This window comes from Marmota monax, unplaced genomic scaffold (genome assembly GCF_021218885.2).
Source record: "Marmota monax isolate L192 unplaced genomic scaffold, Marmota_monax_Labrador192_F-V1.1 WCK01_AAM20220418_F8-fsc00215, whole genome shotgun sequence".
NCBI classification, from domain to species: domain Eukaryota; kingdom Metazoa; phylum Chordata; class Mammalia; order Rodentia; family Sciuridae; genus Marmota; species Marmota monax.
The window spans coordinates 256,610-326,461 of record NW_026695214.1 but is presented as its reverse complement, the minus strand read 5'-3'; the positions used below and the strand labels follow the sequence as shown (position 1 = coordinate 326,461).

The window sequence follows — 69,852 nt, the reverse complement described above, 5'->3', positions numbered from 1 at the left end:
GAATGAGACTCAAAATCCCCTGGGACCTATGGAGGGTAAGTTAATGGGGGAAGGTTCCTGCAGCCCAGCAACATTTCTCAACATTTAAATCACAGCCATCATTTCAAAAGTTGGAAATACCTATATGGTACAGGGAAGAAAATAAAGAATGGATTTCTAGGTTGTTGCACCACATGGGAAGGGGGTTTGCTCTTATTTCTACAGATAGAACACCTTTCTGGGTACCTTCAAGACTTAGCAAATTGCAGAATGAGCGACCATTTGTCAGACAATTTCAGGAGCTGACAATTCAGAGAACTTCTACGATGGCAACGAGAACAGCAGACCCCCAACATGGGGACAGATGAAAAAGTTGACTCAAGAAGCTGAAAACACCCTCCAAAAGGCAAATCGGCCTTTAAATCCTGTTAATCTTTTTTTAGCTATGCTTGCAGTTATTAATTGCCAGGTAAGTTCAGTTGATGCTCATTCTTTTGCTTATTGGGCCTGTGTTCCTAACCCCCCTTTGGTGTGCAGTGTTTCCTGGGGAGAACCTGAGGTTCGTGTGTGTACTAATAATACTAATTTTCCCCGCTCCTGTATGTGGGGGAATTGAAGATATTCCATTCCATAAAAATCCGTATGATATTTCTAATATAACTGTAGCTGTTGAAGGAGTCCCATTGTGTATAGGGCTTGTTCTTTTTGTTTGCCTCTTATAGCACATAACGACTCTCATTCCTATAATACTCGGGGAGTTAATTATCGTAGTTATTCTACTGCTGTGTTTACTGTCATGGTATCTTCCCGAGGGTTTAATACCTCTAAAATGTATGTCAATCAGTCATCGATATCATCTGAAGAATGCTTTCTCGGAACTCATCTTCCTTTATGTTCAGCTAAATATTTTGAAGCCTTATTAACTCATTTAGAGTGGGGAAAATGTCATGATCATCACCCTAAAACAGTAGTCAAATATCAAAATATCGCAATAGTTGATTGGAGTCCTGATCATTCTGAATTTATACAAAGTTGGTCAAATCGTACTTTAAGATGGCATCGACATAATGGGACAATAAATGCTTGGGGTAATGAGACAATTACAATGCAACATTATGCTTTGGTCCCTCCAATGTTACAGCATATAAGATTTTCCAATATTCAAGGGGATATATGGAAATTATGGGCAGTATCTGGGAAACTCACTGTATGGACTGGAAACTTCACGTTAGACGTATCCCGTTCCTCTCCTTTTGAAGTACATCTACATAATAATCTGACTTGTTTTGCTTCTGAATGTGTTAAATTCCCTTATTCTCTTATGATTGGAAACTGGGATTGGAATGAAACTTGGGGAACAATATCATGTGTAGAGTGTTATCTTACTCAATGTGTAAATAGAACTAATTGGGAATTAATAGAAATTAATAATTATTCTTTAGTTATTGTTAAAGCTCGCACAGAATTGTGGGTGCCTGTTAATTTCACTCGTCCTGGGTCTGATTCTTTGTCTGTTACTCATTTGTACAATGCTGTTCAAGTTTTGTTACATCACTCTCTAATAGGAATAGTCAGCCTCAATCCTTGCAGTTGCTTCTGTAACTGCCACTGCTGCAGTAGCTGGCGTTGCTTTGCATCAAGGCATTCAAACTGCGGATTTCATGAGAACATGGCATCAAGATGCTCATTTATTATGGCAACAACAAAAGGACTTAGACCCTCAACTGGCTACAGATGTGATCAACTTGCAACATACTGTTTCCTGGCTTGGCGATCAAGTGACTGTCTTGGCTACCAGAAGTGTTCTGAAGTGTGACTGGAATTCTTCTCATATTTGTGTGACTCCTGTGCCATATAATACCAGTGATTCCTGGGAAACTGTTAAAAGATGGTTAAATGGACATCAAAATTTAACATTAGAAATTATGAATTTGGAAAAAAAACTATTATGGACACCTTTAGTAAGACGTTACCTGAATTGACAGGATCTGACATCTTACAAGAGTTGTCTTCAAGTATCGCTAATTCGAATCCTTTAATCATTTCTCTACCTTGTTGTCAGCTTCTTTAGGTAACACTGTAATAATTTTTGTTTTGTGTTTTGTTTTGTATTTAGTCGTCCAACGCTGGAAAAAGCGAAGGCAACCGAAACATGCAACCTCTCTAATCGCTTCTGCTTTGGCTCATTTACAAAAACAAAAGGAGGGAGATGTAGAGAATCAGATGTGACTGCGAGCGTGCTGGCAGACGAGATGCTTGCTGTCCTTGATGGAGCTTGCCTGCAAACGGCATGTTCTGCCGAGTGGGCTAGGAGGGCTCTGGGAGAGTTTTTATCTGTTCTTAACAAAGAGCAGAGCTCAGAATGCACCGGCCCAAGAGTCGATTGAGCCATGAGAAGCGGGTCACTTCTGATTAGTAAGTTACTTCTGTATACTGTGTTTAGCTAGCTTAGAGACCTGAGTCACTGCTGTTGGAAGGCTGCCTTCTCTGTTCACAATACTATGAAAGACTGCTGTATACAATAAAGGGGCTTCTGCTTCTGCTTCTTCCTCTTCTGCTGCTTGCTCTTCCTTGTTCATGCCGACCTGCGTGTGAGTTATCTGCAGCAAGTACCTTTCTTACTCAAGGCTAAGGGGGTGCTCAGCTCCTGTTCAAGGCGGCCGACTCCACCTCTTCCCAGGCCACACCTCAGCCTGGGTGTCTGTCCTCCTCTCCTGTGAGGTCAGGCAGCTTCTCGGTGGGTGTTGACTCATCTGTGACCCAGACTGCTCAGCCCCTGTCGCTCTTGCCTGTTGACTGACTTAGGGAAAGGATGAGGAAGGGATGCCCGCCTGTTTTCCAGCCGCAGCCGGCCTCCCACAGCAGATGATGAGATGACAGAAGCAAGGACAGGGCCATCACTAAGGCTCAGGATTCCAGAACTCCTAAGAATAAATTCTACTCTTCCAAGATAACAATTGTGTGGTCATACCTGGCAGGAGGTGCAGGTTGCTGACTCACTACACAGGCAGCTCCCTGTCCCTGGCTGTGTATGTCAGCACAGGGGTAGCAGCACTGGCTCCTGCTCCTGCCCAGCCCTCCTCCCTGTGTGGCTCCTCCTCCTAGCCTCCCCTCCTCCCTGTGTGGCTCCTCCTCCTGCCCTAACCCTCCTCCTTGTGTGGCTCCTCCTCCTGCCCTCCCTTCCTCCCTGTGTGGCTCCTCCTCCTGCCCTCCCCTCCTCCCTGTGTGGCTCCTCCTCCTACCCTCCCCTCCTCCTTGTGTGGCTCCTCCTCCTACCCTCCCCTCCTCCCTGTGTGGCTCCTCCTCTTACCCTCCCCTCCTCCCTGTGTGGCTCCTCCTCCTACCCTCCCCTCCTCCCTGTGTGGCTCCTCCTCCTGCCCTCCCCTCCTCCCTGTGTGGCTCCTCCTCCTGCCCTCCCCTCCTCCCTGTGTGGCTCCTCCTCCTGCCCTAACCCTCCTCCCTGTGTGGCTCCTCCTCCTACCCTAACCCTCCTCCCTGTGTGGCTCCTCCTCCTACCCTCCCCTCCTCCCTGTGTGGCTCCTCCTCCTACCCTAACCCTCCTCCCTGTGTGGCTCCTCCTCCTACCCTCCCCTCCTCCCTGTGTGGCTCCTCCTCCTACCCTCCCCTCCTCCCTGTGTGGCTCCTCCTCCTACCCTAACCCTCCTCCCTGTGTGGCTCCTCCTCCTACCCTCCCCTCCTCCCTGTGTGGCTCCTCCTCCTGCCCTCCCCTCCTCCCTGTGTGGCTCCTCCTCCTGCCCTCCCCTCCTCCCTGTGTGGCTCTAACCCCTATCCTACCTTCCCTTCAGTGTGGGTCTGGCTCACACTGAGCTTTCCTCCTTCTGCGGCCCAGCCTGGGAGGAGCTCACCTTCTCAGTGCTCTGTAGCAGACACTGTCCTCCACCAGCTTCCTGAATGGCTGCTACAGGCCACAGCTGGAGGCCTCATGCCCACCATAATTTTTTTCCTTCCTGCTCCTCATCCATGGAATCAGCAGTCCTACTTTTTATCCTCCCTGTGTTTCCTATGTGTTTTGCTTCCTTCCTCCTTCCTTAGGGTCTGCTACAAAGTTTCACCACCTGTGCTTTCTTTGTATCTTTAGTGTTGCTGGAGTGGAGCTGGTGCCCAGTGTGTGGACTTGACTTCATCTAAAGCTTCATTTTCATGGCCTCTAATTGGCTTGGGGAGATACTGAGGAGTCAGTCTGCTGCAAGGTGCTTGATGGAAAGGCACTCGTGGATACCTGGAGGTAGAGTGGAGGTGGGATGTCCAGGTGACTGACAGATGTCAGGTAGAGCTGTCTCAAGGTCGGAACCAGCTCTCTGGGGGTGATTTATCCGGAAGGGGAATTCTGTGGAGAATCTGGACTTAACCAGGGGTCAGTGGGAGCTGCCACTCCAAAGGGTAATGTGATACAGGCTACAGAGGTTCTGTGGCTTCCTGAAGGGGAAATGGGACAGTCAGATCTGCTGTGGTGTCCCCAGCAAGAACGGTGGCTGGGCCAGGACTCAAAGACCAAGTGTGTGGAGAGGCATATGAAGTTTGAAAGGTCAGTACCCCAGGTCTCTGTGGTTGACTGAGTGTGATGGCATGTGTGAAGGGGTCAGGAGGTCACCCTAAGCACTGCTGACATCCAGAGCTGATCACTCGCCCTGGCAGGGGCTGTCCTGTGCACTGTGATTCTCACCTCCCGCTGAGTTATTTTTAATTAACTTTTTAAATTTATATGTGACAGCGGAATGCATTACAATTCTTATTACGCATACAGAGCACAGTTTTTCATATCTCTGGTTATATGCAAAATATAGTCACACCAATTCTTGTCTTCACACCTGTACTTTGCATAATAATGATCATCACATTCCACCATCATTTCTAACCCCTGCCCCTCCCTTCCCCTCCCACCCCTCTGCCCTATCTAGAGTTCGTCTATTCCTCCCATGCTCCCCCTCCCTACCCCACTCTGAGTCACCCCTCTTATATCAGAGAGAACATTCACATTTGGTTTTCTGGGATTGGCTAACTTCACTTAGCATTATCTTCTCCAACTCCATCCATTTACCTGCAAATGCCATGATTTTATTCTCTTTTATTGCTGAGTAATATTCCATTGTGTATATATGCCACATTTTTTAATCCATTCATCCACTGAAGGGCATCTAGGTTAGCTCCACAGTTTAGCTATTGTGAATTGTGCTGCTATAAACATTGATGTGGCTGTGTCCCTGTAGTGTGCTGTTTTTAAGTCCTTTGGGTATAGTCCGAGGAGAGGGATAGCTGGGTCAAATGGTGGTTCCATTCCCAGTTTTCCAAGGAATCTCCTACTGATTTCCATGTTGGCTGCACCAATTTGCAGTCCCACCAGCATGTGTGAGTGTGCCTTTTCCCCACATCCTCACCAACACTCAGTGTTGTTTGTCTCCCTAATAGCTGACGTTCTGACTGGAGTGAGGTGAAATCTTAGAGTAGTTTTGATTCCCCCTGAGTTTTGACAAGCATAAATGTCTTCAAATATTCCCTAATATCTCCCAAGGGCAAAACAGCCCATTGAGGACCATGGCTGTGGAGATGGTCACTTTCTGGACATTGCTGGAGATACATTTCCCCATGGCCTGGCCTCTCATGGAGCCTGTCACTCACTGTGTGAGGTCCCCAACAACTCCCAGAAGTCGGCTTCACTGGACAGGCTCGGAGGTCAGCAAAGCTGCAGGGTGCTCAGTGCAGGAAACAGACTGAAATCAGCCATAGGGGCTGGTCTGGGGCTCATGACGGAGCACTTGCCTGGCACGCGTGAGGCACTGGGTTCGATTCTCAGCACCACATGTAAATAAATGAAATAAAGGTCCATTGGCAACTAAAAATATTTTTAAAATATCAGTCCAGAAGCAACCAGGCATGTGTTCTGATTGTCCTCTCTCAGGGGAGTTCTGTAGACAGTGCTTAATCTCCCAGCGTGTGACAGTAGACAAAGGTGTTGTCAGCCAGGGACATGCACCAAGCCACCTCTCCAGGACACCAGGGGATCAGACTGATACAGCATGATCCAGGCTCCCATGGCACTGTCAGCAGGTGAGGCCCAAGGCTTTAGGTAGACAGACCCTCTCAACAGGGCTCTGAGGCTAGGAGCAGGTCAAGGGCCAGACCTGGGATGGGCAGGGTCTGGACAGTCCAGGCCGCTGAGTGAACCCTTCACACACCCCCAGTGTGAGGTGCGTGGTGTGACAGTGGCCATGCCTGCATCACTGTGAGTGAATGGAGCTTTGGCCTTTGGGGCAGCGGTCATTTGTTCCTTTAAGTTGGACATTTTGCCATGGCTTCTGTTACACTTTGAACATTTTTTGTGGGTGAGGATGAACACCAGCCACACGCTGTGATCTGGTTGCGATTCTAGCTATTCTTCATTCACGGTCTGTGTGTTCATGGCTGCCTCCTCTGCTGGCCTGGTGCTGAGGTCAGATACAGTCCTTACGTTGGTAAGGCACCCTCTCCTGTTTGGGCTTGAATTTACTGTCTGATCCTCTTCTCTTTCTAGTTATCCTTGGAGGACTTGAGTGCTTGGTTTGCCTGAAAAATATGGATTTTCAGTTCAGGAGATGGGGCTCTTCCAGGAAGATGGTGCCTGGAGGGCAGGGTCCCCACAGATGAGCTGGGAAAAGGGGCCCTTGGCTTCAGGATGTGCTTGGGAGCAGCAGAGTCTCAGAGGGATTCCTGGGAAATGAAACAGTCATGGGCGAACGAGGTTCCAGCACTGGAAGTGGTCAGGCCGCGTGAGGCCCTGGCTGGCCTCAGGCATGTTGTCCTCCTGGCCATGGACTGAGCGGCTCCCTGACACCCTCTGGGAGCTCAGGACCTAAAGGGAAGGCCAGATGTGGAACACTGTGCAGCAGGTTGAGGCTGGTGGAAGAGGTGTCCTACTCTTGTGAAGAGTGAGGCGTGGAGAGAAGAGCACCTCCACGACATGTGGCTTGTTGCTTCGTATCCACAAAAGTGAGCTTGTGAGGGAATATGGGGGTGACACAGTGCCAGCATGCACTGGGGATGCAAACGGCAAGTCTGCCCCTAGGACTGACAAGTTCACACCTCCTGCTGACATGGCAGCTGTTTCCATTTCAAGGGCATTAAGGTCAGGGTCTTTGTGAGAGGACAGCACTGTGCAATGAGAGACAGGTCCAGTGGAGCAGGTGTTATCAGGCAAGGGGAGGTGCAGATGCAAGGGAATTTCAGGAGTAGGTCATCCTAGTGACTGAGGCTGGAGAGATGGTGTGCAGGTGGGCGTGTTTGTGCTTCAGAGTGCATAGAGATGGTGTGCAGGTGGGCTAGAGGGTGCTTCAGAGTGCATAGAGAGATGGTGTGCAGGTGGGCTAGAGGGTGCTTCAGAGTGCATAGAGAGGTGGTGTTCAGGTGGGCTAGAGGGTGCTTCAGAGTGCATAGAGAGGTGGTGTGCAGGTGGGCTAGAGGGTGCTTCAGAGTGCATAGAGATGGTGTGCAGGTGGGAGTGTGTGTGCTTCAGAGTGCATAGAGAGGTGGTGTGCAGGTGGGCTAGAGGGTGCTTCAGAGTGCATAGAGATGGTGTGCAGGTGGGCTAGAGGGTGCTTCAGAGTGCATAGAGATGGTGTGCAGGTGGGCTAGAGGGTGCTTCAGAGTGCATAGAAAGGTGGTGTTCAGGTGGGCTAGAGGGTGCTTCAGAGTGCATAGAGGTGGTGTGCAGGTGGGCTAGAGGGTGCTTCAGAGTGCATAGAGAGATGGTGTGCAGGTGGGCTAGCGGGTGCTTCAGAGTGCATAGAGAGATGGTGTTCAGGTGGGCTAGAGGGTGCTTCAGAGTGCATAGAGATGGTGTGCAGGTGGGCTAGAGGGTGCTTCAGAGTGCATAGAGAGGTGGTGTGCAGGTGGGCTAGAGGGTGATTCAGAGTGCATAGAGAGGTGGTGTGCAGGTGGGCTAGAGGGTGCTTCAGAGTGCATAGAGAGATGGTGTGCAGGTGGGAGTGTTTGTGCTTTAGAGGGCATAGAGAGGTGGTGTGCAGGTGGGCTAGAGGGTGCTTCAGAGTGCATAGAGATGGTGTGCAGGTGGGCTAGAGGGTGCTTCAGTGCATAGAGAGATGGTGTGCAGGTGGGCTAGAGGGTGCTTCAGTGCATAGAGAGGTGGTGTGCAGGTGGGCTAGAGGGTGCTTCAGAGTACATAGAGATGGTGTGCAGGTGGGCTAGAGGGTGCTTCAGAGTGCATAGAGAGATGGTGTGCAGGTGGGAGTGTTTGTGCTTTAGAGGGCATAGAGAGGTGGTGTGCAGGTGGGCTAGAGGGTGCTTCAGAGTGCATAGAGATGGTGTGCAGGTGGGCTAGAGGGTGCTTCAGTGCATAGAGAGATGGTGTGCAGGTGGGCTAGAGGGTGCTTCAGTGCATAGAGAGGTGGTGTGCAGGTGGGCTGGAGGGTGCTTCAGAGTGCATAGAGATGGGGTGCAGGTGGGCTAGAGGGTGCTTCAGAGTGCATAGAGAGATGGTGTGCAGGTGGGCTAGAGGGTGCTTCAGAGTGCATAGAGAGGTGGTGTGCAGGTGGGCTAGAGGGTGCTTCAGAGTGCATAGAGATGGTGTGCAGGTGGGCTAGAGGGTGCTTCAGTGCATAGAGAGATGGTGTGCAGCTGGGATAGAGGGTGCTTCAGAGTGCATAGAGATGGTGTGCAGGTGGGCTAGAGGGTGCTTCAGAGTGCATAGAGAGGTGGTGTGCAGGTGGGCTAGAGGGTGCTTCAGAGTGCATAGAGATGGTGTGCAGGTGGGCTAGAGGGTGCTTCAGAGTGCATAGAGATGGTGTGCAGGTGGGCTAGAGGGTGCTTCAGAGTGCATAGAGAGATGGTGTGCAGGTGGGAGTGTTTGTGCTTTAGAGAGCATAGAGAGGTGGTGTGCAGGTGGGCTAGAGGGTGCTTCAGAGTGCATAGAGATGGTGTGCAGGTGGGCTAGAGGGTGCTTCAGAGTGCATAGAGAGGTGGTGTGCAGGTGGGCTAGAGGGTGCTTCAGAGTGCATAGAGATGGTGTGCAGGTGGGCTAGAGGGTGCTTCAGAGTGCATAGAGAGATGGTGTGCAGGTGGGCTAGAGGGTGCTTCAGAGTACATAGAGAGGTGGTGTGCAGGTGGGCTAGAGGGTGCTTCAGAGTGCATAGAGAGATGGTGTGCAGGTGGGCGTGTTTGTGCTTCAGAGGGCATAGAGATGGTGTGCAGGTGGGCTAGAGGGTGCTTCAGAGTGCATAGAGAGATGGTGTGCAGGTGGGCTAGGGGGTGCTTCAGAGTGCATAGAGAGATGGTGTGCAGGTGGGCTAGAGGGTGCTTCAGTGCATAGAGAGATGGTGTGCAGGTGGGAGTGTTTGTGCTTTAGAGTGCATAGAGAGGTGGTGTGCAGGTGGGCTAGAGGGTGCTTCAGAGTGCATAGAGATGGTGTGCAGGTGGGCTAGAGGGTGCTTCAGTGCATAGAGAGATGGTGTGCAGCTGGGCTAGACGGTGCTTCAGAGTGCATAGAGATGGTGTGCAGGTGGGCTAGAGGGTGCTTCAGAGTGCATAGAGAGGTGGTGTGCAGGTGGGCTAGAGGGTGCTTCAGAGTGCATAGAGATGGTGTGCAGGTGGGCTAGAGGGTGCTTCAGAGTGCATAGAAAGGTGGTGTTCAGGTGGGCTAGAGGGCACTTCAGAGTGCATAGAGAGATGGTGTGCAGGTGGGCTAGCGGGTGCTTCAGAGTACATAGAGAGGTGGTGTTCAGGTGGGCTAGAGGGTGCTTCAGAGTGCATAGAGAGATGGTGTGCAGGTGGGCTAGAGGGTGCTTCAGAGTGCATAGAGAGGTGGTGTGCAGGTGGGCTAGAGGGTGCTTCAGAGTGCATAGAGATGGTGTGCAGGTGGGCTAGAGGGTGCTTCAGAGTGCATAGAGAGGTGGTGTGCAGGTGGGCTAGAGGGTGCTTCAGAGTGCATAGAGATGGTGTGCAGGTGGGCTAGAGGGTGCTTCAGAGTGCATAGAGAGATGGTGTGCAGGTGGGAGTGTTTGTGCTTTAGAGTGCATAGAGAGGTGGTGTGCAGGTGGGCTAGAGGGTGCTTCAGAGTGCATAGAGATGGTGTGCAGGTGGGCTAGCGGGTGCTTCAGAGTGCATAGAGAGGTGGTGTTCAGGTGGGCTAGAGGGTGCTTCAGAGTGCATAGAGATGGTGTGCAGGTGGGCTAGAGGGTGCTTCAGTGCATAGAGAGGTGGTGTGCAGGTGGGCTAGAGGGTGCTTCAGAGTGCATAGAGATGGTGTGCAGGTGGGCTAGAGGGTGCTTCAGAGTGCATAGAGAGGTGGTGTGCAGGTGGGCTAGAGGGTGCTTCAGAGTGCATAGAGATGGTGTGCAGGTGGGCTAGAGGGTGCTTCAGAGTGCATAGAGAGATGGTGTGCAGGTGGGAGTGTTTGTGCTTTAGAGGACATAGAGAGGTGGTGTGCAGGTGGGCTAGAGGGTGCTTCAGAGTGCATAGAGATGGTGTGCAGGTGGGCTAGAGGGTGTTTCAGAGTGCATAGAGAGATGGTGTGCAGGTGGGAGTGTTTGTGCTTTAGAGGACATAGAGAGGTGGTGTGCAGGTGGGCTAGAGGGTGCTTCAGAGTGCATAGAGATGGTGTGCAGGTGGGCTAGAGGGTGCTTCAGAGTGCATAGAGAGGTGGTGTTCAGGTGGGCTAGAGGGTGCTTCAGAGTGCATAGAGATGGTGTGCAGGTGGGCTAGAGGGTGCTTCAGAGTGCATAGAGAGATGGTGTGCAGCTGGGCTAGAGGGTGCTTCAGAGTACATAGAGAGATGGTGTGCAGGTGGGCTAGAGGGTGCTTCAGAGTACATAGAGAGGTGGTGTGCAGGTGGGCTAGAGGGTGCTTCAGAGTACATAGAGAGGTGGTGTGCAGGTGGGCTAGAGGGTGCTTCAGTGCATAGAGAGATGGTGTGCAGGTGGGAGTGTTTGTGCTTTAGAGTGCATAGAGAGGTGGTGTGCAGGTGGGCTAGAGGGTGCTTCAGAGTGCATAGAGATGGTGTGCAGGTGGGCTAGAGGGTGCTTCAGTGCATAGAGAGATGGTGTGCAGCTGGGCTAGAGGGTGCTTCAGAGTGCATAGAGATGGTGTGCAGGTGGGCTAGAGGGTGCTTCAGAGTGCATAGAGAGGTGGTGTGCAGGTGGGCTAGAGGGTGCTTCAGAGTGCATAGAGATGGTGTGCAGGTGGGCTAGAGGGTGCTTCAGAGTGCATAGAGAGATGGTGTGCAGGTGGGAGTGTTTTTGCTTTAGAGGGCATAGAGAGGTGGTGTGCAGGTGGGCTAGAGGGTGCTTCAGAGTGCATAGAGATGGTGTGCAGGTGGGCTAGGGGGTGCTTCAGAGTACATAGAGAGGTGGTGTTCAGGTGGGCTAGAGGGTGCTTCAGAGTGCATAGAGATGGTGTGCAGGTGGGCTAGAGGGTGCTTCAGTGCATAGAGAGGTGGTGTGCAGGTGGGCTAGAGGGTGCTTCAGAGTGCATAGAGATGGTGTGCAGGTGGGCTAGAGGGTGCTTCAGAGTGCATAGAGAGGTGGTGTGCAGGTGGGCTAGAGGGTGCTTCAGAGTGCATAGAGATGGTGTGCAGGTGGGCTAGAGGGTGCTTCAGAGTGCATAGAGAGGTGGTGTGCAGGTGGGCTAGAGGGTGCTTCAGAGTGCATAGAGATGGTGTGCAGGTGGGCTAGAGGGTGCTTCAGAGTGCATAGAGAGGTGGTGTGCAGGTGGGGTAGGGGGTGCTTCAGAGTACATAGAGAGGTGGTGTGCAGGTGGGCTAGAGGGTGCTTCAGAGTGCATAGAGATGGTGTGCAGGTGGGCTAGAGGGTGCTTCAGAGTGCATAGAAAGGTGGTGTTCAGGTGGGCTAGAGGGTGCTTCAGAGTACATAGAGAGATGGTGTGCAGGTGGGCTAGAGGGTGCTTCAGAGTACATAGAGAGGTGGTGTGCAGGTGGGCTAGAGGGTGCTTCAGAGTGCATAGAGAGATGGTGTGCAGGTGGGCGTGTTTGTGCTTCAGAGGGCATAGAGATGGTGTGCACGTGGGCTAGAGGGTGCTTCAGAGTGCATAGAGAGATGGTGTGCAGGTGGGCTAGAGGGTGCTTCAGAGTGCATAGAGAGATGGTGTGAAGGTGGGCTAGGGGGTGCTTCAGAGTGCATAGAGAGATGGTGTGCAGGTGGGCTAGGGGGTGCTTCAGAGTGCATAGAGAGGTGGTGTGCAGGTGGGCTAGGGGGTGCTTCAGAGTACATAGAGAGGTGGTGTGCAAGTGGGCTAGAGGGTGCTTCAGAGTGCATAGAGAGATGGTGTGCTGGTGGGCTACAGGGGGCATAAGAGTGCATAGAGAGATGGTATGCAGATAGGCTAGAGGGCGCTTCAGAGTGCATAGAAAGGTGGTGTGCAGGTGGGCTAGAGGGTGCTTCAGAGTGCATAGAGATGGTGTGCAGGTGGGCTAGAGGGTGCTTCAGAGTGCATAGAGAGATGGTGTGCAGGTGGGAGTGTTTTTGCTTTAGAGGGCATAGAGAGGTGGTGTGCAGGTGGGCTAGAGGGTGCTTCAGAGTGCATAGAGATGGTGTGCAGGTGGGCTAGAGGGTGCTTCAGTGCATAGAGAGATGGTGTGCAGGTGGGCTAGAGGGTGCTTCAGTGCATAGAGAGATGGTGTGCAGCTGGGCTAGAGGGTGCTTCAGAGTGCATAGAGATGGTGTGCAGGTGGGCTAGAGGGTGCTTCAGAGTGCATAGAGAGGTGGTGTGCAGGTGGGCTAGAGGGTGCTTCAGAGTGCATAGAGATGGTGTGCAGGTGGGCTAGAGGGTGCTTCAGAGTGCATAGAGAGATGGTGTGCAGGTGGGAGTGTTTGTGCTTTAGAGGGCATAGAGAGGTGGTGTGCAGGTGGGCTAGAGTGTGCTTCAGAGTGCATAGAGATGGTGTGCAGGTGGGCTAGAGGGTGCTTCGGAGTGCATAGAAAGGTGGTGTTCAGGTGGGCTAGAGGGCACTTCAGAGTGCATAGAGAGATGGTGTGCAGCTGGGCTAGAGGGTGCTTTAGAGTGCATAGAGAGGTGGTGTTCAGGTGGGCTAGAGGGTGCTTCAGAGTGCATAGAGAGATGGTGTGCAGGTGGGAGTGTTTGTGCTTTAGAGGGCATAGAGAGGTGGTGTGCAGGTGGGCTAGAGGGTGCTTCAGAGTGCATAGAGATGGTGTGCAGGTGGGCTAGAGGGTGCTTCAGAGTGCATAGAAAGGTGGTGTTCAGGTGGGCTAGAGGGTGCTTCAGAGTACATAGAGAGATGGTGTGCAGGTGGGCTAGAGGGTGCTTCAGAGGGCATAGAGATGGTGTGCAGGTGGGCTAGGGGGTGCTTCAGAGTGCATAGAGATGGTGTGCAGGTGGGCTAGAGGGTGCTTCAGACTGCATAGAGAGATGGTGTGCAGGTGGGAGTGTTTGTGCTTTAGAGGGCATAGAGAGGTGGTGTGCAGGTGGGCTAGAGTGTGCTTCAGAGGGCATAGAGATGGTGTGCAGGTGGGCTAGAGGGTGCTTCAGAGTGCATAGAAAGGTGGTGTTCAGGTGGGCTAGAGGGTGCTTCAGAGTACATAGAGAGATGGTGTGCAGGTGGGCTAGAGGGTGCTTCAGAGTACATAGAGAGGTGGTGTGCAGGTGGGCTAGAGGGTGCTTCAGAGTGCATAGAGAGATGGTGTGCAGGTGGGCGTGTTTGTGCTTCAGAGGGCATAGAGATGGTGTGCAGGTGGGCTAGAGGGTGCTTCAGAGTGCATAGAGAGATGGTGTGCTGGTGGGCTACAGGGGGCATAAGAGTGCATAGAGAGATGGTATGCAGATAGGCTAGAGGGCGCTTCAGAGTGCATAGAAAGGTGGTGTGCAGGTGGGCTAGAGGGTGCTTCAGAGTGCATAGAGATGGTGTGCAGGTGGGCTAGAGGGTGCTTCAGAGTGCATAGAGAGATGGTGTGCAGGTGGGAGTGTTTGTGCTTTAGAGGGCATAGAGAGGTGGTGTGCAGGTGGGCTTGAGGGTGCTTCAGAGTGCATAGAGATGGTGTGCAGGTGGGCTAGAGGGTGCTTCAGTGCATAGAGAGATGGTGTGCAGGTGGGCTAGAGGGTGCTTCAGTGCATAGAGAGATGGTGTGCAGGTGGGCTAGAGGGTGCTTCAGAGTGCATAGAGATGGTGTGCAGGTGGGCTAGAGGGTGCTTCAGAGTGCATAGAGAGGTGGTGTGCAGGTGGGCTAGAGGGTGCTTCAGAGTGCATAGAGATGGTGTGCAGGTGGGCTAGAGGGTGCTTCAGAGTGCATAGAGAGATGGTGTGCAGGTGGGAGTGTTTGTGCTTTAGAGGGCATAGAGAGGTGGTGTGCAGGTGGGCTAGAGGGTGCTTCAGAGTGCATAGAGATGGTGTGCAGGTGGGCTAGAGGGTGCTTCGGAGTGCATAGAAAGGTGGTGTTCAGGTGGGCTAGAGGGCACTTCAGAGTGCATAGAGAGATGGTGTGCAGCTGGGCTAGAGGGTGCTTCAGAGTACATAGAGAGGTGGTGTTCAGGTGGGCTAGAGGGTGCTTCAGAGTGCATAGAGAGATGGTGTGCAGGTGGGCTAGAGGGTGCTTCAGAGTCCATAGAGAGGTGGTGTGCAGGTGGGCTAGAGGGTGCTTCAGAGTGCATAGAGAGATGGTGTGCAGGTGGGCTAGAGGGTGCTTCAGAGTGCATAGAGAGGTGGTGTGCAGGTGGGCTGGAGGGTGCTTCAGAGTGCATAGAGAGATGGTGTGCAGGTGGGCTAGAGGGTGCTTCAGAGTGCATAGAGAAATGGTGTGCAGGTGGGCTAGGGGGTGCTTCAGAGTGCATAGAGAGATGGTGTGCAGGTGGGCTAGGGGGTGCTTCAGAGTACATAGAGAGGTGGTGTGCAGGTGGGCTATGGGGTGCTTCAGAGTACATAGAGAGGTGGTGTGCAGGTGGGCTAGAGGGTGCTTCAGAGTGCATAGAGATGGTGTGCAGGTGGGCTAGAGGGTGCTTCAGAGTGCATAGAGAGATGGTGTGCAGGTGGGAGTGTTTGTGCTTTAGAGGGCATAGAGAGGTGGTGTGCAGGTGGGCTAGAGGGTGCTTCAGAGTGCATAGAGATGGTGTGCAGGTGGGCTAGAGGGTGCTTCAGTGCATAGAGAGGTGGTGTGCAGGTGGGCTAGAGGGTGCTTCAGAGTGCATAGAGATGGTGTGCAGGTGGGCTAGAGGGTGCTTCAGAGTGCATAGAGAGGTGGTGTGCAGGTGGGCTAGAGGGTGCTTCAGAGTGCATAGAGATGGTGTGCAGGTGGGCTAGAGGGTGCTTCAGAGTGCATAGAGAGATGGTGTGCAGGTGGGAGTGTTTGTGCTTTAGAGGACATAGAGAGGTGGTGTGCAGGTGGGCTAGAGGGTGCTTCAGAGTGCATAGAGATGGTGTGCAGGTGGGCTAGAGGGTGCTTCAGAGTGCATAGAGAGGTGGTGTTCAGGTGGGCTAGAGGGTGCTTCAGAGTGCATAGAGATGGTGTGCAGGTGGGCTAGAGGGTGCTTCAGAGTGCATAGAAAGGTGGTGTTCAGGTGGGCTAGAGGGCACTTCAGAGTGCATAGAGAGATGGTGTGCAGCTGGGCTAGAGGGTGCTTCAGAGTACATAGAGAGATGGTGTGCAGGTGGGCTAGAGGGTGCTTCAGAGTACATAGAGAGGTGGTGTGCAGGTGGGCTAGAGGGTGCTTCAGAGTGCATAGAGAGATGGTGTGCAGGTGGGCGTGTTTGTGCTTCAGAGGGCATAGAGATGGTGTGCAGGTGGGCTAGAGGGTGCTTCAGAGTGCATAGAGAGATGGTGTGCAGGTGGGCTAGGGGGTGCTTCAGAGTGCATAGAGAGATGGTGTGCAGGTGGGCTAGGGGGTGCTTCAGAGTGCATAGAGAGATGGTGTGCAGGTGGGCTAGGGGGTGCTTCAGAGTGCATAGAGAGGTGGTGTGCAGGTGGGGTAGGGGGTGCTTCAGAGTACATAGAGAGGTGGTGTGCAGGTGGGCTAGAGGGTGCTTCAGAGTGCATAGAGAGATGGTGTGCTGGTGGGCTACAGGGGGCATAAGAGTGCATAGAGAGATGGTATGCAGATAGGCTAGAGGGCGCTTCAGAGTGCATAGAAAGGTGGTGTGCAGGTGGGCTAGAGGGTGCTTCAGAGTGCATAGAGATGGTGTGCAGGTGGGCTAGAGGGTGCTTCAGAGTGCATAGAGATGGTGTGCAGGTGGGTGTGTTTGTGCTTCAGGGTGAGTAGAGAGGCAGTTTGCAGGTGGATTTGGGTACACTTCTGTGAGTTGGAGTCATCTACAGAGAAGGTTTGGAGCACTCTGGCTCTGTGGCAGCCAAGGTGGGACACAGTGTGTGGAGCATGCCTGAAGGCGTATTGTTGAGGGTTGTAGGCCTGCTCCCTGGCCTGCATGCCTTGTCCTTGACCAGGAAGGTGTGCCCAGTACCAGCCCATTTCCACTGTGTATTTTAAAATCATGCAGGTATTTTGAACTGTCTCTACCTCTCCTTATTTAGGATCCTGACCTGATAGGAAAAATTGGCCCTACTTTTGCTTGGTTCTTGATGGTGGCCTTGTGTCTATAGGCTTCCAGTGAACTCCCATCCTGTGCCTGGGCATTCACCTCCAGCCTGGGACAGTCCAGGCCACTCCCCAGGTCTGCTGGGCCCTCAGGACCTTAGAAGGGCAGCCGTGGTCCAAGCACCCCGAACGGGTGCTTCTGAGCTGCACTGGCTGCCTTTCACCATCTGGGGCTGGGTGAGCAGGGTTGGCCCGTGTGCTGAGGTGGAGCTGAATCTGTGATTACTCTGACCCAGCCCTGCCCTCTGAGGATCTCTGCCCTCCTGAAGACAGCTTCTTCAGGTACGAGGAAGCTGTGGGAGCATGTTCCTTGGCAGTCCCACCTCAGGTGACTGGGGACCTTCACCCTCTGGGCTTCTGTTTCCTCAAGGGCCAAGAAGACCACTTGCTGTTGTGGGGAGACCGCTCAGAAAACACACCAGATACAAATTTGAAATAACCTGGAGGATTTTTATTTTGCCAATTCTGCTAATTATACCTGGCCAGGGGCTGAGTCTAACAGAGTCCAAGTGGCTCTCTGAAAGACCAGGAGCCCCCTCCAAGGGAAATTTGCTATTTAAGGAGGAAAGCCACATCCTGTGGAATTTTTCAGTTAGCAAGCAAGCAAGCTACAGAAGCTAAAAAATTCTGTTAGCAGAACAACTCAGTCAGCCGCATCTTGGGTCTGAGCAGGTGCTAGACAACCATTGAGCAGGTGGTCAGCGGGGGTGAGAATCTACTTCAAAGTCATCTAAGTCACCAAGACCACCATATCCTGGGTTGAGTACATTTTGTGGATACAAAGTACAGAAAACAATATATTTTTTGGAATTTAGCAGAAAATAGCTTTCATTTTGTTTTCTCAGAAATGGGTCCTGCAGCTGTCTCTTCATAGGAGCAAAAACAGAAAAACTAAGATGGATTCTAGAACAGCTGAGACAGAGTCCCTATGGCCACAGCTGCCTGCTCATAGAGCCATAGTGACTCCACTCCGTTGCTCCAGCAAGGAGGAGATGTTACAAGTGATCAGGTAGATCAGGTAGTCTTGCCACAGCACTTGCTTTACGTGACCAGTATTAGTAACTCATTACCTTATGCCTAATCTTACTTATCAAACCTTATTCCTATAGTCTATGACCTATACCTATAACTTATTGATTGCATTGATCAGTTCACACCCCAACATTGCCTCCCAGGATTGGCACATGAACACTTCATCATGCTGGTGCAGGCATCCTCGTGATACCTGTGGGCTCCCAGCAGATAAAGCACCTCTCTGTTAACTGCGAAGACCAACCAAGAGCTCCTCAGTCCCAGCCCAGCAGAAGCCCTCCCGCCTGGGTCAGGCCTCCTCCTCCTCATCACTCTTCTTTTTACCTCTCCTCCTCCCACTCTCCTCCTCAGCCCCTTCCCTCTTCCCCCTCCTCCTCCTTCTCTCTCCTCTGTGCTCCCTTACAGATGTCAAGTTCATTCTTGGTCCTATAAGTTAGCTCGGGTCACTGTAAGAAAATACCAAAGAGTGGGGGCTTAAATGACAGGAGTTTACTTTCCCACTGTCTGGAGGCTGGAAGTCCAAGCTCAAGATGTCAGCATGTTCAGCGTCTGGTCTGACTTCCTGCTGTGGTCTTACAACACGTTTGGGGTGGGGGAGACAACACACCCTGCTGTCGTCATCCTTTTTTTAGTTGTAGATGGACACAATATCTTTATTTATTTTTGTGTGGTGCTGAGGATCGAACCCAGTGCCTCACATGTGCTAGGCAAGTGCTGTACCACTGAGCTACAATTCCAGCCCCCTGGTGTCTTCTTAAAGTATACCAGCACTATCGAATTAAGGCCCCACATTACAACCTCATTTAAATGTATTACCTCCTGAAGTGCCCAGTCTCTACACATAGTTGCAGTGGGATCTAGGACTCAAACACAAACAAACACATTGGCAGGGGGCACAGTTGGGGTTACAGCACCAGCCTTCTGAATGCACACCACAGCCCAGGTTTGTCCCATGGGCTTCATTTGCCAGCCTCTGAGTGAGAGTCCTCTTGGCCTGGTATCAGACCTGGGATTCTGTAGAGAAGCTGAGGGTCAGAGTCCCTAGTGGGGTCCCATCATTCCTAGTCTAGGAATCAGGGTGAGATGCTTTGGAGAAAAGAGAAAATGCCCACAGTGTACATGGAGTTGTCTACTCTGTTTAGGCTGCTATAACAAGATACCTTAGACTTAGGTGGTGGCACAAAACTGTAATCCCAGCAACTCAGGAGGCTGAGGCAGGAGGATTCCACGTTTGATGCCAGCCTCAGCAATTTAGGCCTTAAGCAACTTAGTAAGACCATGTCTCAAAATATAAAAAAGGCTAAGAATGTGACTCAGTGGTTAAGTACCCCTGCGTTCAATCCCCAGTACCAAAATAATAAAAACAAAACAATTTAATAAAAAAGAAAATCCTTACATGGGGTAATATAAAAGCTACATAAATTTCTCTCTTACAGTTCCAGAGTCCCCCAGATTCAAAATCGAGGCCCCAGCAGATTGGATGTCTGGTGAGGGCCTACAGCTCACAGACGGTGCTGTGTTCTCACTTTGTGGGGGGGGGGGCCACAAGCTCTCTCAAGGCTTCTGATGCCACACATGAGGGTACAGGCCCTGCTCGCTGGCCAAGGCCCCACCCTCACACTGCCGTGTTGGTGCCGGCCTCCACTGTGTGACCTGGGGGACGCTGACGTTGAAAGCTAGTGTGTAGAGAATCTGATGTGACTGCGTTACTATTACTGTCCTTGATGGGGTCTGCCTGCAAAGGGGATATTCTGTCAAGGTATAGATAGGTAACAGCGGACATGCTTGAAAACGAGGTGTCTGCTGTCCTTGGGAGGACTTGCCTGCAAACGGGATGTTCTGCCAAGTGGGCTAGGAGGGCGCTGAGAAAAATTTCATTATCTGTTCTTAACAAGAGCAGAGCTCAGCATGCTCCAGGCCGAGAGTAGATTAGCCATGAGAAGCGGGTCACTTCTGATCAGAAAGTAAAACTTCTGTGTGCTATGTTTAATTAGCTGAAAGGCCTGATTCATTGCTGTTGGAAGGCTGCCTTCTTTGTTCACAATACTATAAAAAGATTGCTGTACACAATAAAGGACTTTTTTTCTGCTGCTGCTTTGCTTGATCTGCTTCTTCCTTCTTTCTCATCCTGACCTGCACGTGAATCACTGCAACACTAGTGTGGCCTGATGGGAGCACAGGAGTACAGGAGCAGTGGCACCTGTGGTTTCAGACACCGTGAGCCTTGACGGCATGGCTATGACCTTCACCCGGGAGGAGTGGGGGCAGCTGGACATGGCCCAGAGAATGGAGACCTGCCAGCATCCGGCCTTGCTGGGTCAGTAGGCTGTGCCCCTAGAAGGGGGTTTCTCTGGGATTCAAAGCCCTGGCTCTTCCAAAAGGTGTTTTGGGTGGACTAGAAGATTCCAGAAACAGGTCCCAGTGCTGCCACTCCTTCTGCCTGCAGGGCAGGTTTGTGGCTGACAGCTGGGCAGGGAGTCTCCTCTGGGGGCTGAGGGCTGGCTGTGGACTCTGCTCTTCACCTCCAGGCAGAGCGTCACATCCTGTCTTCCTGAGACCAGGGCTTCTGCTTCCCAAACCCGACGTGGTCTCTGGGCTGGAGCAAGGAGAGACCCCGTGGAGGCTGGAGCCAGTGCCTTGCTGAAGTGAGCGCAGTGCAGAGCCCAGCAGGTGGGAGCAGGCCCCACAGCTCTCCAGGCCCTGGGCCCTGAGGAGGGAACCTCCTGAGGCACTTCCCTGAGCATCCCAACACCTAGTGGGGGTCAGGCTGGCTGGGTTCCACCAGGTCACAGCCTGTCAGTGCCTGGCCCGTGGAGAATGTGCTCCCTGTTTCCAGTGTGTGGGTCTGCTCCCATTCCCGTGTCCACTGTGGCCATCGCCTCTGGGCTGCCCTGTCTTGTTTCCAGGTCCTAATGTCCTCTTCCCTGCCCCTCAGCCTGACCACACCCTGGGCTGGCAACGTCTCAGGCCTCCTCTTCAAGCTACAGGTTTCACTCTGCTCTGTCTTCTCGCCTCCTTCCCCTGTGTGCAAATGAACGCTGCCTCTGCCTCCCTCTTATGAAGATGCTTATGAGATAATCTCCCCTGTTGATAACCTTATTCCAAACAGGGTCACATCCTCAGAATCCAGGGATTAGGTCATAGATATCTTTTGCATCATTCAAGGGCTTTATACTCATCAACCAATGATTTCTACAGGCTTCCCTTTTACTTCTCATCTGCCTGCTAATTCTTATTCCCTTGCCCTCTCTTTTGGGGCAGTCCAACTGGAGCACCTCTTCATTACATTTGCTTTCTTGCTACTCTTTATTTTGCACTTTTCACTGACTTCATGTTTGCAGATCCATCCTGGCCATTCACAGCCGACATAAAGGTTAGAGTCCAAGGATAAGAAACGAACCCAAAGGCACTCCCCATGTGCAGAAGTCTCCTGCATCCCATCCTACCCCTCGAGGGCCTCTTCAGTCACTTAGGAATTTGGGTTTCTTTCAAGCTGGGAGACTGCCCTTGACAAGGAAGAGTTGACTTCTGCAGAGGATCATGCTGGGGAAACCATCCTGCTGCAGGGAAGCAGAACACTGCATCTGGGACAGGATTCCTGCCCAGGGTCCTTACAGCAAGTGCAGAGTCTGAGGGAATGGCTTGGGGTGCCAGGAGAGCCTCTGCATCAGGTGGCATCATCTTGGGGAGACTGTTCAAAGAAAGCACTGTGAGCACGGACCTGGGGAAAGGCACCACCTAACTTAAGCCTTCTACCTCTGACTTGCCTACAGAACGCTTTTCCATAGCTCCACTCACAGGTTAAGGAGTTGACCTAGAATTCCATTTTCACTGATGATCAGAAGGGTGGGCAGGATTGAAACCCTGTGAAAACCATCAGTGTTCTGGACCCTTCTATCCCAGTGTTGACTTGAGTAACCCTGCAGACATCAAAGCAGTTGAACCTTATGAGTGAGCTCTCAGTGGTGTTGGTGAAGGCTCCCTTCGTTCTCATGGCAGAAGGTTCTCAGGACCATAGGAACCTCATCCATGAGGGCGGGACTGTGGATGAGCATGTGCTGAGGGAGCCAATGTGAGTGTAGTGGATGTCGGGAAGCCTGTCCTGAGAGGCTGGTGCAGATGGGAAGCAGTGACCCTGGAGGGCCCCATCCCATGGTGAGGAAGGCTCTGCTTCCTTCCCCACAGCCTCCTCTTTTACCAGTTGTAACGTCATCCAGACTACAAGGATGTCGTACCCATGTGATCAGTTGGAAAGTCTTTCAGCTGTTTTTCCAAGCTTTTTGTACAGCAGAGAACACACACTGGAGAAAAGCCCTTTGAATGTGCTCAGAGTGGAAACTCCTTCAGCCAAACCATGACCTAGTTGTATGCCAGAGGACTCATACTGGAGAGAAGCCCTATGAATGCAGCCAGTGTGGGAAATCCATAACACAGAGTTCTAAACTTATCAGACATCAGCGAACTCACACTGGAGAAAAGCCATGCAAATGTCACGACAGTGGGAAATTCTTCAGGTGGAACTCCAAACTTATCATCCATCAGAGTTCATGAGTGTGCTCACTGTGGTAAGTCCTTCAGCCAGAGTTCTGATTTTGTTGCACATAAAAGGACACACACTGGGGAGAAGCCGTATGAATGCAGGTAATGTGAAAATCCTTTATTCATAGCACTCAACTAATTAAGCATCTCCGGATCCACAGAGATTTGTATGGAGAAGCCATACAAATGTACATACTGTGACAAAGTCTTCACAGGCAGCACTCACCTGGTGGAGCATCAGAGAACTCATACCGGAGAGAAACCTTTTGAATGCCTCACTGTGGGAAAGCCTTCAGAGGGAGCTCCAACCTCCTTTCCCATCAAAGAATACATTCTGGAAAGAAACCATACAAGTGTAATGACTGTGGGAAATCCGCCTAGCAGCAGTCTCAGCTAATTGTGCATCAGTGGACACACACTGGAGAAAAGCCATATGGATGCAGTCACTGTGGAAAAGCCTTCAGCCAGAAGTCTCCCCTCCTTGCACATTGGAGGACACACAAGGCCAAGGAGCCCTATCAGTGTGACATGTGTGTTAAAGCCTTCAGTCAGTGGTCATGCCTCACTGAGCTTCAGAGAATGCATACTGGGGAAAAGCCCTGTGAGTGTGCTGACTGTGGGAAGGCCTTTGGTGACCAGTTAACCCTGACCAAACATGAGAGGACACATACTGTGGAGAAGCCTTATGAGTGTGACCACTGTGGGAAGGCCTTCAGCCAGAGTGTCAGCTTATGAGGCATCAGAGGACTCATACTGGAGAGAAGCCCTATGAATGTATCTGCTGTGGGAGAGCCTTTCGTCATAACACCTCCTTGATCCAACATGAGAAAACTCGCAGGCAAGAAACCTTATGATTGGTAGAGATGCAGGAATTGCATGCTGGGCCCTCGATGAAAAGTCAGACGGCCAAGCTGTGGTCTCAGAGTAGGTCTGATGACCATATGCATCAAAATGCCTGGATTGTGTGCTGAAGCCATCACCACATTCACCAGGCCCCCGTCACCAGCAGTAGAGCCCAGAAGCTACAGTTTTTGTAAGCAGCTCAGGTGACTCATTTGCACACTGAATCGGATATACTGTTGCACTTAGGCAAGAAGCTGTGACTAGGGCCACCAGTGGAAAGCTTCCAACCAGAACTGATGGTGGGACGTTGGGTACTCCCCTGACTCAGATCCTGAGTGTGGATTGGAAGTCTTGCCCTTTTCACCCTACACAAAGCATGCTCTTACCCCAGACCACCTGTGGAGCTTCCCATCTGCTTTGCCGTGGCCTCTTCAAAATTGATGGCAGGCAAGGAGTGAGAGGCTGGAAGAGGACTCCATGTGGAAGAACCTGAGAAAGAACAGAGAAAGAGATATTCGGGGAGACCAAATATTTAAAATGCTTTTATTTCCTGGAGTGAGTCAAGAAAAGATTGCAAATAAAAGGCAAAGATGCTTAGAAGAAAAGACAATGAGAACAAGAACAGACTCTGACATGCAAAGTAAATCTTCAGGCCATGGAAGGGCCTGTCCAGGGCTGGTGAGATGCACCTGGTGTGAAAAGGAGAACACCTCAATTAAACTTCTAAAGGGAACATGATCTTGAAACCAAGAAAAGAATTTTAAGAGAAATCGAATGTTTCTTCTGCCAAATTTTTAAAAAGAAAATCAGATTTCAAAGTAAACAAATTATACAAGAAAGTACAAGTTTAACAAGATGATTGTAATGCAAATGGGGTGAGACTTTAGGAACGAGTGCTTCTATCACCATTAGGATGATTCTGAAAGAGGCAAAGTTTTCACAAGATTAGAGTGAAAGAGGATGAGATTCAGTGATCTGTGTTCAGCAGCCCTTTGGTGATAGGTACTTGGATACATAGGATATAAACAGTAGGCTTTTTTAATTTTTAAGAAGAAACCCAGAGAGTGGTTTGAGGACTTTGTAATTGCAATGGTAGCATGGAGCACACCCCTGTTAGGCCTGTCACCTGTGGTGGCAATGCAGTCTGCAGGTTTGGCAACTACAGGTGCAAAGAGAAGTGCAGGGGAAGGTGATACCTGCATCCTCATGATTAGGAAGAAGTTTTTAGTTGTGGGTGGACACAATATATCTATTTATTTTTATGTGGTGCTGAGGATCAAACTCAGTGCCTCACATGTGCTAGGTGAGCACTCTACCACCGAGCCACAACCATAACCCCAGGAAGGAGACCTTTAATATAGTATGTACTGTTACTTCAGAGACCAAAATCAGAGCTCAAAATAGTACTATAATAAAAGTTGGTCACAAAAAAAAGAGAAGCAGCAATTGGAGTCCAGTCCTTGTGTCACAGAGCAGGAAGTCAGAGAATTCTCAAGGTGATCCGAGTCACAGTGGTTACCAGTGGCCAAGCAGATGAGAAACTGCAGTAGGAAAAGGAGAGGCCTGCCTTCCACCCACACCTAAGGCATCTCATTCCCAGTGCTATTCTTAGTTGGGCAACTAACAAATTACTTACACCGTGCATCAGTACACCAGCCATTGGCTTGTGTGATTATGTGCAGTTTTTCTTCTTTTGTTTCAATGTTGGTGTAATAATAGTAATTTAACAAAGTATCCATCAAAAGCAAAAAGAAAAAGTCACTCCTCTGCCAAGCAAGGCTTGATTCCAGAAAGACAAGAAGGCTACTTGGCTTCTTAGTGCCTCTGTAGCTAAAAGGAGTCGTTTATTCTTTTAAGACTCTGTTTCCCAGGGGGATGGGTCTGTGGCTCCGTGGTAGAGCACTCATCTTGCATGTGCGAGGCCCTGAGTTCAATCTTCAGCACTACGTAAAGATAAATGAAATAAAGGCACCATCTCCATCTACAACTGAATATATATAATTTTTTTAAAAAATACTCTGTTTCCCTGGACTCCTATCAGGAGGAGAGCAGTGGATCCCAGAGAGTGCAGAGTTGGTGTCCTGGGATGACAGGGACAAAGCAGGTATAACCGCAATGTGATAAAGGCACTCTGCCCCAGCGGTATGGTCGGGAGGTTGAGGGGGGCTAGTCCTTCCTGCCTCACAGGAGAGTGCTCATTGCCAGCAGCAGGCCTGAGCTAGATGACCCCAGAGAATGGAGGGTCATGCAGATGAAGCCATGGGAATGAGGGTATGGGAGGTGAGTGGAGGTCACCCCTCTGTAGAAACTCTGGCCTAGATGTGGCTAGCAGTGAAGACCACTGAAGTGAACAAAGCCACCTGATCTGGAAAGGCACACCCCTCACCCACTGGACTGGCAAGGACTCTGCTAGGACTGAAAAGGCCGTATCATGCGTTGGTCAGATGACATGCTCACAGGGGCAGAGGCAAAATGTCCCCAGAGGCCTTGTCTGGGTGTGAAGAGCTTTTTAAGGCCAGGTGTGGTGGTGCACATCTGTAATCCTAGTGGCTTGGGAAACTGAGACGGGAGGATCGCGAGTCTAAAGCCAGCCTCAGCAACTTAGCGAGGTGCTAAGCAATGCCTCTAAATAAAATACAAAATAGGGCTGGGGTGTGGCTCAGTGGTCGAGTGCCCCTGAGTTCAATCCCCAGTACAAAAAAAAATAGCTCTCCAAGGTCCATTCCTCAGAACAGGCAGCTCCTTCTGTTCTGGGGAAGGTACACGCTGGAGTTCATCCCAGTGGGAGAGGCTTGCCCTGCATGTGAAAGGCCCTGGGTTCTATCTCCAGCACAGCAACAAAAAGAATAAACTACAAAGGTTTTAAATGCCTTGAACTTCTAGAAATTCCAACTGAAAAGTGGTATACTTACTAGGAAAAAGGACAAGTCAACCATCATTTGGCTGCACGGGCAGCCACCGCTGAGTTCAGTGTACATTCAAACGGAGGCACTCTTGGCCCCCATGTGGGACAACAAATAGGTGTTTAGTTAGGTCCGTGAATTTCTGCTGGTGGGGACCCAGGTAAGGTCTTTTGTCTATCAGCAAGGACTCTGATGCCCTGAGGAGTTCCCCCAGACACTGGTTTGATGGTGAGCTCTTCCTGTTCCTTCCTCTGTCTGCCGACTGCCTGGAGGTCTTCCGGACCTGTCCTCCCGGCCTCTTGTCTCCTCCTCGACATCCCCATCTGTTTATAACACTCCTTCTGTGGTGAACTACTTCTTCCTCTGGTTCTCAACAAAAAACTTCTTCTTTTCCAGTTTTTTCCACTGAGTTTCTTAACTTGAAAGTCACCTTTTAGGTCCTGAGAGCCTCTGTTCTCTAATTGGATCCCAGTAATAGATGAATTTGTGACAGGTGGATTATATCTCAATAAAACTGTTAAAAAACAATTAGGGGTTCACATGCTCTTATGGGATAGTGCCCAGGATATTATCACATGAATGAAAGGAAGATGTGATTCATTGTATGACAACCACCCCTTGTGGAAAAGGGTGAACAGGTATTTATAAGTAGCCACTTTGGGCTGGGGAGGGGCTCCGTGGTAGAGCACCTGCCTAGCATGTGTGAGACCCTAGTTTCAATCCTCAGCACCACATAAAGATAAATAAAGGTATTGTGTCCATCTACAATTAAAACATTTTAAAACAAACAAAAAAGTAGTCACTTTACTTGCAAATGCATAAAATGTCTCCAGAAGGACACCAAAGAACTAAACCCAGTGGCCGCCTAGGTGCAGGAAAATGGCACGGAGTCCTTTCTGTCTTCCGTAAGTTGAGCCATGGTGATGTGTGATTCTAAAGCATACTTTCACACTTTTCCAAACAATAGGACCACTGTAGTGGAAACAGGAAAGGGCTACAGCAAAAGACTTTAGAGAACATAAGCTTCCAAAAGCCTCTTTTGCTATTTTTATAACAAACATTGAAAAATTAGTGGCTGATGGCGTCCTACATCTTACATTCTGGGCTGAGCAGGATCAATCGGGTGGTTCTCACGTAGCATTTCTCATAGTTTCTGTCAAAGGCAGCAGGAGCCATAAGCAAGGGAAAGCTCTGCTGTCCCATACGGCACTTTCAGGCTGTCAGAGCTCGGCTATCCCACTGTACCCGCCACATACCTTGGGCCCCACTTCCTGAGGCTTACCCTCACACCAGGCCCCTCCACATAGCTTTGGCTTCTCTTGGCATGATGGCTGGATTGGGGAATAGCATTTTAGTAGACCCTGGTAGAACCTGTGACATGTATTGCACCATCCAGACTCTGCAAGGCTTATTGACATATCCTCAAAAGCCACATGTCACATCTACCACATTTTCTTAACCAGGCAATCAGGGCCACCCCAGAATCAAGGGGAGGGAAAACAAATTCCATTTCTCCATGGAAAGTGTCAGGAATCTTGTCTGTCTTTAATCCACCACAGAGCCTCCTCCTTCTGGAGGAGGAGTAACAGAAAAGGAAAGTTCTAGATTTATCCTCAATCTAAGATGACGAAAACTGGATGGATGGAGGTGACACCCAAAGGGGTAAGCTTGAGGCATAAAGGCCATAAGTGTGCTTTTGGACAGGTTCAGATTGAGGCACCCAAGGAATATCAAGATGAAGCTGCTTGGTTTACAGTTTTGCCAAGGAAAGGGGAAAAACCAGGGTATATTCCTCTGGCTACTTTACATCTTACAAGAGAGAAGTGAAACTGTTCTTTTACCATCTAGAGCTTTGCACTTGCTGCGGTCTTTGCTTGGGACATTGTATTAATCAGTTTTCCCTCACTGTCACAAAATGTCTGAGAAATACAACTTAAAAAGAGGAAAAGTTTATTTGGACTCATGGTTTCGAAGGTTTCAGTCCGTGGCTGCTTGGCCCATTGCTTTGGCCTGGGTGAGGCAGAAAGTCTGGTGGGAGGAGCACCGTAGAGCAGAGCTGCTTGCTTCCTGGTGGCAGGGACACAGAGAGGAAGGGGCTGTGGCAGGCCTCCCAAGACCTACTCAAGCTGGTGCCACCTCCTGAAGTTCCACCACCTCCCAGTAGCACCCCCAGGTGGGACCCAGTCTGCAGCACATGAGCCTCTGGGGACCAGGAAGTTTTGAGATATCCACACGGCTCCCTCCCTGGTCTACTCAGGTCTCCTTTTACTTGTCCCTTCCTCGGATGGTGGGCTTCCTTTTTTTAAAAAATATTTTTTGTGTTGATGCACCTTCATTTTATTCACTATTTATATGTGGTGCTGAGAATCGAACCCGGTGCCTCACACATGGGGGGCAAGCGCTCCACCCCTGAGCCCCAGCCCCAGCTTTCAAGCCCAGAGATAAATGGTGTGCAGATGATAAAAGGGAGTTTGAAAGGAAAGGTGTAGGTGGGAACTCTTCAAACTAGACAAACGTATGGCACGCGGGGCTGAAGCAGTGGGCCTGGGGCCACCGCCTAACTAGACTGCCAGACAATTGTCAGACTATGCGCCCCACTGTCCTGGGCCTGGAGCTGCATCGTTCCTGAAAGGAAAGTGACCACAACACTTGGAGCGACCAAGAGGTCTTTATTGCCGCAGTGCAACAGAGGAGAAGAGAGAGAGAGCCCAGCAAGGGGAGGTTTTTCAGCCCTTCTGCTGTGCTGCCTAAATCTAATGGGGTCTCTGGGTCTGCAAGCTGCCTTGTTGGCACAAGGGGGGTTAAGTGTTCAGCCTTGAGCAGGGGGCGGAGGGGGGGGGGCTTGAGCATTTGGACTTGACGCAAACAGGTGATAAAGAACCAGACAGAGGGGGTTTGAGTGGCCGGGTATCCTGCAGCTGATGTTTATTTAGCCTGCCCTGCAGACAACTTAATGCAGCCTGTCCTGCACCTAACAGTTCCCATTGATTTGGGCTAGGAAAAGGGTCCATTCACTCAGAAAGTTCCATCAGGAGCCCTCAAGACACATTTTGAAGATGACAACCAGGAAGGCCTTGAAGAAGCAGATCCATTCTCCTTAGAGTTTCTGAATACTGAGAACCCTTGTCTGTCCAGGACATGATCCTCAAAATTTATCCAAAGGAGACCTGGAGCCACTCACTGGGACGGAACAACTCTCCCACCCGCAGACTGTGGGGCACGGCCTGGACTATGCGCAGTCATTCTTTGAAGACCCAACAGCGGCTGCCCACGTTCTGGACAAGGAGGAGGAAGATGAGGACGGTGGGTGGAATGGGTGGGTGGAATTTGCCTCTGCTGTGAAGAAGACTCACTCCTTCAGGGCCAGGGCCAGCATGTCACCCTGTGGCACCTTCGTTTCCTTTTTCTCCACCCTGTGGGAGCAGGTGGGGCCTGAGTGTCAGAGCCCTGGATGCTGAATGACAGATTCCTGCATCTCTCTGGCATCTGCAGCAGAGAGACTGCTATCCCCCCAGAGGGTCACAAGATCACACGCATCCACTTTGCCAGCTCTCTAAATTTGGGCTGAGAGCTTTCGGCTTCAAAAAGCTATTTTGGCTGGGGATTTCGATACACATGCCTACCATGAAGGTTAGATCCGGTATCTAGAGTGTGTGTAGAGCCTCCCTGGGTGGCTGAGATCTTTGGGCTCCTCCTACCCTCTTTTCTATACGGGGATGGCACAAGAGGCACTCTATGCCTTTTTGGCTATTTCTCAGGAGATGGCTATTTTTAAAATAAATTTCATTTTCCCCTCCTGTTCAATTTACAGATTTTTGGTTTAATAAATTCTGAAGTCCACATTCAAAAAATAATTTTGAAAAAAGTGTAAGAGGCCTCCAGTTTGAGCTGACTCTCACTTGTGTAACATTGAGCATCACCGCACCGCAGGTTCCGGAATGAGCTTGCTTGGAGGAAGAGTTGGGAGTCTCCTTTCCTGTTGGCTTTTTCGGTTTTTGAAGATGGACACAGCAATACCTTTATTTGTTAGGTGCAGGGCAGGCTGAACTAAGTTGTCTGTGAGAAACTAATGTGACTCCATTTTTAAAAATAAATAAATAACAGCAGCTTCTACCTCAAGGCCTGTCCTAAGGAAGGGGGCGTGACCCTTGTCCTTGGAAAAACCCACAGAGCACTCCTAAGTGTTATGCCAGATTTGTGGGACCCCAATAGACCTCTTAGGAGTGCTTAGGAGTGCTCTGTGGGTTTTTCCAAGGACAAGGGTCACGCCCCCTTCCTTAGGACAGGCCTTGAGATAGAAACTTCTGTTATTTATTTTTAAAAATGGAGTCACATTAGTTTCTCATAAGCACATACCCACCCTGCTGAGTTGTTTGTCTACAAATAACAGGAGAGGTTGAGGCGCCAGGTGTCCCTGACTCAGTCAGGCTAGGTGAGGACCCATAGCAACCTTCTAGCAACCTCCAATCAGCATGAGGCAGGGAGAATACCTGGAATGCCAGATGACCCCCCAGTAGTTTATGGTGGTTGATAACATGTTGGGAAACCGTGTAGTTTAGCACGAACACCCCTCGTGGCCTAAACCAATCAGTTCAAAGGAACCCCCTCTTGTACTAGCCAATCACCCCTACCCAACTTGTTCCCGCCATTGAATGTGGTAATCAATGTTAAGAGTTGTTGTTTGATTTTCCCGCGGTATAGTATCCCCAAAAAACCTATAAAATCTCACTGAACACTCACTCCCTGGGACCGCTGTCGGGAACGGTTGTGAGTCCAGGCTCGAGCTTGCAATAAAGTTGTGTGATTGCATCGGATTCAGCTCCTGGAGGTCTACTGGGGTCCCACGAATCTGGCATTACATCTGCAGGGCAGGCTGAATGAATGTTAGCTGCAGGATAACCCAGGCACTCAAACCCCCCTGGTCCTTTATTACCTGTTTGCAACAAGGCTGAACACTTGACCCCACTCAACACTCAACCCCCACCTATCTGGTGAAAAGGAAACCCACATCTGACCCCTGCCCCATCTGCCTGGAGGCAGAAGATGACACCCTTAGCATCTACTGTGTGATCCAATCATTGTATGCCAACAAGGCAGCTTGCAGACCCAGAGACCCCATTAGATTTTGGCTATAAAAACTCTCCTGCCAGGCCCCTCTCTCTTGCTCTCTCTTTCTCCTCTTGCTTTTGCTGTCTATCTTACTCTCTCTCACACCCCCTTCTTTTCTCTCTTTCCCTTCTCTCTCTCTCTCTGTGTCTCTCTCTCTCTTCTCTTTCTCGCGAATACAAGTAAAGGGAAAAGCCCAGGTGTCCGCCTGCAGCAGGAAGGGCTGCACCGACCTCCCGCGGGCCGTCCCAGACCACTGGCTCAAGCTGGCGCTGGGAGGCGGTGGGGAGCCAGACCTAGCCCCTGGGGCTGCAGGCCGCTCCCGCCATTGCGCAGACCCTGACACTGCGGGGCCTCGGAGCCCGCCGGTTCAGCCAACTCGGAGCGACCGCAACTCCCCCATTGGCCGAAGGTCCGACGGGCGAGACCTCTTATTGGTTAAGGGGGGAACTAACGTCCCATTGGCCAAAGGCCCTGCGGGCAGCGACTCCCATTGGCCCGTCACGGCGGCGCGCTGCGTGGCCTTCTGGGAGTTGTAGTCACAGCGTCACAGGCGTGGTCGCCATTGTCCTGCGGGCGGCTGGTCGGGTGGGCCCCTTGGTGGGGGCGGCACTCTAGCTTGGGGGTCGCTTCGGGCTTCGGTGCTCGATCCTTTCGCCCAGGATGGACTCCGAACACGAAGCGGCAGCGGTTGCGATGGCTGCGCGGCCACCGGCGGCACGGCTTCAGGTAACAACCATAACGACGGCAGCGGGCCCCAGGCCCGGCGTCCCGCTGGCTACCGGCCTGCAGCCCCGCGCCCGCGAGGCCGTGGCGACCGCGACGCCCTCCCGCGGGGCAGCGGCTGTGCAGCCGCGGACCGGCTCGGGCGCACGCTCTCGGGGCGGGGGCTGGCTTTCCGTGTCCGCGGTGACAGCTCGGTGACTGGCGGGCGGAGTGCGTTGGACAGGTACTGTCGCACGAACTTGCTGAAGCTCCTGGGGTCAGCAGACGACCCCCGGCCCCGGAGCTGCGAAGCCCCCTCCTTGGAGTGAGTCTGCTGAGGGGAGGCCAGGTCCCTGCGCACCCGGGCCCCAGTCACCCGCGGGGCTCGGGGCTCAGCGGCCTGGGCGTGTGCAAGGCCAGTTGACCGTCAAAGCCCCAGACTGGATGCTACCTCCGCTTAGCAGGAACCCAAACCGAGTCCTAGCTCCTCGAGCTCTGCCACTTCCAAGTTAGGTTCTTCCTGCGTGTGTGGCTGATCTGTTCACGGGCAAACTGTGGTTTGGTTCACAAAGTGACTATCGATGGCCTCGGATTGCCAGTTTTCGGATGTGTTGGCAGATGTTCTGAGTTGAACCAGAGGACACAGGAACAGGAGCAGAAACCTCTGTGTCCAGCCAAAGGTTCTTTGTGTTTCATGTCAGAGCCATATGGCCACCTGTACACAATTTCCTTTAGCATCTTTAAACCCACTTAAATTTTTCTAAAAGGAATTACCTTTCTTTATTGAAGTATTTCTTGTGGTTTTTATTTTATTTTATTTTATTTTTTAGTTGTAGATGGACACAGTATCTTTATTTTATTTTATTTATTTACATGTGGTGCTGAAGATCGAACCCCATGCCTCACATGCTAGTGCTCTACCTCTGAGCCACAACCCCAGCCCTCTTGTGTGGTTTTGTGGATTTTTTTTTTTTTTGAGAGACAGAATTTTTTAATATTTATTTTTTAGTTTTCATCGGACACAACATCTTTATTTTATTTTTATGTGGTGCTGAGAATCGAACCCAGCGCCCCATGCATGCCAGGCGAATGTGCTACCGCTTGAGCCACATCCCCAGCCCTCTTGTGTGGTTTTGAATTGTATTTCCTTCATGACTAACGTTGAGCATCTTTTCATGTGCTTATTTGTCATTTGTGTCTCTTTCTTGCAGAAATGTCTTTTTCAGATTTTTTGATTATTTTAATTGGGTTGTCCTTTTAATATTGAGTTGTAAAAGTTCTTTATACATTCTAGATACAAATCTCTGGTGTGTGGTCTCCCATTCTGTGAAGTTTTTTGTTTTTTGTTTTTCCCTGCTTTGTTTTAACTTTCTTGAGAGTGTTCTTTGAAACTGCAAAAATCTTTTAGTTTTGAAGTCAAATTTATTTGTATTTTCTTTGTTGTTTGTGCTTTGGGTTTCATGTTTAAGAATCCTTTCCCAAATCCAACAATTTATCCTCATGTTTTCTCCTGGGAGTTTCATATTTTTGTCTCTTACCTTTCATTTACATCTTTGTTTCATTTTGAGTTAACTTGTATGTATGGTGTCAGGAAGGGAACCAACTTTTTTTTTCTTGCATTGGCTTCCAGTTGTCCTATATTATAGCAAGTGTTTTTAGCCACTTAATTCCTGTCTTAACCCCAAAGGAATGATGCTTTGTATATATGGAAACTGGGAGACAGAGATACTACGCACTGTCCTCCGTGTAGTGTCTCTTTGTCTTGTCTCTTGGGAAAGAAGTGGCTAAGCCAAGACTCTGATCCAGAAATAGTCGACTTTCAAGGGTGGTCACAACCAGCACAAAGAAGAATTTTGTTTGTGGGACATGTTTTAGATATGTGTATCAATTTGTAAACATTGGAATTATTCACATGAAAGCCCGACTTAATTTCTACCTTGTCTCTAGACGTTGGCAGTTCTGACCACTTGTGTCCTGTGTTTCCCTACATTGAGTCAGTTCTGAGTCCCCGATGCCCCTTCAGACATGGCATGTGCTCCTTGTAACCTCTGGCCCTACTACTCACAGGGTAAGTCCACTTATGGGCTGTCAAGTGGCCGGCTTAAGCCACATGAGCCTGCCTGGTCCCTAAGATAGGTGAGTTTCTGACACTGAGTATCCACCCCTCTTTTCAGGGAGGAGGATGAGCCTCGCTTTGTATTTATAGATCAGTGAGTGTATTAGTATGTGTTAGCTCTTGCTGTGTAACAAAAAACAGTAGCCATTTCTTCAGCTCAGAAGCCTGAAAGCCAGGGGTTTAGGCTGGCCTTACCTGTCTGATTAGTTGTCGGTAGTTGTGATTAATGTCTCTGGGTGGTCTTACATGTCCACACAGTACTACAGCCCACTCCTGCACATAGTGGCTCCTGGTTCACATCACTCAGTTGTACATCCTCTCAGAACACAGACCTGCCCACTCTCTCCTTCCCATTCTTCCTCTGCCAGAGAACAGTGATGGGATGGTCCAGCTGATGGAGAATGCTTGTGATGTTTCAGGAGCCTGTGACCTTCCGGGATGTGGCTGTCGACTTCACCCAGGAGGAGTGGGGGCAGCTGGAGCCTGCCCAGAGGACCCTGTACCGGGATGTGATGCTGGAGACCTTTGGGCACCTTCTGTCTGTGGGTAGGAACTGCTCTGCAAACTCCAGAGGCTTAATCTGCCTGCATGACAGGGTCTGACTTCAGCCCGTAGGCCCTGTGGGCTCACGTGGGAATGAAGGAGGGATCTGGCCTTTTCTGTCACAGTGCAAAGCTTAACCTCAACACGAGGCGTCCACGTGTCCTGGTAGGCAGAGCCTGGCCTGGTGCTGTCTCTTCAGAGCAGCCCTCACCTCCTGTGTCTTTCCCTGTTTCCAGGTCCTGAGCTTCCCAAACCTGAAGTCATCTCCCAGCTGGAGCAAGGAGCTGAGCTCTGGGTGGTGGGGAAAGGAGTCGCCCAGGGCTGCCATCCAGGTGAGGCTCTACCGGGAATGTGGCACGCGGTCACTGGAGATGCACTCTGTGAAAGGAGTGGTGCTTCGAGGTCCTTGAGACCACCCCTGCACTAAGAGGCCTTGCGGCATGTGAATCGTCATGCTCACAGCCATAGCTGGTGGTAGCCAAAGGACGCAGCCTGAAACCAGCCCAGGGAAAAGGCACACAAGGCACAGTCCCTCAGGGGAAGCCACTCTCCACCTGCGTGGACCTCCCAGGGCCCCTGGCAGGGAGCCTGGCTAGAGACAGGGTCAGACTGTCCTGGGTCTGGTCTCATGGGCACCCTCAGCTTGACACAGGCCGAGGTTCCAGATCTGGGGTGCACCACATGTCACAGAGAGCCACACTCAGAGCACACCTATCAGCGGGGGTGGTGTCAGGCACCTATCAGTGCCCTCCCAGCTCCAGATACCTAGAGGCAGCCAAGGGCCAACCTGGAGAGCAGCCTCTCTCGGAAGGGGGCCTCAGGTCTGCCCTATTACCTGCTTCTGCACAGTAGCCACCTCACTTGGGCTGTCCTTCCTATGGACTCAGAGACCATTCACCTCTGCTCCAGTAGTAGGAGCCCTACCCTGCTCCCTCTCCGCTCCCTCTTTCTCCGAGGTCATTCCACCTTACCAGCCATCTCAGCAGGCCCTGTCAAGTGTGTGAGCCTCTTCTTCATCTTCTCCACTTTGTTCTTGTATGTCTAGATCCTTTCAACCTGTTCCCTAATCTTCCTATTCTCTTGTCAGAAGGATTGTGCTTAGCTCTAGGTACCTTAAATCCCGGTTAGAACAGCTCAAAAGAAAAGAGGCATTTTTCTCGGGAAGCAGAAACCCTGAGTCAGCTGCTATTGTTGCTGGCATGGCACTTAGAGATACCAGGGCTGATGGTTCTGTGATTTCCCTGGTCTTTCCTTAGAGTTACACTGTGACTACAGCAGCTCTAGCCATCACATCTGTGCTCCAGGAAGGAAGGAAGGAAAGAAGGGAGGAGATAGGAAGATTCATTTGTCCCCTTTTATCTGAAACATGAAAGCCATCCACTGGGGGTCTCCCTGGTCAGGCCTGATTACTGTCTCCTGCCCTGACCCTTGTCAGTAGGGAAAGTGGGAAGGAGGGCATCGGGATTGTGGTGATTGGATTAGGCACTGCAGGCCCACCCTGTGGCTGGGACCTGGTGCTCTCACCATGTCTGGGTGCGGTCAGCAGTGCCTGCAGACCAGCCTCCCACCTCCATGTCCCCTAATGCCCTGTGCCTCCTTGGTTGGGCAGGATGAATCTTCAGCAGATCTTGTGTCCCCTGTTTACTGGTGGTCGTCACTGTCACTCCAAACCTGCTTATGAGAAACAAATCCTCGTCATCTGGACGTTTGCCCTTGACTCACAGGTCTCAGGCTACAACTAGAGGCGGGTTTTGAATGATGTGTGCCCTTAAGTATTGAGTAGACACAGGTCTGGTGTGGCGTCAGAATTGTGACAAGGTGTCTTAAGAACTTAATCCAGACAGTTGTAAATGCTCCACAGTCGGAAGGATCTCACAGCTTCATGTGAGAGCAAAGTGTACTTTTTACTTAACATTTTGGATTAGTTTCCTATTGCTACTTTACGAAAGTACCACAATCTGGGGAGTTTGAGACACTTCTTTTTCTCATAGTTGTGGACATCAGAGTCCAGAATGGCCTGTCAGGGCTGGACCTTCTGGTGGCTCTAGGGGCATGTCTTCTTTTCCAGCTTCTGGAGCCACTGTGTCCCTTGGCTGGTGGGTCCTTCCATTTCAGAGCACCTCATTCTGACCTCTGTTCCCATCACTACATCCCCGTCTCTGACTCGGACTGTCTGTGTGGACCCTCTGAGGGCCCTGGGGTACTAATCTTCCACTCTCCAATTCAGCTGATCACACCTGCAGATCCCTTTGCTAGAGAGGGTCACATATCTACAGCTTCCAAGAACTGGGCTTGGCATCCCCGAGGGACCGTGGATTAGTCACCACCTACTTTATCAGAAGACAGCACGATGCTTGTTTTTTAAGGGAGAAGAAAGCGCTCCAGGCAGATCCCTGCTCCTGATGCACCCGTGTTCTGGGGGCTAGGTGCCAGTGGTCCTGAGCCCCTCCTGTCCCTTGCTCATCTTGCCTCATTTCTTTACTATTTCCCTTCTGTGGCCACAGCTTCACCCGCTGCAGGTCACCTCCTGGCCAGCTGCAGTCCTTGCTTTTCTCTCATTCTCTCTCTCCATAGACTGCTTCTCTGGGAACAAGGAGGCCCCCAAATGCAAGGCTCGTTGGTTTTGGAGGCAGCTGGGGCTATGTCCTCAGCTCTGGGAGTCCCAAGGAACTGAGGCACAGCCTCTGTGCTTCCCGCCGGGCTTCACATGGCCCCACAAAGAAGCTTCTCTGCTGTCCCAGAGCACGAATGTCCTGCTATGTGGTCCCCAGTTTCAGCTTTTTCAGTTTGGTCCATTACAGCCTGCTACTGGCATCCCTTCTCAGACTTCCTTGGCGAGTGGCCTGCTCTGGTCTTCCTCTTCCCCTTCCCACTGGCAGTGCTTGCCTGGGCCAGAGTTGGCGCTAGTGTCATGTTGAACCTCTTCAGTGACACTGTCAGTCTCAGGGCTGGTGAGCCACCATTTGAGCCCCTCCAGCAAACATTGCTGAGGACCCACCAGGTGCTGCCTTCAGTGCTGGGAACGCAGTGGAGAATGACAGGCAGGCTGCCCCTTCGCACAGGTGCCTGTACCAGCTGTGAGTGCAAAACTGAAAAAATCCGGACGGAGGCCACAACGGGACTCTGGTGCTCTGTCTAGAGCGTGCGTGTTAGTGGTCATCATGTCCGTTTGCAGACTGCGCCCTTCACCACTGTAATTCCAGAGCCTCTCTGTGCTGTCTTGGTCACTCTGGCTACCAGAATGAGGTTTCTCGGCCTGGGTGGTGTACATGACAGACATTGGATCCATATAGTTCTGGAGTGGGAGTCCACTTAGTTCCTTGTTTGCAGTGGCTGCAGAGGGAGGAAGCTGGCCCTCTGGCTTCTCTTTTCCAAGGGCTCTAATCCATCACCACCTTTGTGACCTGTTACCACTCAAAGCCTGTTTCCTAGTGCCATTACATCAGGGCTTAGGGCTGACCCACAGGAGTTCTGGTAGGACACAGTGTCCAGTCCCACAGTCACTCCCTCTTCCCTGCCTCTGACAGTCACCAGTCTACCTCTGTCTGGATTTGCCTGTTCTGGATATTCCGTGTCTGTGGACTCGGCTGTATGACCTCCATGTTTGGCTTCTTTAACTTTGCATGATGTTTTCAAAGATTGTCCAGTTTGTCACGTGTCCATTCTTTGTTCTTTTTATATTTATTCTTTAATATTCCATTGAATGGCTAGGTCACATTTTATGTATCTATTCATCGGCTGCTTCTACTTTTTGCCTATTAAGACCAGTGCTGGGGGCACTGGGGTTGTGGCTCAGTGGTAGAATGCCTGCCTAGCATGCATGAGGCACTGGGTTCGATCCTCAGCACCACATAAATGTAAAATGAATATGTGTGTGTGTGTGTGTGTGTGTGTATATATATATATATATTTTTTTTTTTTTTTTTTAAAGCCAGTGTTGCTGTGAACATTCATGTACAAGATTTTGTGTGGACTGAGTTGTGTTTTGCTACACCCGCTCTGGGTGCTGTGTAGAGTTGAATTTGGAGGCTTGAGGTGAAGAGCCCAGATTCCGGCTACCCCTCAGCTCCTTTCTTGTGGTGCCAGTGGTCCTGAGCCCCTCCTATCCCCTTGCTCATCTTGCCCCAGGCCCTCATTTTCCCCTGGAGTCCCTCCTGCATTTACTGAGATGTGTTTTTGAGCACCTGAGACATACTGAATCAAGGAATTGTATGACACAGTGACCACTGAAAGAATAGACATGTGACGCGTCATGGCAAGACTGAAATAGATGAGGGGGCTCCAGGGCTGGGGTGAGCAGCACAGTGTGATTTCTAGAAGCAGTTTTCCCTGGAGCGGGGTGAACCTGATGGAGCCATAAGACCTTAGAGTGCTACTGGCTGTCTCTGGAGTGACAGAGATGGTCCCTGGGAGGTGGGAGAGCTCTGGGTACGACGGAGATGGCCTCTAGGAGTTGGGAGAGCTGTGGAGTGAAGGAGATGGTCCCTGGGAGGTGGGAGAGCTGCGGAGTGAGGGAGGTGGTCCCTGGGAGGTGGGAGAGCTGCGGAGTGAGGGAGATGGTCCCTGGGAGGTGGGAGAGCTGCGGAGTGAGGGAGATAGCCTCTAGGAGTTGGGAGAGCTGTGGAGTGAGGGAGATGGTCCCTGGGAGGTGGGAGAGCTGTGGAGTGAGGGAGATAGCCTCTAGGAGGTGGGAGAGCTGTGGAGTGAGGGAGATGGTCCCTGGGAGGTGGGAGAGCTGTGGAGTGAAGGAGATGGTCCCTAGGGCGTGGGAGAGGCATGGAAGCGTATTTCCCTGTGTCTTATAGAAGACCTCTGCATTGTTGTTCATTATGGTGGCCTAAGGAGACACCTGAGGTGTGCAGCTGTGTTTGCCTCCAAGCCCTTGAGGTCAAAATAGAGGAGGATATTGGGCCTTGGCAGGGCAGGTCCTAAGCATCCCAGGAAGTAACAGGCCTGGGGTCTTGTGGCCCTTCTCTGCTCCTGTTTTTATTTGTAGATGGCCACAATACCTTCATTGTTCTTTTGGTTTTTCATATGGTGCTGAGGACTGAACCAGGGCCTTGCACATGCTAGGCAAGCGCTCCGCCTCTGAGCCACAACCCCAGGCCTGCTCTTTGTTGTTTCCCACTAATGCTCAGAGTTCTTCTGTTTTCTTTTAGGCTGGGAGCTGGCACCCACAGGCCTGGCATCACCCAAGCAGGGCCCTCCTGAAGAGGAGTTGTCCCCTGTCACAGAAAGGCAAGGGCTCCCAAGGGACACTCCTTGTGCCTCCACAACAGAGGGAGCCTGGGAGCATGAGGTCCTGGGCCAGCCCATCAGGAAAGGCCAGGAATCCTTGAGGGGATTGGAGTTCTTCCTCGAGGAAGCACCTCTTCAAAATCAAGGCACCAAAAGTCTCAAATTTGGGGAAAACTGTGTCCTTAGTTCCAACCCATATGCATTCCCAGAGATCTCTAGGAGAGAATACTTCTGTACTTACGACTCTCAAGTTCCCAGCTCAGAGCACAGCTCGGGCTTAGTCAGTCAGCAGACCGGCTCCCCAGAAACTCAGCCCTGTGGAAGCCACGGCTGCCACAGAACCCCTGAGCAGGCAGCTCCTGCAGCAGAGCCTCTGAGGAGCCAGGTGCAGGACAAGCCCTACAAGTGCGCCGACTGTGGGAAGGCGTTCAACCACAACGCCCACCTCACCGTGCACAAGAGGATCCACACGGGGGAGAGGCCTTACATGTGCAAGGAGTGTGGGAAGGCCTTCAGCCAGAACTCTTCCCTGGTCCAGCACGAGCGGATCCACACAGGGGACAAGCCCTACAAGTGTGCTGAGTGCGGGAAGTCCTTCTGCCACAGTACACACCTCACCGTCCACCGGAGAATTCACACGGGAGAGAAGCCCTATGAGTGCCAGGACTGTGGGAGGGCCTTCAACCAGAACTCCTCCCTGGGCCGGCACAAGAGGACCCACACAGGAGAGAAGCCGTATACCTGCAGCGTCTGTGGCAAGTCCTTCTCGCGGACCACCTGCCTGTTCCTGCACCTGCGGACCCACACAGAGGAGCGGCCCTATGAGTGCAACCACTGCGGGAAGGGCTTCAGGCACAGCTCCTCGCTGGCCCAGCACCAGCGGAAGCACGCCGGGGAGAAGCCCTACGAGTGCCAGCAGAGGCTCATCTTTGAGCAGACACCAGCTTTAGCGAAACACGTGTGGGCAGACACCCTGGGCTGCAGCCCACCTCTGACTCAAGACGGGAGGACTCACCGGAGCGACAGGCCCTTCAGGTGTAATCAGTGTGGGAAGTGCTTCATTCAGAGCTCTCACCTCATCCGACACCAGATCACTCACACCAGAGACGAGGAGCCTGGGGGGCGCCCCCGGAGACGCTGTGGCCGGAGCTCACAGCTCCGCAGGCATCAGCCCACAAAAGCAGGAGAGAGCCCTGGGGACCAGCCCAAGGCTGGGCAGCCAGCAGGCGGGGCCCTGGCCTTGTTTGACATCCATGAGATCATGCAGGAAAAAAGCCCTGTGCATGTCATTGGGGTCGGGGAGCCTTCCATGGGCACCTCCATGTTGTTTGATATCAGAGAATCCACATAGGAGAGAAACTCTTCAGACGGCTCTTGGACCACAGGTACAGAAACATGTGGTAAGTATGCACAGTCCATTCATGGCAAGAGGGTCTGGGGATAGAAGTGCTGACGGTGACCTTTGGCTTTCAAGGAAATGACACTTCTCGAACACCTAAAATTGGTGGCTCCAAAATCTATCAAACCCTTTAATAATAGATCCTTTATGATGGTTCCTCCATCTCCTTAAAAGGAGTTCCCCAATAATAAAACCTACCCACATGTGTAATGTACAGAAGTCAGTATGTGGCCCATTTTGTAAAGGATAAAACAAAAGTATTTGTAATGGAAGAACGTGTACCGAGTCAGTGTGGAAGCTTGCTGTGCCACTGTGTGGGCCCTGTCAGGAGGGAGCCCTGGGCGGCAGCCCTTTGCTGTGCCCTGGTGTGGGGTTACTGTTGGCCTCACAAATACCATGAGTGGCATTTCTGTACCACCAGAGTGACTAACTCTCAGAAGTTTTGGATAAAACAAAATGTGTTCCAATTCTGGGAAATTCTGTCTAAATTTAAAGTATGCAACAGTTAATATGTGTGTCTTTGTGAAGGAGAGTAGGTTAGCATCTTGGGGGGGCAGGTCCTCACCTGCACACAGGTGGCACTGGGCCAGTTCTGCTTTTCACAGTCATTGCAGCATGCATGGCTTCTGCCACATTTCAACCACACCCCGAGATCATCTGACAGCAGCCCCCACACTTCCTGGGATTACATCTGCTGTGGAAACCACAGCCTCAAAATACGAGTGCTGCTGAAGCTACAGGTGTTCTGGTAGCTGTGACTCAAGAGTAGCAGGCCCCGGTGTCTTGGGTCAAAGCCAAGGATCCTCTCAGCATCCTGCAGGCCCAGGGCAGCTTTTCAGAAAAGGATCTTCCACCCCAGGTGTCCACAGTCCTGTGTGGAGAAGCTGTGCACCAGCCCAGCACTGTGGCTGATGTTTTCTCAGCTCTAACTCCATTGATGGAAGTTGTACTAGTATCGTGCAAGTTTGGCTTTATCAAATGGGACCATCAGCTAGTTTACACACAGTACAATTCCCAATTTTCAGTAAATCCTTTTGCAGTCTTCATAATTGGTGTGAAGAATGGTAGAGAATCCACCTTTTTTTTTTAAGAGAGAGAGAATTTTTTAATATTTATTTTTCAGTTTTTGGTGGACACAACATCTTTATTTATTTTCATGTGGTGCTGAGGATCGAACCCAGCGCCCCGCGCATGCCATCCGAGCACATTACTGCTTGAGCCACATCCCCAGCCCCCACCTATTTTTTTTTAATATTTATTTTTTAGTTGTAATTGGACATAATACTTCTTTATTTTATTTTTTTATGTGGTGCTGAGGATTATTGAACCCAGGACCTGACATGTGCTAGGCGAGCACTCTACCACTGAGCCTCAACCCCAGCCCTCCACCTATTTCTCTCAATAACCTTTTAGCATTGACAGTTTTAAAACAGGAATGATATATTTTCATTGTTTCCCCACTCATCTTCCCATCTCTTTCCTACCCTGAATTATTTTTACATTAGTCCCAGAAAATATTATTTTATCATATTTCTGAATATATTTCTAAAAAACAGGGAGTTTAAAATACACATATGACCAAGTTGATCACAGGACAAAGCCATTTTTATAGTCATCTAAGCTTTTTGGATTTTCTGCCATGTTGGTGTTTTGCACATAGCTAAGGACTGAGTTCAAATCAGGGCCGTGCCCCAAGGTCATTGTTTGTATTCTTCCCCTGGTCATTGTAGTAAAGGAAAAAATTTCATTTTACCTAATATCTATGATGAAACAAGAAAATCATAAAATTTTGTTGAATCTCAAAACTGTATTGTTATCGTCTTACCTGAACAAATGTCATGAGACATCTGATTTATTTCATCTTTTATTTGTTAGGAAGGAAACAGAATAACCTAAATTTTTCCTGCCTGGGCCTGCCCATCACACCCTCCTTGCTTTGGTATGACACACTGCCCTGATTTGTCACCAAGCCTTAGAGCCATGCTGAGGGCCCACGAGATCATGTGCCTGCTCTTCCCACCTGTGGGGCCTCTGCTGGAGACCAATGGAGGACCTTTCCTCGGCTGTGAATGCCAGGAAAAGCTGGGCTTTGTTTTCCTAGGAAGCGGAACATTCTGGCATGACCATTTACTGTCCAGCGTGGGAAATGTTACCCTCATGTTGCTTTCCTGCAAGTGTTCTGAGGAAAGCAGGGGTTGCCGCCCCTCAGGCTTGCGATTCCAGAAAAAAAGAACGTCATGTGTCACGTGTGGTCCCTCATGTGGCACAGCACCGGGGTGTATAAACTGAAGATGTCAGCCTGCCTGGTGACCTAAAGTGAAGCCAGCTGTGGGCTTCTGCGTGCCCTGGCCACAGTCCTTGCCTCGCCACCAGGACCCGGGTGTGCGCAGCTATTCCTCCATGTGGTATTCCTGCTGCCGTTACTTTCTAGTGAAGTTAAAGCGTCCCATCAGCGTCAGCAATTGAAAGGAAGGATCATGACCCATCTCCACTTGTAAAAATTGGTTTTTAAAAACAAACTGCAGAAGCACTGTTGCATTGTCTGGGTGCAGAGCTGGACAGAGAGCAGTTTCCCCGGGAGACTCCCGCTGCCCCTGAGCTTCCTGCGACCACTTGTTCCTCAGATGCTGGGAAGGCCACGAGGTGGGGTTTCTGTTGGGCAGCCTGGCTTTCAGGACTCTCACCACCAGATGCAGGACCCTGACATCACCCTGGGTTCCTTCTCTGCACCCAGCTTTCCCTCTGGGGCCGTCCTCCCATTTCTCTTCCCAGCTCTGACTTCACAGAACTCTGGGCCTTCATTTCTTGGCCCAGGCCACTTGCTGGTTCATTATTAGCAGGTGACTTTCCATTTACATAGCTACCAGGTTAGCTCAGTGACAGTTCTGTGAACTGTCAGATGAGGACAATTAGTCACAGGGCAGAAGTAACCAGCTGCTGCAACTAGAGTAACCAGGGCAAGTCCGCAGGTAGGAAATAGTGGAGCCAGAATTCAGTGTCAGCTCCCAGTCACCAGTGGCCAGAACAAATTGGGCTTGGTCAGGACTGACTTTTCAGCCAGTCAACGAGCGTGTTGCAGTTCTTGCTTCTTTCCCTCGTGGTCTCAGGACGAGTGCTGAAGCTCCAGCCCTGGCTCCTGTTGTCAAGACTGGGGGAGAAGGGCAGGCCAACACAGCCCTCTGATGACGCTTCAGAGTAAAGCCTTTCCTGAGAGCCTTTGCATGTTCCCAAGTCTTGTCACCCAAGACTGAGTCACAGGGCCACCCCTGGTAACGGCACTCTTAGCACTTCTAACTTCTGGTAGACAGGTTGTGGGCAGCGGGTGCAGGTAGGCAGTGCCCCGTCTCCTGTGTTCCCACTCCTGTGGCACCAGCTTTGCAGACCCTCTGATCTGCTGCTGCACAGAAACTGCTGGGCCACTGCCAGGTCTCAGGGCATGGCATCTGCACCCCAGCCACTAGGTCTGCTGACCTTGCAGCTCTCCACCTCTTCAGGGGCTTCTAGTTTTCCCCTCGCCCTCTAAGCATCAGGGTTCCACAACAGCTGGGATGGTAGGTGTCATCTGCACCATGGCTTGTGTCTCCCGCCCCCATGTCTAAGTCTGGTGCTTCTGAGTTCTGAACGCCAGGCCCAGACAGCGGCTATCTGCCATTGGGCAGCTCCCCAGCAGGTACTGCAAAGCTCAGGAACCCAACCTGCGCAGACACTGTCGTTTCCCTCCAAACCAGCCCTCCCATCCCTGTGATGGACACATGCCATCCCACTGTTGAAGCCAGAAAACCAGCCTGCTTTGGCTTGCTCCTCATTGAGCATTTGTGTTGCTTTACCCTGTAAATATCTCAGGTCTGTGGGCTTCATCCACCCTCAGCCTCTCAGGACAGCCCTTGGAGGAGGTAGCACTACCAGTGATGCAGCAAGACCTGGCCAGTCTGGTAACAGGCAGAGCATGGAGTGCTCCTGGGCGGGGGACACCCGGCAGTAAGATCATATTTGTCCACAGCTCTGGTGGCTGGGCCTGGGCCACCCTTTTCCCTCCACCTTGGCCCTCAGAGTCACATCCTGAAGGGAGGAGTGTGGGATGCTGTGGTTACAAGATTGGAACACAGGAGCAGAGGAACAGGAGGTGGAAACGCACATCTTCGTTTCTCCTCAGTCCTTGTCCAGTCATGGTGTTCCTACCCATTTCCTTAGGTTTTCAAATAGGAAAATTCCTCAGGGGAAATTACTGAAAACTAGGGGAAATTTATCTGTTTGTGAAATTAACTCAGTTCTTTGTAGCAAGACTTGGAAAATTCACTGAGTTTTTAACAAGTGAAAATATATTTAAAATTTAATTCTTGGGGCTGGGGTTGTGGCTCAGCAGTAGAGCACTTGCCTAGCATGTGCGAGGTGCTGGGTTTGATCCTCAGCACCACATAAAAATAAAGGTATTGTGCCCAACTACAACTAAAACTATTTTAAAAACCTCAATTCCTCATACTTTAACCATGTACAAATAGTATTACCATATAGATTTTCTAATTTTCCTTGCAATTTTTATTAAAATGTTTGTAAACGCCTAAACATGGTGTCCATCAATTCAAATGTAGTTACCTCATGTAGAAACTCAGAATCCCTTCCGGCTCCCTCATAACTCCTTGTTATATGTTGAGCTTTTTCCCCCTCACAGAGAAATTCATGTAGCTTGTGAAGTCACCTTTCAGGAGGATCCTGACAGTGTGTGCTCCGCCCTGTCTGCCAGCTAAGGGTCCCAGGGCATGGGGCGGCCACTGGGCTCCAAGCACACAAGCCCGTCCCTGCACAGTTCTCATGGTGCTGTTGGTCTTGCAGGGAGCACGTACAGCAACCTGGAAAGTAATCAGTGGTGGAATGGAGACCACAGCTGCCCAGGCAGAGAGTCCTCACTCACTATTGTGGGCAACAACGAAAACAAACACATGTGGACCTGGTGTGTTTCCATTTGTGTAAAGAGAAAACTGCTGCTCACAGTCTCCAAAAGGATAAACACTTGGGGAGGCATCCGGGGACAGAGAGGAGGAATGATTTTCACTCTGTAACTATATTTTTGGAATTTTAAAACCTGTAAAAGGATTATGTTAAAAAAATAAATTTAACAAAAATCTCAGATTTTATAATTTGCTGGTTTACTGTCTGCCTCCCCCTCTGACCGTGTTTGCATAAGCAGGACTGCTGTATCTTATTCACACCTGTTACCTGTATGTACTTGTGTGTGTGTGTTCATGTTACAAAACCAGCTGAGTGTAAAATAGCTTCTAGCTCCTTGAGGACATCAAAAATGAAAAGTGGGGCTGGGGCTGTAGCTCAGTGGTAAAGCACTGGCCTAGCACATGTGAGGCACTGGGTTTGCTCCTCAGCACCTCATAAACATAAATGAATAACATAAAGATATTGTATCCATTTACAATTTAAAAAAATAAATGGATGGGCTGGGGATGTGGCTCAAGCGGTAGCGCGCTCACCTGGCATGCGTGCGGCCTGGGTTCGATCCTCAGCACCACATACAAACAAAGATGTTGTGTCCACCAAAAACTAAAAAAAAATAAATATTAAAATTCTCTCTCTTCTCTCTCTAAAAAAAATAAATAAATAAATGGAAAGTGATTGTAGTGGGATTGGGGATGTGACTCAGTGGTAGAACATCCTTGCCTTACATATGCAAGGCCCTGGGTTCAATCCCGACTACTGGGGTGGGGGGCGGGGGGGTTGTAACACAAGTTTCCAAGTTAATTCATTTAACTCCCTGTATTAGGACAAATTATGAGAAGCTCCAACACAAGTTGTGGCCAACAGCAAAGTATTCGATTGCCATGGCAACTGCACTTCCTCCAAGGTGTTCACATTATTTCTGCAAAGGATAAATGGAAGAAATCTGCATCTGTCTTGAAAATAAGATGCAATATGAACATTTTCCAGAATGCACTGTCCAATATGGCAGCCACTGGCCCTGAAAAGCTATTTAGGAGTAAATTTAAATAAAATTAAATGCAAAGTTGACTTCTTCCATCACTAGTCACATTTCAGCTTTTCATATTTAGGTTTCTCTCACTGCAGAGACTTCTTTGGGTACTGCTAGTCCAAAGGTAAGTAGCTGAGAGCACTTTTTAAATATAGGCTTGCGACTATCTAGATGTAATGTGACGGGTGATCCAAGTCAGCCTGACGGAGTGGTCTTCACCAAGTCACACCGGCGAGTCTTGCGGTTGTGCCTGGGACTTCCCTTTACTAGCAGTTTGACTGGCCTGACAAGAGCTGCCCTTTATCTCGGGGCGTCATCCTGGACATACGGAAGAAGGGACTCGGGGACCTTCGTTGCATGGGTTTATATTTGCTCGATTTCCAGCTAAGGGAAGGGGTTGTAAAGACGAGTCCTTGTATCAGGAGGCTGCTGGACGCTCACTGATAGCACGTGTGCAAAGCCTGCGTTTAGTACCCAGGACCAAAAAAGTAAAAAATCCTGAGAACCGGAGCCTTTGAGACGGAGTCCCGTTTCTCCTTAGCTAGCAAAGCGAGAAATCTTTTTCTTTAAAAAGATAAAAAAAATTCATACAGTGTGAACACGAAGTAACTATTTTTAAGAAGTTTTAAGAAATGCTTAATGAACCGGTTCTCCAGGAAAGAGCCCCGTTCCTCCCTCCGCAGTCTAACCAGTCAGGGCCTTGTTCAACCCCCAAGGTATTTTGGAAAACTGCCTTGTTTTCAAGAAAAATGTCGAGATACTTTTTTTTATAAAGGGATCCTTTCTAGATTGATGTCCACTCAAAGGGTTGGCAAAAAGCGTGGTTTTTATTCGCACTTGAATAAAAGAGGAGGAGCTACGTGCAACCCCAGGCCTCCTGGGAGGGTGAAGTTTTAGCGGAAGTACGGCCGGGCTCGCGTCGCGCAGGGCCTCCTGGGGTTGAGATCTGGCGGAAGTGCGGCAGTGGCTCGCGTCGCGCAGGGCCTCCTGGGGTTGAGGTCTGGCGGAAGTGCACGGGTTCCTTCCGGAGGCGGCACCAAAGCTATGAGCGGAGGGGCGGTGCGCGTGAGTGAGGAGGAGGAGCCACCCTGGCAGAGTACATGAGCCGCGGAAGTCACAGGTGGCAAGTGGGGCCTGGGAGGGGTTGACCTAGGGTGGGGATCTCTGGCAGAGAACGTCACTATGCTTGCACTGGGACAAGGGGCGTACTGTGTCTGACACCGCCCATGCGCGCAGGGTACACCCAGGTGCGTGTGACGAGTGTGACACCGCCCTTAGGGTGTGAAAGGGACACTTCCAGGTGCGATAGTGTGACACTGCCAGGTGCGCAGAAGACATCCAGGTGTGTATGACGAGGGTGACACCGCCCATATCAGTGCAGAGAAGCCCCAGGTGTGCCTGTGGCTGGGTCGTCACCCCGTGTGAGCCCACCATAGGGAAGGGGTGTCCTGCAAGTGTTGACACCACGTGTGTACAGCGGCTGCTCTCTTGGGTGTGAGTGTGCCCTGTGCCCCGGGTGCCTCCTTGTCTCCCCCTCCCCAGCCCCTGGCAACCACCTGGACACTTCATATCAATGGAATCTTACAGTACGTTGTTTCTTCTGTCTGACTTTTTACTGATCATGTTTTGAAGTCCTTTTTGTAACATGCTTCAGTTTTTCACTTTTTTTTCCCAAGCCAAACTGTATCCAGCTTATTAAAGATAATTTTCATAAACAATCATGGTATTTCAGGTAGGAAATGGGCAGACATCCTTAACAGTATACAACAACTTTCAAACTCCCTTCTTGGATGGACTACCAAAATCAGAAAGCCACTACAAAACCCAATGAAGTCTTCATTGGATGCTCAGAATTGGGAAAGTTTAGAGTGAGGTTTAACATTTCACATTTAGCATGTTGTTTAACAACTTTTTACAAGCTGACCCTGACTTTCAGGAAATGAAATGAAAATGGCAGAATTATAAATGTGAAGATCCACAATCTAGAGAAGGAACTGCTGCTCTTCTGAGGGACACCATCTCAATGATGTCACTGGAAAGTCCAGATTGCCTGACACACTGATAACACCAATTGTTGGGAGCCAGCTCCCAACAGGTCTGAGTTTAGGGGAGTTAACTATGCCTATGGTAGAGAGGGAGAGAAGGACGTAAAGGTGAAATTGAGTTTTTGCATACCACAAAGTATTTGTGCCAAGGTGGCTGTGTGTGCCAACATCAGGGAGCCAAGAGGGACTCTCTTACAACCATCAGGGAAAGGTGTGTTCCCCCACAGCAATCCAGCTTTGGAGACATTCTACTAGTGACCTAGGCTCCTTCCCTCCAAAACAACAATGAAGTGTTCTGTGTGCTAACAACATAGCTTTAAAAGAAATGATAAAGGAAAACAAAATTCTGCATTTTTATAAAACTTGATAAAAACTAGAATTTCAAACTGTACAGCCACCAGAAGTCCACAGTTATCAAAAATGCACACACTTCCCTTGGCGTCTCCAGCACCTTCGGCTTTCTACGCCTGGTCTGTTTTGGTCTCATTTTCTGCAGGGTTATCCCCATCCTTGCCAGTGTCAGCTGTTCCTTTTTCCCCTTTGGGTACCTTCTCTCCCTTATTTGCAGGGGCCTTTTAAGGCTTGGGCTCTGACTTTGGAAGAACAGGTTCAGCAGACAACCCTGAGGATCTTGGTGATCTGTCCTTCACCTGGGCTTTATCTCCTTTAGCATCCCCTTCAGCCTTTCTCTTGGGCATGGTGGTGACAGTGGTAGGACAGTGGGGATGCAGCAGTGGGTAGCTTTGATTGGTTCACGGGCATTCTCACCTCTTCCTCACCCTGCTCCAGTCTTTCACTTCTTTTTATGGCTGAGTATGCTATTGTAGGGGTATGCCACAGTTTGTTGACCCATTCATCAGTTGATGGACATTTGGGTTATTTTGAACTCTTCTGATAGAATAGACAATGTTGTGAACGTTTACCTTCAGATTTTGTATGGATTTATGTATTTGGGAGGGGCAGGCAGCCCGTGCGAACAAGGCTGAGGAGCATGACCTCAGCATGTCTCTGTTCTGGGAGCTTCTGTGGGCATGTGACCATACCTGATACTTGATACCTGTGTTCACTAACCATGTTTCACTTCCCAGAATCACAGACCTGAGCTCCCTGAAGTCAGAGCAAGGAGCCCAGAGTCCCATAGCTGTGTGTGAGTTGGGAAAAAGACAATGCTCTGCAGGCAGGAATCTGTGCAAGTCACCAGCAACATGGGCCTCTGCTCAGGACTGAGACCACAGCCCCCCACCCACCCTGTAGCTGCTGAAGCCAAGCAGCCTGGGACAGAGCAGAGAGGGGCAGCTGGTGGAGCCCAAGGAACCAGCTGAGGAAGATAGCAAGGAGGTAGTGACAGTGGTTGAAATCAGATCTCCCAAAACATGTCCTGCTCCTGCAGCCCTGTTCCACTGCCAAGCCTTCCTCATTCTGGCGTGGACTACGCCTCCTCTCACTTCTCCTGTCTCCCATGTCTCCTGCTTCCCGTTGCTATTCCATTACATTCCACATAACACCAGGAGTGGGGTGGGAGTATTTTTTATTAATTTTACTTGCTAATGTACCATTTATTTATTTATTTATATGCGGTGCTGAGGACCAAACTCAGTGCCTCACACATGCCAGGCAAGTGCTCTGCCACTGAGCCTAGGGTCAGGGTATTTTGAATCCTGAATGGTGAGGACACTCCTACCTTTAAGCATAAGCTAATTCCATTGTGAATGCCATTGCTGTCTAAGCCATCAGAACATAATTGGAAGACTTTCTGTAAAACACAAGACTTGGGCTTCTATAGTCTCAGCTATTGAGTAGGCTGAAGTCAGAGGATCCCTTATACCCAAGAGTTCAAGGCCAGCCTAGCAACGTAGCCTGTCATGCTTCCTGCTCCCTGCTGGCCACTCAATGGATTATAAGTTCATCTGTCACCTCAGAAGTCTTCCCTGGCCCCCTGATCCTAATGGGTGCCACACCCACCCACGTTATGTACCTTTCACATTTGAAGATACTTGCTCTCATTTATTATAGAGTTTCGTGATGTTGTGCCCTGCCCATCCCTCTGTGAATGAATGGATAGGCAAACAACCTTCCACAGGGAGTATTGTCCTCCATTTTACAGGTAGGAAACCACCACCCCAAGGAAGGTGAGAGTCCAGGATCTCAGCAGACAGTGGTAAAGGTGGGTTTGATCCTAGACCCAACAGACTTCACATATCATCCACAGTTGCTATTCCCAGCACCATGGGAAGTTGGCCGTGGTCACTGGGCAGATTAGGGCCCCAGGGATCTTCTCGGTGTCCTTGCCCCAGTGGGAAAGGAGCAGAAGGCTGGTGCCCACATCAGGCCTTCCCTCCTGGCTTCTCTTGAGAACCTGAACTCAGGACAGCTGGGATTCCCAGTTTTCTCCTCAGCACTGGACCAGCTGGTATCTTATATAGTCCCCCGTAGAGTCCTCCTGTGGCCACTGTGAATGAAGCCTTGTGGCATGGAACTGGGGTCACAGAGAGTTCATTTTGTATGAAACACAGGAATTGACAACTCCTAGGAGGTTTCAGAAATACCCACAGGAAACCCTGCTGGGCCGGGGGCTGTCCATGGTGCTGAAACGGACTGGTCCTACACTGTTCATATGGCAATGAAGATCAAGTGCAATAAAACAGATCACAGGGGTTGGGAGTATAGCTCAGTGGTTGGACTCATGCTCAGTATACAGGAGGCCCTGAGCTCAGTCCCCAGCACCAGAAAATATTTCAGATGCAGCTCCCTCATCACACCAGCTGCATTTCTTGTCACACCAGCTATATTTCTCATACTCAGGAGTTATGTGGGGTTGATAACACTTTATCAGACAACACCACTCCAGATGTTTCCGTTCTCTCAGAACATTCAGAACTGCTACGGTAGTTCCATCGGTGTGTGTATGTATACCAGACACTCAGATCTCTATAAAAAAAATTTGTTCTCTGGAAGGCACAAGTGTCCAAATCCCTATGTGCCACTCACTGGCAGCAAGTTTTGATTTCATTTCTCTGTGTGTTTTCGAGCCTGTAAAAGAGGGTGATGATGGTGCCTCACTTTTGGGTGGTCGGGGGTATCCGGAGAGGTGCTTACTGAGTGGTACTCAGGAAAGGTGAGCCAGTGGAAGCATCTCCCCATACCTTGCTAACAACGCCAAACTTGCCATACCACAACCCATGGTCCCCACATTAAGAAACAGAACTTGAGAGGCACATGGCCTGGGGGCACTGAAAGTGGCAGCACAGCAGGGTGCTGAGATGGCATGGCTTAGGCGGCCTGCACCGTAAAGTGTTTGTGTATTCTCTTCCACAGTTTTAAATGGAGTGATGCCGTCGCTCCTCCTGGGAGCTGACAAACAGCATGTCACTCCTCCTGCCCTGAATGTCCTCAAGGAAGCTGCTGCCCACATCTGGGCTATGGCACTGCTCGTGACACTCAGCAGAGGGCAGGTCTAGAGCTGCTAGCTTCTGCTGTACACAGAAGCTGCTGGGACCCCTGCACAAGGCCCAGGTGGGTTCCACACCCCCTAGAGTTAGGGGACGTAGGTCACCCCGTCACTATTCATACAGATGCCTTCACCGGAGGACAGAGTCCTCCCATCCACACCTGGATGCTGTCCTCACAGGCCTCGCCATCTTGGCTGGAAGTCTGGTCCTGGGGAGGGGTGGACGCCAGGGGGCCTCACTTCCCTGCAGAAGCCTGGCCAGGCCAGTGTCTCACTCTCATGGCTGTGTTTCCTTTCTACTAAGGGGGTCTGGTGGCATCTCCTTGCTCAGGGGCAGAATGAGAGTCAAGAAAACTGACAACTGGGGCTGGATGTAACTCAGTGGCCAAGGGCTTGCCTGGCATTTGCAAAGCCCTGGGTTTGACTCCCAGTTCCACAAATGACAAAAAGAAGAACCCCACATGGCTGGGGATGTGGCTCAAGCGGTAGCGCGCTTGCCTGGCATGCGTGCGGCCCGGGTTCGATCCTCAGCACCACATACAAACAAAGATGTTGTGTTCGCCGAAAACTAAAAAATAAATATTAAAAAATTCTCTCTCTCTCTCTCTCTCTCTCTCTCTCTCTCTCTCTCTCTCTCTCTCTCTCTCTTTAAAAAAAAAAAAAAAGAAGAACCCCACAAAAAAAATAAGAGTAAAAAAAAAAACAGAAAGTTGATAACTGTAAGGCACTCATGCTGGGGACATGAGTAAATGTTGGGGGGCGTGGTTCAGTGGAGCCCCAAAGGGTGAGCAGGAGGGAGCAGGCCCAAAGCAGGGATGGAGGGGAAAAGAGGTCACTATCAAGGAGAGGGCCTGAAGACTGGGGGCCTCTGGATGAGGACTCTAGGTTGGGTCTTGGGCCTGAGGGCAGGTCTGAGCTGGACTCCCTCATTCCCTCTCCATCCCTGCTCCCACAGCTCTCCCATCTCAGGGAAGCTTCGAGAAGGACAGGCCAGAAGCCTCAGACACCACTTTCTTGGCAGGCGAGGGTTTCCCCTGACGTCAGAATTGGACATGCACATTTACTTCCTTCCCCTTTCCCCTGCTCTTCTACCAGGCAGCTCTGCCGGGTGCTCACATCCTGGAGCAGGGATGAGAACATGGGTGCAGGGAGACGTGGAGCTCAGGAGCTCTTTGGGACCAGGCTGCTTATCAGCCAGCATCCCAGAACAGGGCCTGGCACACGTGCTCAGACCCCAGGAGACACTGCTTCATGAAGGAACAAGGGTGTCCCCGAGCCAGTGTCTGCCTGCAGGTGGCATCCAGGTGGAGCCAGGAGCTGTGGGTGTGGTGATGAAAAGCCACGGAGCTGGAGGTAGAGCTCACAGGTCAAGCACTTGCCCAGCCTGGGTGAGGCTCTGGGTTCCTTCCACAGCATCCCAGAACCCACCCACCCACCTTGGGATTCTGAAGTCACTGCTGCCGCTTGTCAGGCCTCTCCTCCATGGGTCTCAAGGGAGACCCCACACAGGCAGAGGGACTGTGTTCTTATGACCCCATCGATGCCCCCAACCATGTGTCCTATCTGAACTGGGCCTGGGTGACTCCCCACCCAGAGTCTGTGGTGGCAGGAAAGACCAAGTTGGAGGCATTTGATGGCACATGGCCAGACACCATCCAGGCCTCCAGACCTCCTCTGCCAGTCCTGAAGGAACCAGGTATCACACAGGTGTGGCATGATCACTTTGGAGGGGAGTGCTGGTGCAGGCCATCCAGCTGTCCCCTGGGGTCTACAGAGCTGGCACTTAGGGAAGGTGCTGAGGAGTCTCCACGGCATAGCTCAGGCCACTACAACAAAATGACACAGACTAGGAGGCTCAAAAGCACTTGTTTCTCCCAGTTCTGAATGCGGGAAGTCCAAGACGGTGGTGTCAGCAGGGCTTGGTTCCAGTCAGGCTGCTTTCTGGGTCCTGGTGTGGCATAGTGCTGTGGTCTGGGGGAATTGGGGGTTGGATTTACTTACTCTTCTTATGAGGGTATCAATCCCTACCCACCTCATCTGACTAATAGTACACCTAAAGCCTCACTCCAAATACTGTCACATTGAGGACAGAACTTTACCACGTGAATATTGTAGGACCCAGAGAGTGGCCCTGGCACCCAGCACAACACTGGTACCATCGGCACTTGACCCAGGCCACTCAGAGGGAGGCCCTCCTGCTGACAACAGTGCATTTTCGACACCACTGCATCCTGCCATCCCTGGGTACAGCCTTGGTCGGACTTGGCCTGTGACTGGACCAACAGGTGCCACATCTCAGAATCCAGGGACATCGGCAGATGTGCTCATGGACTTCACACAGGAGGGGCGGGGGTTCTGGGCCCAGTACAGAGGACCCTTTACCGATCAGTGATACTGAGGAACTCTAGCAATCTGTGTCCCTGAGAGAGGCCTCCCCATTTCTCATCGTCACTCACCAACCCCCAGGTATGTCCCTGCTCTGACCCATGCTTCCCAGCCCCATCCACCTGGGCCGACTGCTGCCCAGCCCTTATCACCAGGGAGAGGACTTTCCCGTGCCTCATCACGTACAGAGCGGCATTCAGCCCCGTCAGGGCCCTGCTGATGTGGGCAACAGCTCAACATTTCTTCCTCCTTCTCAACACTGGCAGGACTTCCTGATTCCAACCAGACATGGTCTCCAAGCAGGAACAGTGGGAAGTCCCTTGGACTATCCAGTGAGTGAAGTAAGGATCTCTTAAAGGTTCCTGGTGCAGGGAGGTGCAGGACTTATTGAAGGTAAAGAGGCAGTTGGTTAAAGAGCCCACAAGCAAATCCCATGTGCGTTAATCAGTCATCCCAGCCCCCGACGACCACTGACCTATGGACTTGCCTGGACATTTCCTATAAGTGGAATTTATGTAACTTAACCTATACAAATACAGATAAGCTTATTTTACTTACAAATGCAGTACATGGTCCTGTGTGGCTTTCCTGAGCACGATGTTTTCAAGATTCATCTGTAGCACAGCAAGTATCCTTCACCCTTCCTTTTGGCTGAATCATAGTCCATTGTGTAGCTAGATCGTATTTTGTTTCTCTGTTGGTCAGTTGATGGACAGTGGGGCATTTTCCACCTTTGCCTCCTGGAACGTGCTGCTCTGAACACCTGCATACAAGTTTTTGCTGAACTGTTTTCCACTCTCAAGTATGTGCTAAGGAGCAGAATGGCTGGACCATGTGATAACCGTATATTTAATCTTGAGGAAACACCACCCTCTTTTCCACAGTGGCTACATCATTTTACATCCCTCTACCAGGGTATGAGCGTTCTGATTTCTCCACATTCTCCCAACACTTTTTTTTTTTCTTTTTGTGGTGCTGGGTATCAAACCCAAGGCCTCGTGAATGTTAGGCAGGTTCTCCACCACCGAGCTGCATGCTCTGCCTGCTCATCATACTACATTTCTCCTTTGTGTTACTGCCATCCTCGTGGGTTTACATAGATATTATTTTCACAGCTGAGAATGTCAGGTCCATTTGCAGAACGAACCAAACCCCCAGTGTTGGACATTCCGGGGCCCGTAGAGGTGTGTCATCTGCAAGTCCTCCTCCCAACTGTGAGGTGCATGATGTGCCCTCCGAGGAGCTTCCAGGCTGTGTCCCTAGCTGTGCCCAGGAGGCACGTCTTTCCCTCTGCCGCACCACGTCATGCAAGCTCTGCTCCCGACTCGGGCAGTCCAGGAGGAAGACCCCCATTTGGGGATAGTTTTCTTCTCAGGCCTGACCCCGAAGAGGGCAGGACCTGGCTCAAGGGCAAAAGCTGAATACCATGATTGGTCAGTCGTCTGGTGGTTTGGGGACAGGCACCAAGCTGTTTGCTGGCTTTTGAGTGAGGATAATGGAGAAGGGTTTTCCATGAGCCCTCAGGTGATCATATTCCCCAAAAAAAGGAAAATAATGATGTGCACCTGGGCAGGTCTGTCTACGATGAAATGTGCTTGCTCAAGCCTCAGCCCACCCTGCTTCCCTGCATTCAGGGCCTGTCACTTGAGCCTTTCTTGCTTCCTATGAGGACAGGGTGTATTAGCTCCCATCAGCTGGGTTTCCTAACACAACAGAATGGATTCTTTCACAGAACTTGGAGGCTTGATATCCAAGATCCTGACAACTGGGCTGAAATCAAGATGTTGTCAGGACTGGGCCTGGTGGCACATGCCTGTAATCCCAGCCACTTGGAAGGCTGAGGCAGAAGGCTGCCAAGTTTGAGCTGAGCCTCAGCAACACAGCAAGACCTGACCAACTTAGTGAGACCCTGTCTCAAAATAGAAAGAGCTAGGGCTGTGGCTCAGTGGTAAAGCACCCCGGGTTCAATCCCCAGGACCAAAATAAACAGATAAAACACTGGTGGGCTGCACCACCTCCAGATTCTCAGGGAGAGCTGCACCTTGCCTTTGTCAACCTGGGGCTGCTGCCACTCCTGGAATCATGGCCACATCACTCCAATTTTTGCCTCTGTCTTCACATGGGTCTGTTCTCTGTGTGTGTCTTGAAACTCTCTGCTTCTCTCTTATGGGGGGACATGTGACTTAATCCCACCTGGGCCTCAAAATAAATTCCCCTTCTCAGTATACTTAATCACTTTTAAAATACCATATAAGGCAATTGTAGTAGGTTGAATATTTCCCAAAACTTCCAGTCTACTTGACTTCAGAATGAAATTACCTGGAAATTAAGTCTTTGCAAATTGAGGACCTCAGGAGGAGTCGTCCTGGATTTATGGTGGGCCCTAAATCCCTTAACTAGTATCTTTATTTATTTATTTTTAATATTTATTTTTTAGTTTTCAGTGGACACATCTTTATTTTTATGTGGTGATGGGGATCGAACCCAGCGCCCTGCACATGCCAGGTGAGCGCGCTACCGCTTGAGCCACATCCCCAGACCCTTAACTAGTATCTTTAAAAGAAGAGAGAGGAGGGAGTAGCAGTGACGGGGGAGGAGGACAGGAGTCACCCACACCTCGCAGTGCCCACGGCCCTGCGGGCTGCCAGCACTGTGCTACCCAGGCCGCCTGGCGCACCGGCTGCTGGCACTGCTGTTCATGTGCCTGCTGAGCTTCAGAAGCTATTTCTGCTATGACAGTCCTGCTGCCCCACAGACCCAGATTAAGGGGGATATGAGGTGAATACCACATGATTCATACTGCTGAATGCCTAGTTGTCTTGGCCCAAAGTAATTGCCTGTTCCTTGAGTGGTTTTTTGGATATACCGAGTATTTAGAATACAATGGGACACAATTATTTTTGGCTGCTTTGTTTGCACAGGGCAGGTGTTTTTTGCTGTAGGTGCCATATTTAATGCTTTTTGGCTGATGGACTTTGAAGGTTTGTTTGGGATTGGCAGAAAGTCCGTAGCAGTTGCCCAGAATACTTTTGCTGTGAATTGGTTTAAAGGTAAAGAATTAAAAGTGGTATGTGGACTCCAGCTGAGCATGGCTAGAATTGGAAGTCCAGTGAACATGCATGTCAAAGGTGGCGGTATGCTAAGACGGAAGCTTCGCTGCATTCTGCTGGCCACACACCCGTGAGGTCACACTTAAGGTTGGGGGTATAATGTGTACTCTTTCGTTAATCTGTGTGTTGGCCCTTGCTTACTTGGATCACAGAACAAAGAGAATCTTTCGTTAAACAACTCTCTCTCTCTCTCTCTCTCTCTCTCTCTCTCTCACACACACACACACACACACACACAAAGTAAAAGCAGGCAAAGTTATTAAATTAGCTGATATAAAGGCTGATACTTATTATCTGTGTCTGCTGTTACATCACTGTGTTCTGTTTTATTAGAATGGGGAAAGTTTTCTTCAAAGAATTTGGACTTTCTTCCCAGGCAGCAGGTACAGTTAACAGTGTTGTGTATTTCATATGGGCTCATGTCCCCAGTATTGGGACTCCTGGATGAAACAGGGAAGGACATTGCTGTGTGCTGTGTGCAGTAGCCACCACTCATGTGTCACCACACAGCTCTTGGATGGCTGTCTCTCCTGGAACTCGTCTTGTTGTTGCCTGTGCACTGCAGCCAGTGGTGGCATTTACAGTCCCTAACCCTCATGGCTTCAGCAGTCCATCTGGACTCTCACCTTGGTGGTCATTTCTATTACTGCTGGGTACTCAGCATGTTTGCTTTTAGAAGTTTCCTTCATTGCCTGTGTTTGTCACTTTTATCTGTGGTCTGTCTTTATTTGGTGAATCATGCCTGAGATGAAAACCCTAATTTTTCTGTAAGACAAAGGGAAGAAATGAAATTTTCTCTGAATGAGAAGTATAAGTGACTGTCCTAAGAATGGACGACACATACCACAGATTTGAAAACCTCAATTTTTTTAAATTTAATGTTTATTAGGAAAAATAATGAAGTGGAATGGCATATTTATATTTCAGATTTACCTATTTCAAAGTGGGTTTGTGAGGACTGTCTTAGCCTGTGCTTTTTGTATTGTATGGCTGAGGAATTCTTCTTTAGAATATGCTGATCAACAGTGAACAATTAGTGATGGCTCTGGAGCATCTAGATGATCTTCAGGAAGGACAGTAAATAATGGAAACATCTATCTTATTCTTCCCATCCATCCATCTATGTATCTATGTATGTACGTATCTGTCCATCCATCCATCCATCCATCCATCCTACTATTTCACTGGGGGTTTAACCCAGAGGTGCTTGACCACTGGGCTACATACCCAACCCTTTTTATTTTTGATACAGGGTCTCACTAAATTGCTTAGGACCTAGCTAATTTGCTGAGGCTGGCTTTGAACTTGCAAGCCTCCTGCCTCAGCCTCCCAAGTTACCCTGTACCACCACACCTGGCCCCTGTAGTAAAATTTCCCTATAATTTTTTTCTTACAGACCTGCTAATAAAAAGTTCTGCAATTTATGATAATTGTCTGTCTAAATGGATAAATAAAAACACTGCAAAAGGGAAAAGAGAGTAATGGGAGAGGACACAGAGATACACAGAAAGAAGGCCACATGAAGACAGGCAGAGATCGGAGTGATATGTCTGCCAGCCAAGGAATGCCGGCAGCTAGGGGAGAGGCATAAACAGCTTCTCTTGCAGAGCCTCCAAGGAGGACCAGCACTACTGACCTTTTATTTCAGGCTTTTGTCCTCCAGAGCCATGAAAGAGGAGATTTCAATGGTGTTAAGCTATCGGGTTGTGGTAGGTAGTGAGGACAGCCTCAGCAAATTAGTGCAGTAATAGTCACAAGTTTTGAGAATAAGAAAGTCACTGTATCTTTGGGGCAGAAGGCTGGCAAGTGTGAGCTGTCAGTCATACAGGGCCTCATGCCTCAGCACCACTGCTTACCAGCTGGATGATAGCAGGCATGTTGCCTACCTTTCCTGAGGTCCAGCTCCCCTAAAATGTCTTGTTTTTTGAAGCTGTGGTGTGGCCACCCTGAAAGCAGTTGGTGCACATTTGCTAAGAGCCAGGGGCTGCTCTGGTGAGGGTACCTGACAGGGGTGCCTCTCCATGGCAAGACCTGAAGCAAGGTTGGCCTTGGCTGGCATCGGGGAACTTAGGTTTCCAGACAGATGCTCACCATCCCTTAACTGATGGGTACCCCCAACTGCAGGGCGCCTACCAGGCCAGCCTGATGAAAACCCCAAGCACTGATGTCTACGAGGTGCCCCTGGCAGCTTCCCACATGTGCAGATCCACTTCTGGAAGCGCGGTGCATCGCGTACGAGTCCCCTGGCAAGGACTCTTCACCCGCTGCACGCTTTGCCCTTGCTGGTTTTGCTCACGCCTTTCACCACAGTCAGTCACAGCTGCAGTATAGCTCTGGCCTGGACCCTGCTGAGTCTTCTTACTCATCCACCCAACTTTGGGAAGGGACTCCACCTGCGCCTTTCCCCGACTGCGGGAGCCCCTTCTTAAAGGCACAGGTACACTCTGACCTGGCCACCACTCTTTCTGTTGCCTCATCGGATGGCTGCCGCTCGGTCCCTCCCCACCTAGAGCCATGCACATCCAAGTGGAGGCATCAGACTCAGAGCTGGGGAACCAAGCTGCTGCAAGGCGGCCTCTGAGGAAGGTGTTCTAACTTGGGTGCAGATGCTGGTGGGATTTCTGGCATAATATTGCTGTTTTTTATTTTTTGGTACCAAGGGCAATTAACCATTAGCCACATCCCCAGCCCTTTTTAAAATTTTATTTTGATACAGGGTCTCACTAAGTTGCTGAGGCTGACTTGAACCTGTGATCTTCCTGCCTCAGTCTGCTGAGTCGCTGGGATGACAGGAAGGTGCCACCGCACCCCGTTGGCACGGCAGTGTGAGAGCAGTCCTGGGGCAAGGAGGGCAGGGAGTAAGAAAACTTCGCCAAGCTCTGACACTCACCCAGGAAGAGAGGAGTCTGGAGTAGGCCCCTGCAGGCAGTTCCTCTGGCAGCCATTTCTCACTGAGCACAAGCGTACCCCCAGGGCATGAGTGCCCTCAAATTCTCAAGAGGGACTCACCTGCGTTTCAGTGCTAGATCAGGGCTGTCCCTGTCGAGGGGAGCGTGCTCATGGGGACGCCTACAACTGTTTCCCAGACCTTAGTCAGCTGCAGGGAATCTGCAAAGTGGCAGCACACCTGCAGGTGTTCAGTGGGAAGATCCTTTTGCAGAACAGGTGCCTCGTGAGCCGTGGGTGGGTTCCCACAGGAAGGAAGCCCAGTGTGCGGGAGGAGTGTGGGAAAGCCTTGGACAGAGCACCATGTCATTCAGCACTAGAGAGTCCACACCGTGAGAAGCAGATGTCTGCCAGGAGCGTGGACATGCCTTCAGCAAGGACTCATCCCTCCTCACACATGCGGAGTAAAGCCCTGTGTGTGGCCACAAGCACTGCCTCGAGAGCTCATCCCTTGCCAAACTAGTGGTGCACACTGGTGAGAATCCAGGGCCAGGGCACCCTCCTGCAGCACCAATGAGTCCACCCTGGGGGGAAGCTCTCTGCCTGCCTGAGTGTGGCAGAGCCTGCACAGACTCCTCGGCCCTCCTTGCCCCCCAGAGTCGGCTCCTCGGCCCTCCTTGCCCACCAGAGCCCGCTCCTCGGCCCTCCTTGCCCATCAGAGCCCGCTCCTCGGCCTTCCTTGCCCACCACAGGCCACACCCAAAAAGGCCCTATGAGTGTCACATGTGCTGCAGAGCGTCCAGCCTAAGCTCCTCCCTGGCTTCGCTTGTGTGCTGCCACACTGCAGAGAAGCCTCTGTGTGTCAGGAGTGTGGAAGGCCTCCAGCCACAGCTCAGTGCCCTCACCAAGCCCCCGTGCACACACAGGCCAGTAACCCTCTGTGTGTGGAGAATGAGTGAAGGCCTCCAGCCACAGCTCAGTGCCCTCACCAAGCCCCCGTGGACACACAGGCCAGTAACCCTCTGTGTGTGGAGAATGAGTGAAGGCCTCCAGCCACAGCTCAGTGCCCTCACTAAGCCCCCGTGGACACACAGGCCAGTAACCCTCTGTGTGGAGAATGCGTGAAGGCCTCCAGCCACAGCTCAGTGCCCTCACCAAGCCCCCGTGGACACACAGGCCAGTAACCCTCTGTGTGTGGAGAATGAGTGAAGGCCTCCAGCCACAGCTCAGTGCCCTCACCAAGCCCCCGTGGACACACAGGCCAGTAACCCTCTGTGTGTGGAGAATGAGTGAAGGCCTCCAGCCACAGCTCAGTGCCCTCACTAAGCCCCCGTGGACACACAGGCCAGTAACCCTCTGTGTGGAGAATGCGTGAAGGCCTCCAGCCACAGCTCAGTGCCCTCACCAAGCCCCCGTGGACACACAGGCCAGTAACCCTCTGTGTGTGGAGAATGCGTGAAGGCCTCCAGCCACAGCTCAGTGCCCTCACCAAGCCCCCGTGGACACACAGGCCAGTAGCCCTCTGTGTGTGGAGAATGAGTGAAGGCCTCCAGCCACAGCTCCTACCTGACCCAGCCCCTCAAGGTCCTCAGTGGTGAGAAGCCTCACATGTGCAGCAAGTGCAGGAAGCCATTTAGTAACTTCTCGACTGTGCTCCTACACCAGCAGGTACACAAGGTGAGCATCCTCATGGGTGTGGAAAATGCAGGAAGACCTTTAGCCAGAGCAAGTTCCTCACGAAGCATGAGTGGGTACACACTGGGGAGAAGCCCTTTGTGGGAACTGCAGGTGAGCCTTCCTACAAAGCACACTGCTCGTCCTCCAGAGGACGCACACTGGGGAGAAGTCTGCCTCCAGGTGTCACACCTCACTGCTCATTACCGTGCACACTGGGAGTGGCCCTACACATGCAACTCGTGTGGCAAAACCTTTAGCCACAGCACACTCCTAACCCTGCACCAGAGCAGCCTCTTCCGAGAAAAGCCCTTTCCCTGTTGTGATCAGATCCTCAGAGCAGATTCTAGGCCCAAGTGAGAATTATTTCCCCAGAGAGACCATCGAATACGATTATCAGAAAACCCTGCTCTTTGGTTGCTGGGTGTTGGCATACTTCACACAGGACACCCACAGCAGAGGCCCTCCTGTCACCCCCACTGTGTTGTCTTCCATCCTGGGAAGACCCTGTGATCGTGAGCCACTCAGGATGGTGGAAAGCAGCCTACCTGGGTCAGCACATCATCCGTCCTCCCCTGAGAGGGTCCCCTGGTCAGGTAGGAAAGCTGGGAGTGGGCCTTGGGTCAGGTGGATATACTACCCATTATCTTCAAGGCAGCCAGTGGCCACTCCCAGTTCTTCATCTTTAGGCTCCTATGGATGGCAAGAAGTCCATCAGTGTGACTAGGCTTCCCCTCAGCAGGCTCTGAACGCACTAATTCAAAGTGTTTGCCAATGCAAAAATGAAGTTTAAAAAAAACAAACTATTTTAGCCTGGCACAGTGGGGCACCCTGTAATCGCAGCCACTTACTTAGGAGACTCAGGCAGGAAGATCACAAGTTAGAGCCAACACAGGCAGAGAACTTAGAAAGACTCTTTCTCAAAAAGAATTTTTTTTTATGGTACTGGGATTGAACCCAGGGGCATGTTACCACTGAGCTACATCCTCAGTCCTTATATTTATTTATTCATTTTAAAATTTTGAGACAGGGTCTTGCTAAATTGCTGAGGCTGGTCTTGAACTTGTGATTCTTCTGCCTTGGACTCCCAGGTTGCTAGGATTATGGGTGTGTATCACCACACGGAGTTCAAAATAAAAATTTTAAAGGGCTGAAAATATAAGTCAGAGGTAGAACACTTGTGAGTTCGCTCTCCAGTATGGGGGGGTTGCTATTTTAGAACAATGTTTTTGCAATTGTTTGTTCCTTAAGACCAATAGGGTTTGGGGTTTTTATTCCCCCAAAGTAAGCTTTATATGTGGAAATGGTGTGTGTTACAAAGTCCAGGATCTTGAAAAGGAAAACCACGTGTGGCTCCGCAGCTTCAACATGACAGGTGTGGGCGTGGACCCCACTGGGCACTTTCAAGCACTTTACATGTATCCTCCCTTTGCATCCTCTCAGCAGCCCTGGCATGCAGGTTCTTTTGTTCACTTCACAGACCTGGGAGCTGAGATGGAGCCTTAAATCACCTGCTGAAGGCCCCAGATAGATGCCACTCATTTTTCAGGATGATTAGGTTAGTCGATAGGGTCAGGATGGCAGAAGCGCCTCGTTCCCTGGGCACATTCATTCAGCATGTGCCCAGAGATATTCACTATAAAGAGGCAGTCCTGCAATTGCCAAAATCAGAATGGAGTTGCTTCTGTCAACTTTAACAGAAATAAAGCCAGGAGATTATGAAGTAAGGGCGGTGACGCATGACTGCCTGATGGTACCTCTCAGAAGAGGCTCCCAGAACAGAGCTTGCATTGAGGCCACAGAACAAAACTACTTCTGCAAGGATGTCTGCCCAGCAATGGTCATCCAACCTCTGTCTCATGTCACCTGTGTCATTAATCATTGTGAGGAAAGATTATTGTTTCAAAATATCTGATGAAATCCTCTTAATTTTTGCCTTTAAAAACTTGCCCTTGACTTTATGTGTAATATGAATTGTAATGCATTCCACTGTTATAAGTGAATAAAAAAAGAAAAAATGTGTTTTATAAAAAAAAAAAAAAAGACTTGCCCTTGGGGCTGGAGTTGTAGCTCATAAAGGTATCATGTTCATCTACCGATATCTATCTATAGATACACTATGGGTAGGTCAACCTATCGATAGATATCGTAGACCTAGCAGTAGATGTACACACATACACATTTATATGTGTATATATATTTATTTTTTAATCCATTTTTTAAAAATCTAAAAAAAAACAAAACAAAAAAAACTTGCCTTTGGCCAGGCATGGTGGCTCACAGCTATAACCCAGCACCTTGGAAGGATCACAAGTTCCAAGCCAGCCTCAGCAACTTGTGAGACCCTGTCTCAAAAAATAAAAAGCGCTGGGATGTGGCTCAGTGGTTAAGCACCCCTGGTTTCAATCCCTGATACCAAAAAAAACCACCTTGCTCTTGCTTCTACAGCACATGAACTCCCATCACAACACAATTCCCGCATAGAATCTGGCTTTGCTTCAGTTTTAACCTCTGGGTTTCTCTGGACTGACAACGCCTACTGAGCCTGGGAGACAGCCAAGTGAGGTGCCGAGCCTTTGGCCTGACTCAAGGCTCAGGCAAAGGCAGAGCAGCAGCTGGGAGCAGTTGCTCAATCTGACGTTGACCAGCTGTCTGCTTGTTTGTTCCCACTCTTCCATGTAACATTGCTCAGGGGTCTCTGGCTCTCAGGATGACATCTAGCCTCCAGCTGGGCCTCAAAGAGCCCTAAATTCAGTCCCATCTTTCCAAGCTCGACTTGCATCCTCCCACAGGCAGCCTGCTGATGCCAAACACAACTATCTCCTCTTCACTGAACAGCGCAGCTCATTCTGTTCTCTGTCCTCGTCATCTCCAGGGTAACCCCTCCCCGACTGAGCCAGCAGCCTTCCTCCTGTGCCCCGGAGAGCAGCACCATTATCACCTTCTGATCCAGAACCACCCTGGTCTGGAAGCCCCGTTCGTACACACCTGAGTCTCAGTTGTTTCTGCACCCCATCACCTGGCACAGAGCAGAGCCAAAGTAGGCAGGGAAGGAGTGAACCTGCGGAGGGCAGACAGCTCTGATGGAGTCCCTAGACCTGCCTCACTAGAAAACCCCCAGCACTCAGAAAAACAGATGCTTACAGTTACGGTTTGTGACGGTGAAAGGATACAGAGTAAATCAGGTAAAAGGTTCATAGACCAGAGTCCTGGAGAGAGTCTCCCAGTAGCAGGTGACAGAACACACAATATTGCCAACCAGAACTCACCCAAGACTTGGTGCCATGGTATTTATTTATTGTGCATGCAGCTTCTCACTGCGTGAACGCACTGCGGCTGACTGTTGTGTGAGCACTGGATGAAGGCCTTTCCACACTCGAAGCAGGCACAGGGCTTCTCACCTCTGTGGATCTGCTGGCGCTGGCTGAGCTGTTAGTTCTGAATGAGGATCTGGACACCACGGCAGTCTGCAAGTGGCCTTTCCCCGCTGTGCTTCTCCGGTGCGTGACAAGCACTACTTTCCACATGCCGGTGTGCTCATACTCACCTGCTGGCGCCAGCTGAGATCTGAGCTGCTTTTCAAGGACTTGCCCGGTCCCACCGCATCTCTGACACGCGGCACCCAGGACCCCCACAGAGGAGCCACGCCCCCGCAGGGCAGCCCCGCCCCCGCAGGGCAGCCACGCCCCCGCAGGGCAGCCCCGCCCTCACACGCCGCCACCCCACAGCAGGGTAGCCGCGCCCCTCACCGGGAGGCCACGCCCTCGAAGGCAGCCGGGCCCTTGACACGCCGCCAGGCCCTCCCACCCGCCGATCGCGCTGCGGGTTCGAGCCCCACCCCTTCTACCTGGAACCTCACCACGGCCCGGCTCGGGCACCCTCGCCCAGGCGGCGCCCGGGCCACGGCGCAGAGCCTTCTGGGACTTGTAGTCCGGACTTGGCGGGCCTGGGGCGCGCGGCCGGCTGGGGCCTCCGTCGCTCCCGAGGACCAGCGAGCAGCCCGCGGCGCCGAAGGCGAGGCCGGCGCCGGCGGGTGGAGCGGCCTGGTGGGGCGCGTGAGGACCGGGCGCCGTCGCGGTCGGCGCGGGGTGGGGCGCGGAGTGCGCGGTGCGAGCCTCGGTCCCCGGCGTCGGCGGCACCTGGCGAACCGCGCCTCCCGGCCGGAGTGGTCCCGCCGACCCCTGCGGTGCCCTGACGGAAGCGGGGGCGACGGGGTGGGGTGTGACGGCTGCCGACGGAGCTCAGCGGCACGAACCGGAGACGCGGGCCCGAGTCTGACTGGCGGACCGCGGGTGGGGGCGGCTCGCCACCGTGTGATGGCGGCGTTGGTCCGGGGGAGCGAACTGTGGGTGACCCAGAGAGTGACCAAGTGTGAGGGCTGGTGCTCTGTGCCCGCAGCTCGAGGCCCGTCAGCTGGGTCGTGGAGACCCCCCCCCAGTCGGCGCGTGCGTGGCAGGGGCTGTGCCGTCGCGGAGCCCCTGGGCTGCGTGTCTGTGGGCCAGGCCTGGGCGGGACGCTGTCGCGGGCGCCCCCAACCTCCTGGCCACCCTCCGAGACAGGCGCTTACATGGCTGGGTACAAGCAAGGGCTGGGAAGTGGCTGAGCAGCTGCAGATGGGGACCATCTCGACATGCACTCAGCAGGACTCTAAGGAAGGTTGATTTATTTTTTCTCTTTCTTTTCTTTTTTTGGTACCTGGGATTGAACTCAGGGGCACTCGACCACTGGCCACATCCCCAGCCCTATTTCAGATTTTATTTAGAGACAGGGTCTCACAGAGTTGCTTAGTGCCTGGCCTTTGCTGAGGCTGGCTTTGAACTTGTGATCCTCCTCCTCCAGCCTTGGAAGCCCTGGATTACAGGCGCGCACCAGCACCTGGGCCTGAGGAAGGCGTCCTTTCTGTCTCAGAGACCCACCAGGAGTTTACGCAGAGCGAGTGTCGCAGTATGGGGACTGGTGGAGACTAGAGCACTTTGGAAATGGACTTGGCCTGCTGTCCTGCTTGGCCTGTCAGGCTGGTTCCTAGAGCCGGCAGCTAAGGAAAGGCTTGGATAACCAGGAGGAGTTAGATGCAGAGAGGAATTTCAGGAGGACCGAACAGCCGGGGCACCGGCCACGGCCACGGTGGAGGGGAGTAACAGCAAGAGCAAGCCAATAAGAGGCCCAGGTGAGCTTTATGGCTGAATCAAGGGTTTCAGGATTGGGGTCTTGTTTTACTGACATTCCCTTCTTCCTGTGCCCCAGGCCGTGGATCCTTCTTAGGCTTGCTGCGTCCCTGTGCGGAGTGGCTTCCCTGAGCAGGGAAAGAGAGAGAGCTATAAACACTTTTACCCAGGGGTGTCATGGACCAGAGGAAAAGGCAGGTCCTGGAATTAGGAGGAACATAGGGCCAAAGCCATCTCCTAAGAGAGGTTACATTCCAATTGAGGTGTTTACCTTGAGTGTGAAAAAAAGAGAATTTCACTGTGACGAGTAGAAAACATAGAGAAAAATAATACAATTATAAAATCATATAAAGGAACTTTACAAGGATGTAGAGAAATTGGAGCCCTCTCCCACAGCCCCTGGTATGTAATATGGAGCAGTCAGTTTGAAGAACAACCTAGCTGTTGGTTAAAAAAGTCAAGTTAGTCTCTGGCTCACAAAGCTGAGGCAGGGGGATCTGAGTTCAAGGTCAGCCTCAGCAACTCAGCAAGGCCCTAAGCTTTTATATTTATTTAGAGTCAGCGAGATGCTGACTCTAAATAAATATAAAAAAGGGCTGGGGGGGCTGGGGATGTGGCTCAAGCGGTAACGCGCTCGCCTGGCAGGCGTGCGGCCCGGGTTCGATCCTCAGTACCACATACAAACAAAGATGTTGTGTCCGCCGACAACTAAAAACTAAATATTAAAAAAATTCTCTCTCTCTCTCTTTAAAAAAAAAAAGGCTGGGGATGTGGCTCAAGCGGTAACGCGCCTGCCTGGCATGCGCGGGGCGCTGGGTTTGATCCTCAGCACCACATAAAAATAAAGATGTGTCTGCCGAAAAACTAAAAAATAAATACTAAAAAAAATTCTCTCTCTCTTTTTAAAAAAAAGGGGGGGCTGGGGATGTGTGTGGCTCAGAGGTTAAGTGCCCCGGGTTCAATCCCTAGTACCAAAAAAAAGGTGAGCTGGATGTGGTAGTGCTTTAATCCCAGTGGCTCTGGAGGAAGATTACAACTTCAAAGCCAGCCTTAGCAACTTAGCAAAGCCCTAAGCAACTTAGCAAGACCTTGTTTCAAAATAAAAAGTGAAAAACCAGGCTCGGAGGGGCTGAAAATGAGTCTCAGTGGTAACCTGGTAAGTGCTCCTGGGTTCAGTCCCTGGTACAAAAAAAAAACAAAAAAACAAAGGCAACCCAGTGAGATGGCACGTGCCTGTGATTCCAGCCACTCAGGAGGTGAGGCAGAAGGATCCCAGGTTTAAAACCAGCCTCAGCAACTTAGTGAGGCCCTAAGCAGCTCAGCAAGTCTCAAAATCAAGGGGCTAGGGATGTAGCTTCATGGTTAGGCAACCCTGGGTTCAATTCCCAGTACAAAAACAATAAAATAAAAAGTCTGAAGTTATTGTTTCATTCCCCATTCCACTCCTAGGTATATATCTAGGAGAACTGAAAACACTTGCCTATGTAAAACTGTACATGAATATTCACAGCAGCAGTTAGCTCAAGATTTAATATAACCAAATGGCCATCAGTCGACGAAATGATAAAAAATACATAGTATATCTATACAAGGGAATACTATTTAGTTATGAAAATACATGAAGTACTGATATATGCTAAGGTATAGATGAACCTAAAAAACTTTACTTTCTGTGAAAGAAGGCAGACACAAAAGATCATACGTGATCCTGTTTATATTAAGTGTTAATATTAAGCAAATCAACCAACACAGACTAGTACCTGCCAGGGGCTGGGAGGAAGGGAGATGGGCAGTGACTGCTCACAGGTATCTGTAGAAAGATGAAAATTCTCTGAAATTAGGCTTGGTGATGACTATGCAAACCTGTGATACAGTGACACGTACCTGGTACCTGTAATCCCAGGGACCCAGGGATCTGGGGAGGGATGTGGTGCAGTGACCTGGGATCTGGGGAGGGATGTGATGCAGTGACACTCACCTGTAATCCCAGTGACCTGGGGATCTGGGGAGGGATGTGGTGCAGTGACACTCACCTGTAATCCCAGTGACCTGGGATCTGGGGAGGGATGTGATGCAGTGACACTCACCTGTAATCCCAGTGACCTGGGATCTGGGGAGGGATGTGGTGCAGTGACGCCCACCTGTAATCCCAGTGACCTGGGGAGCTGGGGAGGGATGTGGTACAGTGACACTCACCTG

The 69,852-nt window shown here is 50.8% G+C and overlaps 1 protein-coding gene and 2 pseudogenes across 3 annotated transcripts; 2 read left to right on the top strand and 1 right to left on the bottom strand.

The window, feature by feature from the left end:
• Positions 1-31,518: 31,518 nt before the first annotated feature.
• Znf8 (zinc finger protein 8) lies at positions 31,519-46,088 on the top strand. Of its 3 annotated transcripts, XM_046430957.2 has the most exons (6): positions 31,555-31,691; positions 33,615-33,735; positions 34,203-34,329; positions 34,563-34,658; positions 39,486-40,964; positions 42,839-46,088. In XM_046430957.2, exons 2-5 carry the CDS (start codon positions 33,679-33,681, stop codon positions 40,913-40,915), a joined length of 1,710 nt encoding a protein of 569 aa, XP_046286913.1. In that variant the 5' UTR covers positions 31,555-31,691; positions 33,615-33,678; the 3' UTR covers positions 40,916-40,964; positions 42,839-46,088. The 3 variants fall into 3 exon arrangements, with proteins under 3 accessions (XP_046286912.1, XP_046286911.1, XP_046286913.1); XM_046430956.1 differs by lacking the exon at positions 33,615-33,735 and having other exon boundaries at positions 31,519-31,691; positions 39,486-40,949; XM_046430955.1 differs by lacking the exon at positions 33,615-33,735 and having other exon boundaries at positions 31,519-31,691.
• Positions 46,089-47,796: 1,708 nt separating this feature from the next.
• Positions 47,797-49,683, bottom strand: LOC124084128 (non-histone chromosomal protein HMG-17-like; annotated as a pseudogene).
• Positions 49,684-53,915: 4,232 nt separating this feature from the next.
• LOC124084127 (major facilitator superfamily domain-containing protein 1-like) lies at positions 53,916-59,690 on the top strand (annotated as a pseudogene).
• The last annotated feature ends 10,162 nt before the right edge of the window (positions 59,691-69,852 follow it).

Excerpts from the sequence above, each read along its gene's own strand:
- Znf8 (XM_046430956.1), top strand. The coding sequence starts at position 31,626 with ATGGACTCCGAACACGAAGCGGCAGCGGTTGCGATGGCTGCGCGGCCA. Across the intron at positions 31,692-34,202 it reads CACCGGCGGCACGGCTTCAG|GAGCCTGTGACCTTCCGGGA; the intron begins GTAACAACCATA and ends GTGATGTTTCAG. Across the intron at positions 34,330-34,562 it reads TGGGCACCTTCTGTCTGTGG|GTCCTGAGCTTCCCAAACCT; the intron begins GTAGGAACTGCT and ends CCCTGTTTCCAG.